Genomic DNA, 60,134 nt, shown 5'->3' on the forward strand with positions numbered 1-60,134 from the left:
CCAACTACTAGTTTTGGTGCATATTGTGAATTTATGATGCATCTGGTCCCTAAGATATGTCAGTGGCATAGGGATACATATGAGATATCCACATTTGAGCATTACATTCTCTTTGGTGCTCTTGCACTTGATCATCTAACACTTGAGCTAGTGCTGACTTACTATAATGTTGGTAATAAAACATTTTCTATCCTTGATATCAAAACTGGAAAAAAGAATTGCTAACTTTAATTTGGATTGGGTTCATGATCATACTGGTTTCCCAATTGACGGGAAAATTATTTACATTAATCGGGACCCAAAAACACAATATGGATGGAATATTTTGCTAAATTGTACAAAGATGAAGAGGGGGAGAAAGGGAAAAAAAGAAGAGCATCAATTAGTGTTCGAAGATATGTTGAAGATCTACTAGAAAATCTTTTGGAATTAAAGAAAAAGAAGGATATCTAGGACTTCGTTCTACTGCAAATACTTTATCAATGCTCGATGATATGGTGTCCCAGAAGCATGCAAGATATCCTTAGACTATTATTTAAGTATGTGGATAGTATTAAAAGGATGAACAAAGTTGCATGGAGGAAATTTATTTATATAGAAACTATTAGAAGCATTAAAATGGCTTTGGAGTGTTTGAAGAAGCCAGGAGTTACATATATCCCTGTATGCATGCCACTAATTCCTGTAAGTTCCATGTTAAGTCTATTTCATTCCTATTAAACGTATGTTATTTACTGTGAAGTTTCAGTCTTTTCATGTTAAGTCTAATTCGATTCATGTTAAGTATAATTAAGTTCCTGATGATTCTAAATCATTTAATGTTATTATTAATTGTAAGATGTAACTGTTATTTTGAAAATGGTCAATTTTTAATTGTTGAAATGATGATTCTATTTTTTTTATAGCTTTGGTATTACGAGATGACTAGCATAAAAAATATGCCATTAGCGACAGATTCAAGCCTCCAATGACTAATTGGGTAGTAGAGGGTAAAAAAGTAGGATCTTTGAGGAAGGGGATAATTGCTTCAAAGGCAGAAAAAACTTCAATAACTTTAGTTGAGAAACTTATTGTCGAAGTTGGTCCCTAGCTCCTAAAATGTCCAATGAGGAAGCCTAATGTGAGGACTGATGATGTCTCAAGTCCCAAGAAGAACTGATTCCCACCCTTAGCATTGAGGATTATGCCTCATAAGTCTAAACGTTTGTCTAGTGGGAAGATTCCAAAGAAAAAGGTGAAGAGTGAGGAAGCCAAGAAGAATGGCTCAATAGGCTATGTAAGTATTATTGATACTTTATTTAAGCTTTATTTCCTATTAATTTTAAATAATTTGTTGCGAAGTTTAAGCTATATCATGTTAAGTCTAATTCAGTTTCTAGTTTAATCAGTTCATATTAAGTCTAAGTTAATTCTTGTTAATTATAAAAACTTTGATGTTAAATCTAGTTTAATTCCTATTAAGCCTAATTATGTTTCTAATAAGTCTAGTTTCATGTTAAGCCTAATTTAATTATATTAAGTCTAATTTAATTCTTGTTAAGTCTAATTTTGTTTCTATTAAGTCTAATTCCTGTTAAGTCTAATTTTATTTCTATTAAGTTTAATTTCATGTTAACTCTAATTTAATTCCTGTTAATTATAAAAACTTTGATGTTAAGTTTAATTTAATTCTTGTTAAATCTAATTTCATGTTAAGTCTAATTTAATTTCATATTAAGTCTAATTTAATTTTTGTTAATTGTAATTTTGTTTCTATTAAGTGTAATTCATGTTAAGTCTAATTATGTTTCTACTAAGTCTAATTTCATGTTAAGCCTAATTCTGTGGCTATTTAGTCTAATTTCATGTTAAGTCTAATTTAATTCCTATGAATTATAAAAACTTTGATATTAAGTCTAATTTAGTTCCTGTTAAGTCTATTATGTATAATTTCATGTTAACTCTAATTTAATTCATGTTAAGTCTAATTCTGTTTCTACTAAGTCTAAATTATTTCATGTCAACTGTAAGGCATCTCTTTTTAAGTCTAATTCTATTTCTATTAATGTTTAAAAAATCTCAGATCATTTTAAAGCTATTGACGATGCTTTTGAAAAGAAAGATGAGGTGATGACTCTACCCATTGAGAAGCAACTTATCTTCTTGAGATATTATCTTTTACCTTCGTAATTGATCATATGCCTCATAAGCATCAACATATAATTGTTCTTGTGCTCTTTCTTTACCCACACCATATCTTACTATACTCGACCCTTGGCTCATACTGACTTAGATACTCTTTTTGCACATCAATCAGACATATATGTCAAGTCGAACCTTCACCGTAGGTTGTAATTGGATCGCAATGATTTTCGAGAGGCCCTTGAATGACTAACATTGTTACCATGCTAGCCACAAGTGTGATTGTTCACGAACTTTTTTATAGCAAGTCTAGTTTTATTTCTACATGGAGAGGTAAATAACATCCAGAGGCAACTTTTGGTTCCCTCAAAAGTTAATAAACTCGAATACGCTTTGGTTTATTCTTTTCAAACTCGTATTCAAACTTTTTGGCCATAGAATAGTAGAGCAAAGCTAATCTTAATTCTTTTATACTGTCAAACAACTGTGTCTCTTCAATTAAAGCAGTGTGCCACAAAGCAGGAATCCTCTCTAAATTACTAATCATGTTATTAATCATCATAACATTGTCCCCAAAAGGGTTATCAATGGGAATCTTATCTAAAACACATGTTGACGTCGCTGGACCACAATCTTTACTTTTTAAGTTTAAAGTGAGGGCAACACTACAAATGTTTAGAAAATAATTAGAACACAAAATCAACAACAAATAATAAGAACTAAACAAGACTTAACATTGAACCAATTTAAGTTAACAAACGAGATTTATTACTAAATAGATTAGACTTGACAATCTTTCTATTAGACTTAACATTTAACTTATTAGACTTAACATTATTTTAAATAGACTAAAACATTTTCAAATTAGGCTTAACATTTAACCAATTAGATTTAACATAACACAAATTAGACATAATATACAAGATTGTAGACTTAACATGTAATGACTTGCAGTTAACATACTATAAATTAGATTTGATATACAACGCTTTGGACTTAACATGTAATGACTTGCAGTTAACATATAAGAAATTAGACTTAACGTATAATCCATTATACTTAATGTTCTACCTTTAGACTTATTATTAAACTCAAATGACTTAATATACAAGCCCTTAGACTTAACTTCCAACTCATTAGACTTTACATCGTAAATATTGGACTTAACATAAAAAATTGTCAAAAAGAAATCACACTTATTATTACAATTTTTTTTTAAAAAAAATCCAATAACTTATAGGCCTTGTGGAACTTGTTGGTTGTTATGGAAAGTTGAATCCTCTATTATTAGAAAAGCTTTCATATGAATCTCTTTACACCTAATAATGTGGCTATGCTCCACCATAGACGATAGATCATCTTTATTCCCAATCACAAAATTGACTTTGCTATTTATTTCACATTTGTATGCCAACGATAAAGAATTGTATGGAAGTTTAACCTCTCTGACACATCAAATTTTAGTTCCATCATGGTGGTTGAAGAGTTAATTTTTAAGAAAACCGCTTTATTACCTGAGGAGAATATGCAGATGATAGCCTTCTTAGCCATTAATGAAGGGAAGATAGAAGGAGTAATGGAAAGAATTTTAGGATAAGAGGAGTATTGATAGTTGAAGAGCAAAAACCATAAACAATTACATAAATAGTTATTGCTCATGATAGAGAAAAATGAGGAGAAATTTTCCTCCAATTCCTCCATCAGATTGCCATCAATGGGATCTGAAGTTCGCGCATGTTTTGAATTGATAGGGGCACTGCATTAAGGAGAAGGGCTTTTAGGGTTTATTTGGAAATACAGTATGTTTCAGTTATATGGTTGATGTGGAGGGGCCCAATAATATTAACTAGCTTTTTTTGGGTTTGATCCACAGTGGGAAAAAGGTGGAAGGGGTTGGTTACAGGGGGTTCTTCATATTGGGGCCTTGACACAATTTTCCCTTGTAGGAAACACATTTTCCAAAAAAAAAAAAAAGGAATTTCTTAGGTTCTTTTGAAAATGAGTTTTTTTAATATTTAGCTTGCAATGAAATTGGGAGGAGGAAATAGGTTTTCATGTTTTCCATTGTTCAATTCACAAAACTAAAGTAAGAAGCGATAATACTTTAATCTTTTAAGAAAACTCAAGCCATTCAATCGATATTTTAAACCCTTATTAATAGTTTTTCACCCTTTTTCAAGCTTTGAGTTCGGAAATGAGTTTTCCTACAATTTGTTAGCTTGACTTGGTCATTGATGACCAAATCAACCACTGTTTCTCTGTTGAGAGAATGGTGGAGAACGTGAATCATGGGTGGTTGAGAGAAAATCTCTCATGGGGGCGGATCTGAGGGGTAGAGATGATGGGTTAAGCCCCTATATAAGGAGGATCATTCTCCTTGAGAAAATGCACTGAAAACAAAAGCAAAACCACCTACCCATTACCGGAGCCCCTCAGAAATATCAGTTCTTCTTCCTCTTTGCTTATTAGAGTTCAATCACTGGTATCAGAGCCATTCTCTCCCTCTCTCCATTTTTCTAGTTCTTGAAGAAGAAGAGCTCTCGGTTGAAGAAGAAGAAAAGAAAGGATTCATAAATCCAGGGAGCAAAGCCATGTCTCAAAGTTTATAGCCGGTCAAGTCATAGCCTACACCCTATTACTTTATAGCCGGTCAAGTCACAGCCTCTTGTTTCCTAGCTAACCTACTGTTTTTTTTATAAGCCTAGTCTAGCCTATTGATAGCTCTTTTGTCAAGACGTTTCTCATTTTTTCCTACATCTTCCCTACTGTTCATCAAGCTGAGTTTTTTTTTTCATAGCCTATTAGGCCTTCAGTACTTTGCATCCTCCCTATTATTTCATAGCCTAGTTGTTTCATAACATAGTTTCAACTTACCAATCACTGCCTATTGGGCCTTTGCATTTGGGCTTGCTTGACCAGTGGTGTATGCTGTTTTCACACTCCGAGTGAAGGCCTGTTTCACCTATCCAAGTGGAGGACACCGCGCAAAGCTGATTTCACAGAGCAGATCATCTCCATATCCAGTTAGAAACGACGTCGAAACTTCGACAACAGATTCTTCGGTCAACACCGCTAAGTGACGACATTGCTTCTATTGGAGTTTCGTTTCTCAACTCACAAAAATCAGGTTCATTTTAATTTAATTATTTATTTATCTAACTTTATTTTTAGTATTATTGTCAAAATATCAACCTTATACAAATATTTAAAATTGAATTTAGTTTTAGTTCTCTACCGAATGGCTAGTAAACTCGTTCTATCAGAACTAGGAAAAATTGACAAATTTAATGGCAGTAATTATGATATGTGGCATAGAAAAATAGGATATGCTCTTATTCATGACAACATTGATGATATAATCGAAACCACTGCTCCAACCCTTACTGATAAATCTACACCTGAAGAAAAGAAAGGGTTTGAACAGTGGAAGTCGAAAGATAAAAAGGCGAAAAGTCTTATGCTCATGTTCATGGAAGATAACTTAATCAAAGTTTTTGAAACTTATAAGACTTCCATGGACATGTGGAATGCAATAAAAGAAAAATACGACACTGCTTCTGAAGTTAACATCCAACTACTCTTGCATAAGTATAATTCTTGTCGTATGCAAGAGGGAGACAATGTCGTAGAGCATATAAATAAAATGATTGTCATGGCTAAGGACTTATCCACTGTTGGGACCGAAATCCCGGAAAGAATGCAAGTGGCAACCATTTTGAATAGTCTTCCCCCTTCACTTGCTGTGGCTGCCACCACATTAAGAATGAATCCTGCCATTAAGTCTGTCACTGATCTTCCTATGCACCTAGCGATAGAACAGGACTTAATAGCCAGTAGGAAGGAACCAGAACTAAATATGGTGCAGCAGGAGCTGAATTATGTCCGTCAGAGGCATAATACTGGAAGCTATAAAAACCCTGGTCCTAGTAAACCACAACCGCGAGGACCGAAGTCACAGCAGTTCAAGAGAAAGAAAGTACCCCGCGGAGCCTGTTACAATTGTGGAAAGTTCGGGCATTTCAAACCCAATTGCCCACAAGGTGAAAAGCAGGAGAATAAAGGAGGCTATAAGCATCCAGAACAAGGGGGTACTAGCAAAAGAGAATTCGTCGGTGTGACGGAATGTAATGCTGTGATGACGGATATCAGTGGTTGGTGGATCGACTCCGGTGCGACTAGGCATATCGCAAAGGACAAGAATGGAGTCGTAGAATTCACCGAGCTGAAGAAAGGAGAACAGAGAATCTATATGGGAAATAATACCTATCTCGATGTAGAAGGTATTGGTTCGTATAGATTGGATCTTGGGGACAGCATTCTTGTCCTCAAAGATGTGTTCTATGCGCCAGGAATTCGACGCAATCTGATCTCTGTTCCCAGCTTGATGAAGAAAGGACTGGAAGTAAGGTTCTATAATAACATAGTTTCTATAGGCAAGAATAATGAAGTGTATGCTATGGGTAAATATGTGCCCGAGCATGAATTATGCATTCTTCCAGTAGTTTGTAATAATTCTGATAATAAAATTTCGAATTTGAACTACTTGTCCTGTTATATTTCTGAATCTGAATTGTGGCATTCTAGACTAGGACATGCTAGTATTTCAAAAATGAAAGAAATTATCAGAATGAACTTGCTTCCTGCACTATCTAATGTTCAATTGCCACCATGTGAACATTGTTTAACTGGTAAAATGACTAGAAAACCTTTTGTTGGCGGACATAGAGCCAATGAACTTTTAGGGTTGATACACTCGGATATTTGTGGTCCCCTAAGTGTCAAAACTCATAGTAATAAAGAATATTTTATTACTTTTATAGATGATTATTCCAAGTTTGCACACGTCTATCTTATATCCAGAAAATTAGAAGCTTTTGACTGCTTTAAGAGATATAAGACAGAAGTTGAAAACCAACTTGGATTGAAAATCAAAATTCTGAGAACTGATAGAGGTGGAGAATATAATTCTAAAGAATTTGAAAGTTATTGTATTCAGCATGGAATTAAAAGGCATACAACAATGCCGTATACGCCACAACAGAATGGTGTTGCTGAAAGAAAAAACAGAACATTATTAAATGTAGTTAGATGCATGTTGTCTCATTCTGGTCTCTCTAAAAACTTTTGGGGAGAAGCATTGTTAACTGCAAACTACATTTTAAATAGAATTCCCACCAAATCAGTTATATCTACACCTTATGAATTATGGAATGGGAGGAAACCTAATTTGAGTCATCTCAGGAAGTGGGGATCTATAGCCCATGTTCTCATTCCATGTCAACTTAGAGATAAGTTGGATTTTAAAACAATAAAGTGTAGATTCATAGGGTATTCAGAAAAGTCAAAAGGTTATAAGTTCTACAATAAAGAAAAAGGAGTCATTGAAAGCAGAGATGCTACATTTCTAGAGAATCTAGAGGAAGAGGAACAAGTTCAAGAGGAAACAGAACCTCTAACTGTAATAGATGATGATTATTACAGTGTTGTTCCCACTAATGACCCTGATATTGTGAATGAACCTAACCTTGAAAATGATGAAATACCTATGGAAAATAATGTACCTAATCAACCAGTTGTAGGTAACAAAAGGCCAAGAACACAACCTTCATGGATGGATGATTACTATTTGTATTCATGTGAGTCATCCTGTTTTTCGGTAGATACAAATATAGAAGAACAAGATCCCTTAACTTTTTCTGATGCGATGAAATCGCATGAATCAGCTTCATGGCTAGAATCTATGAGAGAAGAACTTGATTCCATAGAAAAGAATAAAGTATGTGAGTTATGTGATCTACCAGAAAATAGGAAAGCCATAGGATGCAAATGGGTGCTCAAAAAGAAATATCGTGTTGATGGATCTATTGATAAATTCAAAGCACGGTTAGTTGCCAAAGGTTATAACCAGAAGGCAGGAATAGATTTTCAGGAGACGTATTCTCCTGTAGCTAAATTTGCATCCATTAGAATTATTTTGGCTATTGTTGCATATCTTGATTTGGAGTTATTCCAAATGGATGTTAAAACTGCATTCCTTAACGGAGAGTTGAAGGAAGCAATATATATGCAACAACCTGAAGGCTTTCAGGTAAAAGAACAGGAACATAAAGTTTACAAATTGATAAAATCTCTATATGGTTTAAAACAGTCTTCTAGACAATGGTATCTCAAATTTCATGATGCAGTTACTAAACTTGGTTTTATTCAAAATAAATTAGATAATTGTGTATATGTCTTGAAAAGTGGGAGCAAGTTTACTATATTATCCTTATATGTGGATGATATATTGCTCGCTGGAAATGACATAGAAATGTTGAATAAAACCAAGGCAGATCTCAGCGAAAAGTTTGAGATGAAAGACATGGGAGATGCATCATATATTCTTGGAATTCAAATAATTCGAGATAGAAAGTCTAGAATGCTAAGTTTAAACCAAGAAAAATATTTAAGATCAGTTCTTAAAAGGTTTGGAATGGAGAATTCCAATCCGGCACCAACTCCGTTGGTTATGGGAAATAGATTATGTAAAGAGCAAAGCCCTAGAGAGGGGCATAAGCCATTAGATGTTCCTTATGCTCAAGCAATTGGAAGCTTGATGTATGCAATGTTGTGCACCAGACCTGATATAGCTTATGCTGTGAGTCTAGTCAGTAGATATCAAAGTAATCCAGGACCAGCACATTGAAAAACTGTTAAAAGGGTTATGAAGTATATCAGAGGTACATTGACTCATAGATTAGTTTATCAAGCTGATTCGCTTGAACTCCTCGGTTATTCCGATGCTGATTTCGGAGGTGATAAAGATGATGGAAAGTCTACTTCGGGACACTTATTCATCTTTGGAGGAGGAGCTGTTTCTTGGAGTAGCAAGAAACAAGGGTGTGTTGCTAGATATACGCAAGAAGCTGAATATATAGCTTGCAGTATGGCAACTACACATGCTGTCTGGATAAGACGGTTTTTGATTGATCTTGATCTCAATTTGTTAGAAGGACCTATTGATATTTATTGTGATAATCAAGCAGCAATTAGCTTAATCAATAGTGGCGCGAATAGCTCCAAAGGAAAACATATTGAGATCCAGTATCACTATATTCGAGATATTGTAGAAAAGGGAGAAGTCAAAGTGACTTATATCCCTACTACAGATATGATTGCTGATCCTTTGACAAAAGGAATACCAGCAGAATCTTTTATCAAACATGTAAGTTTGATGGGACTTAGGAATAAATAAGTCCAAGTAAAATTTCATGAATAATGAAATAAGAGTTACTCTCTACAGATAGTGGGAGTAATGGTAAGCAGAAACATCCGATCTCATGGATAGTGGGAGGCATGTCACTTGGTTAATTTGGTCAAGTGGGAGATGTTAGCTTGACTTGGTCATTGATGACCAAATCAACCACTGTTTCTCTGTTGAGAGAATGGTGGAGAACGTGAATCATGGGTGGTTGAGAGAAAATCTCTCATGGGGGCGGATCTGAGGGGTAGAGATGATGGGTTAAGCCCCTATATAAGGAGGATCATTCTCCTTGAGAAAATGCACTGAAAACAAAAGCAAAACCACCTACCCATTACCGGAGCCCCTCAGAAATATCTGTTCTTCTTCCTCTTTGCTTATTAGAGTTCAATCACTGTGATGTGGCGCAAGGTTTACCCTCCTTTTCCTTGAACCAGCTTGCCAACCAAACTCAAAAAAAGGAAACCTTTCAACACCTAAAAGCTTACGTTGAGAATGTGTCATTTATTAAAAACCTCATTTCTCACTTTTATTTGCGAAACAACCAGACCCTAAAGGAAAAACAATACAAATGGCATCGTCCATTACTGAAGTGGTGTTCCAAAAGTAAGAGGGTTATCAGACCCCGATAAAGTATCAAGAGAATCAATGTTGTGTTTCCAATCATCCAATACCATAAGGCTGTGTTTGGGAATGCTGATTTGGGCTTGGATTTGAAATTCTGGGTATTTCAAATCCAAATTTTATGTTTGGGTTCAACTTTGGGCCATGATTTTAAATCAAGTCATTTTATCCGATGGATTTGAAAAGCCCAAAAAGTAAGGATTTCAAATTTCGGCACAGTACTTGGTATTTGCAAAATCTCACCCCCACGAAATCTAACCCCTCAAAACCTCGACTCTTCTTTTTCTCCTCTCTCACGCTCGTGTCGAAGTCCCGACGATCTCGATCTTGATCTCGATCTCGATCCATCGCAGGTATCTCTCCTCTCTCCCCTTCTCCTCTCTCGGTTTCGGTCTCCCCCTTTACTCCTCTCTCTCCCCCTTCCATCGAAACCCTAGACTGCTCCATGCCTGCAGCCCGATTGCTCTCTGAGGTGGAGTTCGAAGGAGCCGCGAGCAATAATAAATCGAAGACGAAGGCGAAGACGACAAAGAGAAAAAAATTCAAAAGAACCAAGCGACATCGACGAATTCGACGAAGAAGAAAGACCTCTCAAGAAGCGATCTCTCAAGAAGGAAAGCCTTGAGTTTCAGCTTCAGCGAAGAAATATTTCAAGTAAGCCTAATCATCCTTTTTTTTTTTTGGCTGCTTAAATTAGTCTAAGAAAAGTCTTATTAGGGTTTGATGTGGACTTTATTCACTGTGTATAAAAATTGCAACTTTTTTCGTTTCCTCATTCTTTTATTCACTGTGATTTCTTTGAATTTTTTCCCCTTTAATTAAGGTTGTTAAGTGCATCAAAATCTAGGTAAAAGACTCATCTTTTAGCAATTATTTCTTCTATCAAGATCTTAGATGATTAGGTCTTGAGGTTTGCATTCAGTAATTGTCATTTTCATTCCATGTCACTGGATAGTCAATTGTGGTAACAGAGTGCCATCATAAGTTGTGTTAGAAAATGAGGAGATCTCATGATAACTTGATTTTATTTGTCAAAAACCTAATTATGCATACATATATTAGTTTCCTGTCATTGGATATTGAGGTGGGATAACATAGTGCTATAATCAAATTAGAAATGTGATGATATTTCATAACATGAATTTACTACTGATTTGTCTATAAACTATAATAGCAGCAGCTTCAACAGGGAAAACAGTCGCGCTTGATTTTCAGGCACTTTTTGGCCTGGAGGTTAAACACACCAGCATATGCTGGTTGTTATATCTCATCTAAACGTTTTCTGTTGATTTTAACTCACAAATTGTTATGATTTTCTCCATTTGACAACGTACAACATATAAGGTTGAAAACTAACTTGCTTTGGCTGTTGCTATAACTGGTGCATTTATCAGTTAAAATTTTATTATATTCTGCATAGAAGAGTTTTAAACTTTGTAGCATTAAGTTGGCATTTATCATTAAGGATGTCCTGGTTAGCCTGCAGAGACATGAACCTGAGATACGTGGACTACTTAAGTATTACTTAGTGAGTAGATTTCGTAAAACATTCATGACCTGGCTTTCTTGTGGTGTAGGTAGCTGGGCAGCGGACGCATACACTAGCCGGTACATTTATTTGTCTTCAAATGAAGTGTTCCTGCACTCCCCTATGTGCTATGCATTTGGTAAATCTTGAAAATGTCCCTATCCATGTTAGAGCAAGTTATTGTTTCTTCTATCAGAATAATTGCCTAACATATTTTCTGTGTTAGTTTTGTCATTAATAGTAGAACATGATTCTCTTAGTACGTTTTCTAAAGGAAAAATCTCCAACATTTACTCATAATTTATTAAATGATGGTGATATCCCTATGTTGCCTACTTGCTTGGATCGTTTTCTTCCCAATTTCCTTTTGCTTTTCAGGCTCAAATTAAACTACTTATATTTTTGGTTTACTTATTTGTGCATGTCACTTTGTTTTGATGATTCCACATGTTTTTACTTGAGACTTTCTGGTGTCACAATTTATGCCATTCATGCAAAGGCTAGCAAACCTGTATACATATACGGGTGTAAATTTTTGTCTTTCATCATGCGGATTCTTAAATGACCTGAGAACTCGAGCTAGGGGCAGATTTATTATTTTTAACCTCAAATTGTCCTTAACGTCATGACTCTCAAATGCCCAAAGAACTCCATCATCAAATTATTTGGACAGTGTTTCGATCCGATCATTAGCGTCAAATTATCCATTGCTTAATAATGGTTATACCTCTATAATTATCTAGCACGTGTTGGGATTCCTATTTTCTCATTTCGGTATTTGATAGCATCATTAAGCAGTTATTGAAACCATGGCATTATTGTCAGTTTTGCTTCTCTCATATGTTGACAATAAGACTAACACGTTCATCTAAATCTTTCAGGTGTGGTGTTTAATTGGGCTATTACTGGATTGGAACATCTGATTTGTACATATCTCCTCTTCAATCCTTATCAAAGAACTAGTTAAGGAAAATATGGTGACCCATCTTTAATATGTTAAAACCTTGTTGAGCTGTTTAATTGGGCTATTTTTGCTTTTCCTATTCACTCTTTTTTTTTAAAATTAAATGTTTGACCTCTACAAGTGACTCGAATGTGGGAACGAGAATGTTTGGCCTGATGACTTGTTTTTACTTGGCAACTTCTAAGTTGTACCTTTAAAAAAAGATATATTGGGATGTCTTAGGGCCTGTTCGTTTGCCTTAAAAAATGGGAAATCAAAGAAATAGAAAACTATTTCTAAGAAAAATGGGTTTTTGAATTGTTTGGTTGGCTAAAAAAAAGGAAATCAAAGAAATGGAGATGAGATGAGATGAGTTGTCACATTATTATTGGATGATGTGAGTGATTTTTTAAGAAAACTAGTTTTGATGTTGTTCGGTTGGCGAAAAAAATAAGGAAATGAATTATAAGAAACCTATTTACTATAGTTTTGTTGTTTTCTTTTGTTTGGTTCATTCTTAAAAATAAGAAATGAAATAAGATGAGATGAGTTGTCATTGTATTATTGGGTGATGTGAAGAAAGATTAAGAAAAGTGTTTTCACAACTTTTTGTGATGAAAACTAAGAAATGAAATGTTAATGAGATGAGGTGAATTGTTATAATATTTTATTCGATGATGTGAGTGATTTGAAATGATGAAAAGAGATGAGTTGAGTGATGTTTGGATGAAAATAATATTTTATTAGATGTGATGGATAAGTTGTTAGATGAAAATAATATTTTATTAGATGTGGTGAATGGAGTTGTTAGATAAAAATAATATTTTATTAGATGATGTGGATAAGTTGTTGGATGAAAATAATATTTTATTGGATGTTGTGGGTGAGTTTTAGGGATGGAAATGGAAGAAATGGATTATTTTGAGATTTCCACCTTTTCCATTTCCATTTCTTGGTTTTTAGGAAATAAAAGAACAGGCCCTTAATAGAAAAACAGGAAGACTGTCATATTGTCCTTTCGCTTTTGTTGTTAGATGCTTGTGAGTGTTGATTGTCAAAAATAAGTTCTAAAATTACACATTGCAGCTATTTGTATGGATAACACAGTTTTTGAAACCTTATTGTCAATGGTATTAGTTACAGAAGCTATATGTTTCTTAAAGGCACACTTGTCCTGCCGTCAAATTTCTTTCATATAAAATTGTTTTCCCCACTTTGCACATGTTTTTTTAGGAATCCATATTTTCATAGTTGTAGCTTTTTTTTACACAATTAGTATCATTGTAGAAATATACAGACTCAAAACATCTCACCCTACCACTCGTAACATGTATTAGAATGTATCATTTTACCTTTTCCTTTTTAGTCTGCTAGTTATTGATAGGATGTATTATCCTCAATTTCAACGGAACACACCAATCATGTGAATGAATGTTGTATAAAAGTTACTGTTATGCATAAATTTGTTTCTGCTTCTTTATCTAATATATATTAATCGATGTTTTCTACTTCCTCAGGATCTGTAATTACTGGACCAATTGGAAAGGAGTGTGCTGATTTGTGGCCTAGGATTGCTAGTGCAGCCAATGTCATTGTGTAATATCCAGATTTTTCTTCAGGTGTCAGTGAGAAGTAGTAGTTTCATGTTATTTGTTATTGAGAAGAAAAAGGGAGTTTTTTAAAATATGGATCCATATTTGTATTGGATGTTTTTGTTTTCCCGTGACGTACATGTATTGGAATTGATATTCTAGGATCTAGCTGATGGTAGCATTGTTTTTCTTTTGTTATAAAATTAAATGGTGATGATTCGAAGATAATAACAGTGATGGTTTGAAGATAATAATGGTTCATATATTGGATATCATTGCTGAAAATTTATTAATACATAAGCTACTAGAAAATTTGAAGATATATTGTCAAACTTCTCAGAGGGCTTTGTGAAATTTATCCTAACTTTTACCTCAACATAAACTTTAATGTTCGCATAAAGATTGAGGAGTTAAAAGAAAGCATAAATTTTCTTCAAACACCAATTTTGAAATCCAAGTTCATGTATAATAAACAATGTAGCCAAACAATATATTTCAAATCTTTGATTTCAAATCCTTGTATTTTGTAATGACATCCAAACAAAAGATTCTACCAAATCATGGATTTCAAATCCTAGATTTAAAATCCTTTGATTTTAAATCAACATTCAAAATCCAAATCTTAGTTCCCAAATGCAGCCTAAGGAAATTTAATATCCAGATTTGAGCCTAACAAAATTGGAGTATCGTAGTTGGTGGAACTATTGTTATTATGGGGAAAAAATGTCAAGTGCACTCGGATCTAAGACATTAAATGTGTATTAAATGAGTGTTGGTCATTGGATCATTGAATTTAGGGATTCGTGCATAGATTCAAGGATTGACATTATTTGGATACACATTTAATATCATGGATCGTCTCCACCGGATACTTTCTTTTAGTAGAAACTGTTCATGGTATTAAATATGCATATAAAAGACATCAATTCTTAGATATTGAATTTTGCGATTCGTGCACTGATCCAAAGAATAGTTTTTTCTTGGGTGCAGATTTAATGTCATGGAAACCATATGATACTTTCTCCATTGGACCAAGGCATTAGCCTCTTAGTCCCTTGAGTTTTGAATTAGCTGAGGATTCTCCGCTCACACCGCATGCCTGGTGGACCGCACTCACAGAATACCTTTTCGTAGAAGAGCTCCCTTTAACTCTTAATACAGAATGCGGCAAGAATTGCATCTCTGATGCAAGATACGACAAGTGTTATATTCTCTTCTGCCTACATGATACTCCACAATCCATATTTTCTTTCTCCCAAGAATTCATGTTGATTGTGAAAATTATTATTTTAAGAATGAGAATTCTTTATAAAAACTACACAAAAAGGAGATCACGATACTATGTTCAATACACCAATAATATTGTTAAGCATGACCGCAGTCGGAATAATGAATCGTTGCAATTATCACCTTTGATATCTATGTTATAAGTATTTCGTTTTCGTTTCTTAGTGATTTTCTATAGAGGGATGGATACCTATAGGAATTTATTTCTTCCAAATATTGACCTAGGAAGCCACTTAACATACTAAACAGTACAAAAGCTAAAAATAAGTAATTAGATAAAGACAACATGATGGCTATCGTGAAAAGCTTTTGACGTTCGGTACGTTTCAAGAGTATACATAATTTAGTTCCGCCAGCAAGCTGAAGTCATGAAATCTTTTTCTTCCCTCCTTTCTTTTCCCTTTTTATCTTTTTCCCTTTCTCCTTTCTGATATTGTTTCCTTAAATCTTATCAACAATAGCTCCATGAGCCATACGATAAACTTGGTTTCTGGTACTATAGCACTGTAAGACCCGTACAACAAAACTTTGGCAAACCATCACTAATACCTTAGATTCATAAATTATACGGAAATTATATATGCAACCTAACGGCAATATTGATGCAGTGTCAACAAAGGTCAGAGCCCAGTAATAAAGGAGCAAACATATTCAAACACACAAAAAAAAAAAAAAAATACAGAAGCAAGGAGTTTTTGCATATATGCCCCTCAAGTCTTCCATCTCTGCAACTCCTCAAATATTGGTATTTGCAAAATTACCCTCTAACTACCCTCAACTCTCGCACATTGGCTTTTCTACCACTCCCTCATAACAATGCTGGTTTTTAAATGCTACAGTATTAAAAACTTTCAAAATTTTCCAGAAAGGTGCAACATTTTCTTGTTTGAATATTAAAACTCTTAAATGAGGGGTAGAAAAGCTCAATGTGAGAGAATCGGTGGGTAATTCTCTAAATACCAAGATTTGAGGGGCAAATATGCAAATATGAAAGAATTGAGGGGTACATATGTGCAAAAAAAGAAACCCCAAGAAACAATTGTTGACGCATGATCTATATAATATATAGATTGTAAACATATATATGACTATAACACGGAATCTGTTGGATATAAACATGAACACACAGAGAGTTAAAAAAGCGCAGCCAGAGAGTACATGCAGACACAAAGACTTGATCTCTCTTTGCATGTAATGGTCATTGCATTGTTTGCGTTTTATCTTTCTGTTTAAATAGAAGACTATAATGTCATGACAACTGCCCCTTTGTATACCTATGTATTTAGTTTTCCCCATTCATGCAGCTTTTCTACTTCTGATTCTTCTGTTGGAAGCACCAGAAGTTTGCAATGAAGGAGATGACGATGGAGAAGGCGAGCGGCTTACTTTTGGGATGTAGGGCTGAGATGCCACGTGATCAAGTGCAACAACCACATCAGCGATGATTGGGCGTACATGAGGGTGTTCCTGGAGGCACATAGAGGCGACCACAGCTAGTTGGCAAAAGGCACGTACAGGGAAACGGCCTTGAAGCAATGGGTCGGCCAAAAGGTGGAATCTCCTGCTTTCGTTGAGAAATTGACGAGCCTGGAAAAGGCAGGGTTTCTATGAGAAAGGGTTAAAGAGCGAGGAAAAGTAGCATTACATGAACACGAATGATGAAGGATTTTTAATGAGACATTAAGCTGGCCTCATTTTGTCCAAAGGCTAAACAACAAAATTTGTCAATCGACATGTATTGCGTGGAATTTTCTATGGATAACACTCACAAAGATCCTATTCAAAAGAAAAAGAAAAAGGTTTCAGCCTTTTCTGAAGTAAAAAAAACATTAACACTGAAAAAGATCTTAATTTTGAAGCATTCAACTTTTGGTGCCTACCCTCCGATGAAAGCCAAATATCCTTACACCCTCTTCTTCTTCCTCCAAATTCATCTTCTTTTGCTACAACTTCTTTGTTCCGAACCTCACAATTAAACTCACTTCCTCTCCCTCCACTGTTGCTAGGGGATTACAATAGCTAGCTAGTTTCTCTGTATGTTTTACCTCATTATCTAGCACACCGTATTACTGCTAAGTTCACTGAACTTCTTGTATGTAGGTTTCTGCATTACATTATGCATTATTCTGGTGACTTTATAACCTAAGGCTCCTTGTTATGGTGTCTTGAAATATCCAACAGATGTAAAATAATTTAACTAATAGGTTCAGACTCATAGGGGGATAAGAACTGCAGATCCACATAGGTAAATAACCTCTTCCTTTTGGAATTTGCATAGCGCATACTCAAGAAAACTTTGTAATAGAAATGTATATGCTATCTAAAGATTATTGATCCAACTATCTTGCTATTGTCATCGTCACCAGCATTCATCAGCAAACAAGCCTCAAGCCACTGTTATTCCAATTCACCTAAATTCAACTTGAGCATCCACGTAGGTTCCCCTTCCACGATTTTTATCGAAGCAATTCCCTAGTCTCAAATCAGCTCGTGACATTTCAGCCAATCCATATCCAGTATAGAAGATAATAAAATGGATTTCTTAATAGTATGGCTTTCTTAATTGGATCACAAGATTATGTCTTGATGAAGTCAGAATCAGCCAAATTGAGTTCACACAAGAAAATTGAATAAATTATGTTGCAGATCCTGGAATGAAGACTAAGCATCTCCTTCTTAACCTAAACAATATCCTTTCTTAAAGCTTTGCAACCAAATCTTTCTCGGTTTCCTAACCCAGTAACCTTTCTCAACTACAATCTTATTGCTCCTGCCAACTCGAGCACCCATTTGGTATCTATTACGCATGTTCAAACCCGTTCAATAATGTCCATCTTATCTTCAAATGAAGCTACTGTTCATGAATTAAAAACCACCTCATCTCAGCTTATCAATTGAAAAACTCCAGGCTATCTATGCTTGCAATGAAGAGAGCCCACCTCTCATTCTCAGCTCAGTTACACGTTGTCTGGTACTTGTTACTTAAACCCCAATACTCCATAAGGCATGGCTGGTTTTATATTTGATTTCATTTCCTCTTTATCTAAACCGATAAGCCATCTCTATGAAAGAAAATCTTCACATAATATGAAAAATACACAAAGGGAACACATAAAAAACCCTACACAGAAATTGTCTCCTTACAAATTGATTTAATAACAAAGAAAATGATTAAAACAGTAAAATAGCCTAGCCTCCGTGTTAATGAAATTAAATAGCATTTATCCAAACATGAACTATGTGTAAACCAGACTGAAAAACAAACGACATGCTTTAACCTGTTAAGCCAAAAAAAAACTATTGATTATTTCTACTAATCATGGGAAAAGGTTTTATCCAAGTATTACTTGTCATACGTAAACCAAATGAATCAAACAAAGAGAACGTCAGGTACCATTTGAACTATAAACTAAAACTAATTCTATGTATATAATATTCATGAATTTTACATCTTGATCACAATAAGCCCGGAATCCAAGCTAAGAGCCATAGATATCCCAACAGCTCTGTAGCCACTACAATAAACATCAATGATAATAACGTGCCGCCTAACCATAAGAAATCAGCCCAAAATCATAGAATCATTCTACAACTAATTAACGTTGTATACAAAAAATTAAATTTATGTTAATTAGCTGTCAGACTTATAGATAGACACAACAGTTAGATAGGGTAATAGCATACAAGATTACATGTTAACAGATCACAACCAATAATCAACCAGTATGGCAACAAGAAGAAAATTTGGAATAATGAACAAAGTTAAGAAATATTATTGTAAATTTAAATGTAATAAAAAGATCTATACCCTTCTTTACACAAATTTTTAGATTGTAATGATTTTATTAAATTAAGTGCATATTCAAACAAACATTTTCATGGTGCAAACAGGCTTTCTGCGGGTATTATTTTAATTTAAAATTAAATTCAAAAAGCAAGTGACATCTTACTATGGGAATAGTAGTCTACAATTTCACTTTTAAATGTAAACTTCTGAAATTTACATTTCACCGGATGACTAGAAATTTATTGGAAAGTCAAGTGCCTGTTTGCAATATGCACATGTTGCAAACAGGCGTTGATGTGTGCTTGTAAACTTATGCATGTATGCACATGGATTTGCATGAATGTAAGCCTTTATCTGATGCGCCTACATCTGTGCTAATGTGAATAAATTGAAATGGTGGCAACATAGTGACTTACCCATGTTACTAGATTCCGTTCTGCTGCTATCTTGGAAGAGTCGAAAGCTCTTCTCCCAGTGAGCAGCTCCAAAAGCAGCACACCAAAGCTGTAAACATCTGACTTTAGGGTAAGCTTACCACTCATAGCATAATCTGGAGCACAATAGCCATAAGTTCCCATCACTCTTGTTGAAACATGAGTTCTGTCACCAACAGGTCCAAGTTTAGCAAGTCCAAAATCAGAGAGCTTTGGGTTGAAGTTATCATCCAGCAATATATTCGCTGCTTTCATGTCACGGTATATAACAGGAGGATTTGCTACATCATGCAAATATGTTAGTCCTTTCGCAGCCCCAACAGCAATCTTAACTCTGGTATTCCACTTAAGTGGCTGTTTCTCAGGAGTTAAATCTGCATGGAAAATGTCCAATTAATGAAGAAACCAAGCAAAAGAATACTTCAAGCTAAAGGGCATGCAGAACTTCGTGTATGCACCACAGTAAAGGAAGGGCGAGTTGGGCATTTATTATAATATTGAAGGAAAGGAAAGAAGGAATAAGAGCGATAGAAAGTCTTACGCAACCAGGAGAAAATAAAGAGGGTGAACCAGAGCCTTAGTTTAATCTGGGAGTAGCTGAATACTTAATTTCATACCATTGAAGACAAAAATAGAAATGAACATGCTTAAAACTATCTAAAAATGGCTACAACCAATATAAAGGAGCAGCATATCTTTAACTTATGGATAGTTTTTCATCACAGGAAATAATTGAAAGTTGGCATTCATTTGAAAAGCAGAAAACAGATTAGGCAATGTAAAACTTAGAATAAATTGTGAAACACCAAGCTTAACCAATAGCCTCTACTTTCCAAGTTTGGAACTAACCACAGCTTTCTAGGTGCTGGTTGGCTTTGCAATCAAGTTATAACATTAATTCAATGTTGGACTTCGGAAAGCAAGATGCTGGTCAAGATAGTCATCACAACTTACGATCTAAAAATTATAGAATTAACTAGATCATTTATGAACCCCAGGAAAAATATTATAAAGAGCATAAGGATCAATTAAATCAAACACAACAAGTACAGGAAAAACAAGACAAAAATGTATAATGTTGAAACAAAGAAACTGTAAGAAGAATCAATAACACCACTATACAATAGTATATTGTGCCTTACTTGCCAATTAACTTCATATGGGTGATCAACTTTGTCAATAAGTAATAGCTTGTTTATAGAAAAGTAAATGAAACACTGTTTTTAAAAACGACACAGATGGGGTGCACAAAATGGCGCCTCACACTAAAGAAACACCTAAGCACTCATCTAACCGCCTTTTACAACAGGAAGAAAACAAAAAAGAAACAAAAATAAAGAGCCCAAATTCTGTTGAGGCTGAGCAAGCATGAATCAAGCTGTATGAGGCCAACCACATGTATAAATTATATAAGCTATTCAAATATTTAATATTCACCAATACAAGCTAGTCAATATTCAAATCGAATGATCACAAATATTTAAGTAAAATGTGAAACTTGAACCTATGGCCTCAGACCGAAATACTAAATGAGGGCAAGTTTTCAATTGCAGGATTCATTGTATTTCAGCTTGAAAATTTCAATCTCATATTTAAATGAATGCATAATATAAATATCTCTATAAAGATGTTGTATAATTAACATTTATGAACATCAATAGAGACCATATTTGACTTGGATATGCGAATAGAGCTCGGACGTATAATCCAAATTTCAACTAAGAGGTCATAAAGGACTTAAGCCAACTATGCTAAATTTGAATGGTTTGAATAATATAATTTTTTTAATTGATGACATGTGTTATTCAGTTAATTTTGCAATATTTTTTGAGCCAGATTTCCATCAGTCTGGTAAAAAGATTTCTCAAAGAAAGTAATTCTCTAATAAAATACACTTTTGCTTCATGATCATTCTAGCTTAAACCTCAGCTCTTGAGCGGAATAATTAAGCTAAGCTCAAAATGGTAAGATCAGTGTTTTTAAAAAATATGCCAACATGTTGCCTAGAATGTCATTTTATAGGGCTTGTCATGACGAGAAGTACTTCCCATGTTGTTTATGGTTTTGAAAAATAACCAGGATATATCGGAATTGCCAATATATATCGGGTGCCATTTTGGGATTTTCCTGATACATTTGGCTATATTGACATAAAACATTTGGTGGAAATGGTGTCGTCACGAGTTCAAGGTTAACATTTGTTTTAAAAGGTTGACTTTGGTCCTAAGCCCCAACTTCAGCCTGTTTTATATAAATCTCTAAATAGAATAACTCGATTCCAATTAAGCCCCTGTGGTTTGAGTCACCTTTGTCGCGCAGGGAGTGTCTTCACCAGTGATTACATGTCCTCACCAATAAGCTTTTCCTCTTTCAGAGTCTCTCTGCCTCTCTCTTAACTGTCTCTCACGAACTCTCTATTCTATTACTTATGTGCTTTGGTATTTTTGAATTGTTAGATGTCATTTAGGGCATCGCTGATATGTATATACACTATAAAATATGACACTGATACTTATTAATATCTCCAATGGCCCCTATTGGATGTGGAGTTTTCTTTGTCCAACATGATCCTGGCATCCAACATTTACAGTATTAAGTATGGTTAACTTCAACTTTTCAAAATTTTGTTATATCTACCATTGACAATAGACTCAACTCCGCATTTGTGTCATTTTAAGGAACAAATTTAACATAGGTTTATTGAAACAGACGTCTCTTGCCTGTAATTTCTCTGTGCAAAATTAGCAAAAATGACGAGAATAAACATTTTATTGTTATAACCAATGTTTTGCCGACCACTGTAGAGCCTTCTCAATTTAGAGATCTTCTTTGTTGCTTAACTCAGATTAACATAGAGATCTACTTCGACTCGTTTAAGCTTTTTCCCAATCAAAATTGGACTTAGCAATAAAGTGGAAGCTCCGTGAAATGGTTTGATAAAATTTTACCACCAGTTATCAATCTATTACCAACATTATTTTAATTATTCCCGATGTGGCCATCCTTCTCTAGGACTTGCCACAAAGTGATATGCCCTCAATATCTTTTATCGCTTTGTCAATTTATTTTTCTGATATATCATATAACATTTCAACCTCAAAAATAAGCGACTGAAATGTTGCACTATTGATTTGGACTTTTATTTGTTTACATATTGATTTGAGTTTATGGTTCAATTGAGGTCTACACAAACAAATATCTGCTCATGTAAATAATCAGATAGAAGAATTATGGCTCAATCGAGACCAAATTCTTCGCAAAAGTTTTGCGAAAGATACCGCCTTCTCCCTTGCTTAATTCTTTGGTGCATCAAATATGAACATATATTATATATGCATATTATCCAATGTCACATCGATACTTACTAAATCTTTGATATATCCCTGATATTCGTCATCCGATATGGATTGTTCGACATGTCTCCAATATTCAACAAATATGACATATGGTAGGGGTTAATTGCGGATAGACCCCATGAGTGAACTTTTTTGACTTTTTAAGAGTAAATAGATTCACTCTGGGTCTATCCGCACAATAGAACTACAGGGGTCTATCCATAGTTAACCTTATATAGCATTACCTGATTTGAACGCCGATATTTATCACATATCTTTCATATATCCTTTCGTCCAATATGGTGTTTTTTTTCATTTGATTTGTCTGTGACATCCAATATTTAGAAACATTGGTTATCAACCTTCTAAATTGGTGCCAAAATTCCTTGGCTAAGTATATTGACAAAAGAAGAAAATTTTCCTAGAAAGTCAGTGGTAGACTATGTTACCCGGGTACTTCATTATTGAAGTTGTACCCGTACCGGACACGTACCCGATATTTCCCGTACCCAAACTTCATGGACACTTCTTGAATATATGCATGCATTTATTACAACATGTACTCAATTATACGATATATATGTTAATTTAAAACACTTGTCAAAGACTTCCTGGACATAAAGCTTACACTTCACATCCGTCTTTTGAAACTAATGGGATACGGGTCGGGTTAAAGACTTCCTGGACATAAAGCTTACACTTCACATCCGTCTTTTGAAACTAATGGGATACGGGTCGGGTTGGTTTCAGTCCATACCCAATGTCAAAACTATATAGTTAATGGGTCGTTTAGATATCTAGTAAAAAATGAGTAGTTTACAATTCACGATAATCAATATGATAAAATAAACTCAAAAATGTGATCGAAATTTTAATTATAATGAGTAGTCGAGTGACTCGTGTCCCCGTACCCAATATTTTACAATTTTGTCGTGTCCCCTACCTGTACTCGCACCCGTACCAATACCTGTGCCCGTTTCCATGCAACTTAGGTGGTAGAAAAGCATACCTTATGAACTATGTAGTCTAAGCTCATGCAAACCACGGGGGAAACCCCCAAAATTCTCATGGACTAGTGATTAGTCTAAAATGGAAAAGATAATATTTTTGGTGTAGTAATTATATTCAACTAAAATGCCACACTAAAACCAATAAATGGAACCTTAAGAGGTGTTAAAAACTATTTTTGCAAAATTTTGAACGCAATTGGTAAGTGTAGGACAAGTGACATATCATTCTTGGTAAGTGTAGGACAAGTGACATATCATTCCATGCAACAAGTACCCAAGATTATACCAATACTGCCATACTGGAGACCTTGCTACTACTATTCTCATTCAATTAAAACTCATAAAGGCCCTTTACTTGCACACCATCTTTCAAACTCATAATTCCCTGTCCACAAAACAAGAAAAAGCACTAATAGGATTTCCTGGTTTAGAAATAATTTTCAACCAATACTGAAACTTAAACAAAAGGAAGAAAGGCATGCAGAAGAGATTACCCATCAATTTGAACTTAACTTCCAAAAGACTTGATCTAAACGATCTAAACCCAGAATCAAGTGAGAGAACCCAACATAGAGTTCAGTCGGAGTAACATGCTGCCAAAACATGGCATTGAAGCCTATGTATGCTATGCCAATTGCAGTTACCTTTGCGGCTATATACTTTTTTTCCTCCCACAGGTACAATAAAATGTTCATTCGTTTCATCAGTGATATGCTTGTTACCATCACTATAATATTAGCACATTTGCCATCAAAATCTTATCTCCACTCCTATATAGAGGCTTGCAATTTGAGCGGTGTCTCATGTCTGTTGTCTGTTGCCTGTTGCCTAAAAGGCATCCGCAAATAAGAGGGAACACTTTTATCCAGCTCTTCTATACTCCCTAAATGATTAGTATTCTTCTCACCTAAAAAATAACTCTTCAAGAAAACTGTTAAAAAGACTCTCATTGGTTGTTAGAATTATATCCACCCATGCATATAACACCCGACTGTATGATTTTCTAGAGTATCTTCCACTCCTCCAATAGTCCCCCTCTTACATTAGAAAAGGCTTGTTCCACAGTGCACAGTTCCATCTACAATGTGATCCATACCATTTTCTCCAAAAAATTAAGCACAGCCATCTTAGACAATATTAGCCTTGCATGTCCATTCTAGATATTTAATCCCATATATATGCTCATCTAAAGCTAATGATATTGAAAAGATGTTTCACATATACGGATATACTCCAAACCAATGCGAAATATATAATTGCTACAATGGTTGTGGTTCTTTATTTAACAGACTTGTCCAAATTTGTTTTATTTGCACATGTGTAGCATGTTTCCGAATATCCAGTTAGCTCATAAAGAGAAAGTTGTCAGTGCAAGTGCCGGAAGCATGTAATATTTGGTGCATTGAACACATTCCTTATCTATGTGCTCAAGTGAAACTTGTTTCCTCGTGTCTCATGAGCATCATCATTTTTTCCATTAATAGGACACTCTTCCTAAGACTGGTTTGGATTGACATGACTAATGATTTTGATTTGATTTTTGATTACTTGAACAGGTATCCATATCAACCTCAACTGCCATAAAAACAAATTACAATATAATAGATAAACCAAGTGCACGATAAAAGTAACCATATTCCTCAATATGTTGCTTGATTTAAGGGGGAAAAAACTTGTATGGAAGTGTTCAATGAAGTTTCACCATGACCTTGCCGTCTTTCAGTTTAAGTAATTCATTACCTGAAAAGCTAGCACATAATTCAGGTTCGTACGAAAATTTAATAAATTTACCAACCAATGTTATTTGAAAAAAAAAACATATAAATACTGCGCACAACATTAATTTTGTGAAGAGCTTCAATGGTGAAATTACCACAATATGCATGCTCATGGTGAATAACCACAACACGCAAACTCATGAATATGAGGATCCTTAATAGGTGGATAAAGTTTCCAATAGTACCTGACTTTGAAGGTGAAGGCCTGATGACGTCCAGAGGTTCAAAAGTTCACGGATTTTTAATACTACTCAGAGGGCAGCAGAATTATATAGTCATACAGAAAATAGTACAACTGAATTACGTAAAGCTCTACCTTTTCTACTTTACTTTGAGCTCCAGTACATTTGAGATTACCTACAGAACTTCTTAAATTAAGAACTCTCTCTATTAAAAAAAAACTTAAATCCTTTCAAAGAAGGCCCTCAGGACTTTAGTAGTAACTGCTTTCCCAAGCCTTTAAATGAATGAGGTATTACAAAGAAAAGCACCGAAAGTAAATTGTAGTTAAGTAAAAACAATCTCCTGTCAGTAGGTTAATGGGTTGTTAACTTGTTATATTGTATCATTTTCAGGAACAAGACAACTAATGAACTAATTCCATAACTAAGCCACCTATTTTGACATGCAGTAGATCCTCATCTAAACACTTTGTTGCACATAGACAAGTCACATTTCAAACCATCCAACCCGTTAATCTTGCTGCGAACAACAAGTACTCATGGCACTTACAAAAATAGCTCCCTTTTCAGACCTAAAGTCCGACTAATACCTCTAAAAGCACAGACAGTAGATCTAATAGCTAATACACAGCTATTAAAAAAATGACGAAGACAGATGATAAATGCCAAAGTCTAAGACCAATTAAAATAAAGAATGATTCATGTATTCTTTAATCATGGTTACCATGCCTGTAGAAGCTGTCATTTTGTTTGCTAGTTGTATTTCAATTAGACCCTCCTCGATCTAGATTTCAACCGTCATGTGAAAACTTCCTGCAAAATTCTAAATACATGGGGGCACACCATGACCATTGTTTCCTCGGTCCTTGTTTTAAACATTGAAAAACCAGATATTTCCAAAAATGATTGAAGACTATTAAGTCATGCAGACAAAACGATGGCAAATAATGTAAGTCTAACTTCGGCGTCTAGATACAATCACAGCTCACATGAAAACTGTAGCGCTTAGAAGTTAACAAAACCAATTTAAATAAGTAACAAAGCGTCAAGCTATCAAGAGATCTTTCTATTACCAAATAAATGATCTTCCAAGCTACCCTGCGGCATGTACTCATAAACCAAGAGCCTCTCATCTCCTTCAGCACAGTATCCATGCAAATTAACAAGATTGGGATGCCGCAACATACTCAGCATGAGAACCTCTACCAAGAACTCTTTGCTCCCTTGAACCCCTTCTATGTTTAGCTTCTTAATTGCCACTTCCTGAAGAAAACAGAGGTTTCAATTTTAAGTGAAAAATCAAACTTCACTCAACAATTAGGTAAAAATAATTAAAATTAAAAAATTTAAAAGCTGCTCACCGTTCCCCATTCCAACTTCCCCTTATAAACCCTACCAAAACCCCCTTCTCCAATTAGATTGGCCTCCCTAAAGTTTTTCGTTGCGGCCGCCAGCTCTCGGAAATAGAAGCTCCGAGCACAGTCATTGGTTTCCCCATGAAAATGTGGCTTCTTCAGTTTCTCTGCTCCCAAAAAGATCACAAAAATAAAAAAATATCCAAAAAAAATAAAAAAAAATCGAATTCGAATAAGCAGAGTACAAATTGAGCAGTACCTAAAGGCGAATTGTCGTCAATTCTAGGATCCGATCCACTGGCATCACCATCCTCGATCCTGCTGCTCGCAATCTCCCTCCGACGAGGATAGAAGCAAGAGAAGCAGCTCATCTGCTCCGGATCCAAACAAAAACCCTAACGGAGTAGAGAGAACAAAGGTAGGTGGGGCTAATTTAATTTAATTCACTCCCAAAACCTAAATTACTTTCCTAAAATCAGCAAAGCGATTAGATTAATGCCGTTTATAGAAGCCGCGAATATGTCGAAAGCTTTCTAAATCTGTAGCATTCTCGCGATCGACAGCTGCTCGCTGCTTGTTTTGTTTCTCTCTTGCTCCTTCGCTTCTTCCTCTTCTTCGAGTAATGGTACTTCTTGATTCCGTACATTCCCTCTCTCACTTTCTCTCTCCTCGGGATTTAGCAGTGGCTCTCTCTCTCTATCTTATATCTATCTATCTATCCACTTTCTCTCTCTAAAAATCTCTCTCCGAGTTTCTTGCGAGCTTTAATGAGGCGACGTGATGGGTTGTTTTGTGGGGGGTTTCGTTTGGCTTTTGATTTTTCTTCTGTTTCCGTTTCCGTTTTCTGTTTGGGCATTTTCTATATTGGTCCCCTACATCTTTAATATTTGAATTACACCCTTAAAAATTGCAATTATTATTTAGTACCTTACATATTTGAAATTGTTAAGTTTAGCCCCTCAAATCTTGTTAGTTATTACAAGTTAGTCCCTACTGTTGGTTATTTTGTTCGCTTTTTTTTCCTTTTTTTTATTTTATTTGAACCTCGACTTAGTAGCGGCTAAGTAAACCTTTGGATCTTTCTTTTACGGTCAATATTCAGGCAACTAGTGCAAACATTGCAATGTCTAATAATTAGAAATTAGACGTTAATTATAGATATGATATAGACAGGGATCCACACTTGATCTTTTGAACCAAGACGCCGGGTCCTAACTGCTAGGCCATTCACAAGGTGTTATTTTGTTAAAATTTAAGTAACTAACTAAGATTGAGCTGGTTTTTTTTATAACAACTAAGATTGAGTTAATTGATGCCAACAAAAAAAGATTGAGCTAATTGATAATCACATAAAGTAAATAACATTTCTACCCAAAAGTTATATCACAGAAATAACTAAGTATAAACTGCTCTTAAGAGGACGACACACGTCTCCATTATCTAATTTAAGCATTATAACACGAACAAATTTTCAAAACAGACTCAAACCAAGTTTTAATTTTCAAAATCGACCCATTTTTTTATTACCAAAATCGACTCACTTTATGCCACGTAAGGTTAATCTCATTTCCTAATTAGTCGGGGTTGCCAACCCCGACTGTTTAGGAGATTGTTAAACCCCAATTAGAATTCTCCTAAAACTGCTCTTAAGAGGACGACACACGTCTCCATTATCTAATTTAAGCATTATAACACGAACAAATTTTCAAAACAGACTCAAACCAAGTTTTAATTTTCAAAATCGACCCATTTTTTTATTACCAAAATCGACTCACTTTATGCCACGTAAGGTTAATCTCATTTCCTAATTAGTCGGGGTTGCCAACCCCGACTGTTTAGGAGATTGTTAAACCCCAATTAGAATTCTCCTAAACAGTCGGGGTTGGCAACCCCGACTAATTAGAAAATGGGATTAAGCTGACGTGGCATAAAGTGGGTCGATTTTGATAATTAAAAAAATTGGGTCGATTTTAAAAATTAAAACTTTGTTTGAGTCTGTTTTGAAAATTTGTTCATTATAACACTAACCCAATCCGGGTCTCACGAATGTCGGATCCGCTCCTTAAAGCACTTTGAAATCCAAGATGACAAGCGTTCTCGCCCAAGTTTTCTCTCAAAAAGCCAAAGATGAAAGGCGTCCTCACCTGGTCTCTCTCGTAAGACCGAGACGAATGACTTCATCAATGGGCTCTTTCTCAAAAGCCAAAGGTGTTTTCGTCGAAAGTTACCTTAGTCATTGATTTCATTAAACTTTAAGCGTTACAAATGAATTCAAACAACAAAAAAATAAAAGATTACAACTTTCTTGAAAATAAACACAAGATCCGTTTGTCGTATCTTGCTTGCGTGGGTCTTTAGCCTGTGACGGGGATGTCGGTATCCGTGGACTACCTGGCAATCAGATCAGGTCCAGAGCTTCGTCGATCCGCGAGGAGATCTAGAAACAGAAGCGCTTATCTCGACAAAAGCGAGATAATTGCTCTTCTTAGAATTACCACAACGGGATAATACTAAGGATTGGATGGGGATGATGTAGATCTGACGGCTTTCGATCTCTTGTGTTGAAGAACTCGATCACTCTTCAGTTCGGCAGGGCTTCGCCAATTCTCCAAAATTCCAGATCTCCAAAAAGTGAGGGTCTGAGGCTTGTATTTATAGGCTTGAGGGGTTCCGGGCGGTTAAAACCACACAAAGGCCCAATTCTGCGTTGGAGACACTCCAGGGTGTCTCCACCTTGGCCGAGACACCCTAGGGTGTCTCGGCTTTGGCCGAGACATGGGTGTCTCGGCCTTAGCCGAGACACCTTAGGGCGTCTCGTTGGTCCGAGACACTCTGTTATGGTGTATTTGCCCGTTTCTGTTGTAAATTCTTCGTCCGAACTCGGATTTGAGTGATTCAAAGTACGTTGGAAAGCCGACAAGGAGTTCTATCAATTTCGATGGTCGGATCATCTATAGAATGAAGGAGACACGAAGGGCATTGTTCCTTTTGTAAACATCGCGGGGCTCCCGATTAGCCCGTACTTCCGTTATTTCAAAATTTTGTTAGTTCACGTAGTTCGTTGATTCACTTCAATCGTTCACCGACATCAATCGAACTCCTGTGAACCGGATAGTGACGTTTATCGTCGTTCCTTAACACTGAGCTGTTTGTGGAGACCTATAGGTAATTTTCGATGCCTACAGATACCCCCTCCAAAGCGTTCCAGACTCGTTTCTTTTATAGAAGAGGCTGGAATACTTTGGATGTGATTGGTCCAACCTTCAGTTGGCGTAAAGGACCTATAGTTAGCTTCGATTCTTGACTCTTTCGACTTTCAGTCTACTCGATGTTTTGGTGAATAGCTGAAGTTCTTCCGGCGCTGCGTTTATCGTCTGGCCGTCGTCGAAGTCTCAAATCTACAACTGATGAGTTGAGTTTGGCTCGTATTATTGAGTTGACTTTTTTATCATAACGCGTTGACTGGCGTTGACCTAGGGTCACGCGTTGACCGACGTTGACCCTAGGGTTTCGAACGTTGAAGGTTACACGTTGACCTTAGGGTTTCGAACGTTGAATGTTGACTTTTTGGTCGCAACGCGTTGACTGGCGTTGACCTAGGGATACGCGTTGACCGGCGTTGACCCTAGGGTTTCGAATGTTGTTGGATGCTCAAGTCACGAGACCAACTAATGAAGCTGATGCGTCAGTGACTCTCTAAATCCGTTCCGCATGTGACGTTGTGCTAAGAGAGTTAACGCTCTTAGTGCTACGATATTGAATACATAGACTTCGTCTTTCTCACGGGAATAGACTACCCGGCGACGCGTGTTAGGCGTTGATTTTAGGATTTTTGGCTAACCCCCAGCCTTCAACGGATTTGATTAGCCTTTACCGACTACCGTTTGAGTCGGGCTAGCATGCGGATTGTCTAAATCCGTTCCGCATGTGACGTTGTGCTAAGAGAGTGAATTCTCTTAGACTTGGCGCTACGATTTCGAATACGTAGACTTCGCCATTGTCACGGGAATAGGCTACCCGACAACGTGTGTTAGATACTGGCTTATCCCTACTTAGGCTTCAGGATAAAATACCCCCAGAATCGAACTCTGGTGTCTTCTTCTACGGAAAAGACTAAATCGGCGACGCGTGTTAGGCGTCGGCATATCCTTTCTTAGGATTCAGGATGAAATTCCCCACACGTGTAAGGCATGGATTTTGGTGTTATTAATAACAACCTGCCACAATGTTGAATATGTGGGTGGATATTCTTTTTAACGGTTAAGAACTAACCGGCAGCGCGGGTTAAGCGCAGGCTTATCCCTGCTTAGGTTTCAGGATAGAATACCCCAGAATCGAACTCTGGTGTCTTTTTCTATGGAGAAAAACTAAACCGGCAGCGCGTGTTAGGCGCAGACTTATCCCTACTTAGACTTCGAGATAAAATACCCCAGAATCGAACTCTGGTGTCTTTTTCTACGAAGAAAGACTAAACCGGCAGCGCGTGTTAGGCGCAGACTTATCCCTGCTTAGGATTCGGGATAAACTTCCTAGGATGAATCCTAGATTGATAAATTCTTAGAAAAGGTTGGTGCGAGAAAGAAAGAATTTTATATTCTATTTCACGGTCTTCTTTTAGGGTGAAGGCGAACCCGAATACAAGGAAGGAAGAATTTTATATTATATTCCTTGATTCTGGAAAGGAAGAATTTTATATTCTATTTCCAGTTGGAAAGGAGACTCGAGGTGGGATCTCCACCCCTAGAATCCGGAAAGATGAAACTAGGAGTGAGACTTCCACTCCGAGAATCGAAAAATTCGGATAATCCTAACTGTCAGAAGGTTTGATTACCGAACTAAAGGTGAATTTCTCGTTTATCGAGAGTGAATTGTGGTTTTGGTCTTTACTGTAGGAAGGTTTGACCAAGCAGGAGTTTGAGGTGATCCTAACTGTAGGAAGGTCTGATCACCCGATTTGAAAGTGGACCTCTCGTTCATGGAGGGAATCGAGAGGAGATTTTGTCTGTGGTCCTAACTGTAGGAAGGTTTGACCTGGAAGCAAAGGGAGTGGAATACAAGTAGCAGTAGAAATACTGATTTTGCTCTCGAGGTTTTTAATCTTCAAGCTTTCACCTGAGTCTTCGTTGGCATTCTCGTTACCACCCCCTGCATTGATGGAAGGATTATTGACATTGTGAGTTTCATTCGCACCTGTGTCCTCATCTTCCAGATCAACCTGGTTATGACGACTTGGCTCGCCTTGCTGGTTTGTCAGCGCTCGGATTTACTGGTCATGCATTTCTCTCATATTCTGTATGGCCATCTGCGAAACTTTCCTTCTGCTTAGTCAGGGCCTCTTCAAGCATCTTGGTTACTTGTTCGGCGCTGATCATAAGTGACTCGTAGGGTTATCCTTCACTAGATGCCGTGTCGTCGGACGCTATAGCCGAGCAGGAATCTGAACCATCATCTGACACCTCCTCTTCCAAAGGAAGTCCCTTTTGCATCCTTTGGTAATTACTTCGCCTATTGGTCCCTGATCGCAATCGAGTCATACGCTGGGATATTTTGGCAAACTGATCTGGGCTAAAACGTCGTGTCGATTTGCCTGACACTTCTAAGAATTCGTCCTCTTGGCAGACATGCTTCTTCCTACGGAAACGCCTTGGCTTGGTCTCGGACGTTCTGGTGGAAATTCTCTCGAACACCGAAACTCTCCTTGGGGCTTTAGAACAGCAGCATTCTGACAATACCGTCTTGATTATGTTGGCACACGGACAGTGAGACTCCGTGTCTTGAGCGTCACTCTTTCGAGACTTACCCACACTCCCGGCTTTATAGTACAACTCGTCAGTTTGATAACTGGAGCAACCCATAGAGTGCTGGCATGACTTCCTAGGTATAACACTATCATTGTCAGACGAATGTGCTTCCCTCTGGGGATACGATGCTTTATTAGCGTTCTCAAGAGTCGCACGTTCAAGTTTACGCTTCTGCGAGCGTGAAAACCTAACGGGCTCCTGAACTTCGACCCGCAATCTAATGCGGTCGGTAGCAATGACTTTCCCTCTGTTATCTTTCTTGGGGGGATTGGTACGACCCCCAGTCTAGACTATTGTTTGGGGACCCTTCAATGGCCCCAATCGCTCTTTCACGGGCGTTTTAACTCGATTTTCCGGTAAAGGACCGAGGCGAGCTTTCAAAGGAACTCTGGATCTTGTGGGACCCACGTTCTTACCTGGCTCCGTCGGAGGTACAGGAACAGGGGAAACGGGATCTGGATTTGAAGAAGGCTGGACGGTAACTCCGTTCATTTTCATCTTAGGTGCTGGTCTTGCCTTTGGCACCCACACCTGCTTGTGTCTAGGCGGCTTCTTGACCGTCTCTTCTTTCTGCATCTCTTCCGCTTTCTGCAGAAGGACTCGGGCATGCGCGAGCAATGCACGGCGTTTCTTGATTCGCTCTTCGAGAGTGGAGCGAGTCTTCTTGACGCGAACCCATTCGTTTGTCTCTGTCTTAGAGGAGAAGTTGACGATTCACCGTTATTGTTCTTGGCGCTGTCTGGACTTTAGATCCTCATTGTACCGGATCCCGTCCATCGACTCTACGGCCTTGGCCAATTGTCGTGCGAGGCGTTGACGACGTCTTTGGCGCGCCCTCTTCGACAAAGTTGGAGCACCTTCAGCGGTCACCTTCACGGCGGAGGGGAGATCTGGATCTACAGCTTCGACCACGTTAGACGTCGTAGGAGCGTCGCGGGGAGTAAGTGCAGTTACGGCGAGGGGATCTTGGATCTTCGAGCCGGAGGTCCCGCGAACATTTTTGGAAGAGGATGCCTTCTCGCGCCTGCTTGGAGAGGCGGATCTGGAGGAGGAGGAAGAGAGGTACTCTTCGAACTTCTGTTAATCGAATTCATATTCGATCTCTTCATTCACCCAGATCTTGAATGCCGGTTGCGTCACGACAGCCTCGGCAGCGAGGCTGTTGACTCCCACTGTGGTCGCCAGTTTGTTTTCGTCGAAAAATACCTTAGTCATTGATTTCATTAAACTTTAAGCGTTACAAATGAATTCAAACAACAAAAGAATAAAAGATTACAACTTTCTTGAAAATAAACACAAGATCCGTTCGTCGTCTCTTGCTTGCGTGGGTCTTTAGCCTGTGACGGGGATGTCGGTATCCGTGAAAATTGGGCAGAGCTTCGTCTATCCATGAAGAGATCGAGAAGCAGAAGCGCCTATCTCGATAACAGCGAGATAATTGCTCTTCTTAGAATTACCACAACGGGATAATACTAAGGATTGGATGCGGGTGATGTAGATCTGATGACTTTCGATCTCTTGTGTTGAAGAACTCGATCACTCTTCAGTTCGGCAGGGCTTCGCCAATTCTCCAAAATTCCAGATCTCCAAAAAGTGAGGGTCTGAGGCTTGTATTTATAGGCTTGAGGGGTTCCGGGCGGTTAAAACCACACAAAGGCCCAATTCTTCGTTGGGGACACCCCAGGGTGTCTCCACCTTGGCCGAGACACCCAAGGGTGTCTCGGCCTTAGCCGAGACACCTTAGGGCGTCTCGTTGGTCCGAGACACTCCGTTATGGTGTATTTGCCCGTTTCCGTTGTAAATTCTTCGTCCGAACTCGGATTTGAGTGATTCAAAGTACGTTGGAAAGCCGACAAGGAGTTCTATCAATTCCGATTGTCGGATCATCTGTAGAATGAATGAGACACGAAGGGCATTGTTCCTTTTGTAAACATCGCGGGGCTCCCGATTAGCCCGTACTTCCGTTATTCCGAAATTTTGTTAGTTCACGTAGTTCGTCGATTCACTTCAATCGTTCACCGACATCAATCGAACTCCTGTGAACCGGATAGTGATGTTTATCGTCGTTCCTTAACACTGAGCTGTTCGTGGAGACCTATAGGTAATTTTCGATGCCTACAAAAGGCATCCTTACTCGGACTTTCTCAAAGGACCGAGACAAAAGGCGTCTCTAGTCGGACCTAGCAATACATCTTGAACAATGGGAGAACTTATCTACTTTGCCTTTCCCAGCAACGTTAGCTAGTTATCGTCACATTAAATGTATAGTCAGAACTATCATTACTCCCCTGCTGAAGTCATAATGACTTCTTGAACCACGCCCGCACCTTAGTCATTCTATCGTTGTCACATTAAACACAAGGAAGACTTGGACCACCAGCTGTCAACGAGTGTAAAATATCAGCTGATTAAGCCGACTGTATGAACCCGGCCAAAGTACCCAAATACCCTTTTTCGGCTCATTAAAAATATGTAGATTATATTCTGCATGGAGGCACGTTGTTCTCTACGATAAAAACTCTAAAAACTACTTCCTTCATATACTTTCTCCCTTAAAATTATCACTAAGTTGATCGTCGAGAGAATTATCGGAGAACCCAACTTCGACCCTCTAACATTCCTCATTTGTAAAGGAATTTTATTTTGCTCAGAGTGATCAGTCATCAAAGAGGATTGAGGAACCCTAAGCTCTCTTAAATTCACCCTAACCCACATAATTAAGTTTCTGACCTAGCCAAAAAAAATCAAAGAAACGAGATTTTAAAAAAAATGTAGACGGAACTTGGAACGTTAAGCGAAGGTTTAAACACATTAAAGAAACGGATGAATGAATTTTGGTTACTTAAACAGGGGTATAAATGGAACTCTGTAAAGATTATATAGAATATTTCTTTCAAATCAAAGAATAACTAATCATAAGGACTAATTTGAAATAACCAGTAAACTAAGACGAGACAAATTAAACAACCATTTCAAGGATTTAAGGGGACATCTTCTAAATATGAAGGGTGATTAGCACTTAATTACCCTATAGTTTCTGATAGTTTGCACTTGTATCTCCTCACTGGTTTTTTTATAGCACTTGTACGCTTTTAAGATTCTAAAAATTTGCATTTTAATGTCTTATGTTATGCAAATGCCGTAGGTTTCTCCTGAATTTTCTGATGTGACACTCACAAGATCATTATAGAATAAATAAAAACTGTAGGGTATTTAAATGCAAATTGGCCAAATGTTGAAGAAGATGTAAGGGACTGATGTGACAAAACCCTTTTCTAGTCACCGATTGATTGCGTAGCGGGTGAGCGGGTGGGTGGGGTCGGAGAGAAATGATGGGGGAGTCAGATTTTTGGCAAGGAAGTCACGGTTGAGGATGATGATAGGAGGTTCGTGACGCTTGTCCGCTCCGCTGTCACTCATTCATTACCCGCTTAATTGGGGAAGAGGAGGGGGTTTGGTGCGGCTTGCTTCGGTTGGGTTCGTCTTTTTCATTCATGCGATATATATTTTATCAGTCATCTGTCGGATTGAAAAATGAAGCATGTCGTTGATCGTAACATTCTCTTTTATATAAAAAGGTTAAAAGTGCGTAAAGGTCGTATGGGCTTGACTTTTTTTTTTGTGATGTCAATATTTAATGTAATTTAAATATATGTGCTCGCACATATTCCGTTTATTGCTAGTGTTATCCTTGTTGTGCGCGGCGCGGAAGCCAAAATCAAACCGATGTGCTTTGAGAGACCAAATCAAACAAACGCCGAGAGAAAAGGCCACAAACAATTCAAAATAACGGCACAAACTCAAACAACCAATTAATCTCACCAATAAATCTCTAATTCTCTCCAAACAAAACACTAACTAATAGCTCAGAAAATACCTCTTTTCTGTGCTACAAATATCCCTAATTTTCTTCTCAATTCTCTCTTCCAATTGTTCCATATATATAGAAATCCTAAAATCATAAACATACTAGGAATTCTAAAAAAAAAACAGACTAGGAATCGTAATAACCTGTTAACAAAACAGATTTGGAATCATGTTACCAAAACAGATTAGGAATTCCAATAACCTGTTACCAAAACAAATTAGGAACCTGCTATCCAATAATTCTCCACCTCGGTGAAGTTTTCCCAAAATTGAGCCGACACCAATACCAACCAAACGTCTCACTTGTTGCGTCCAGTACGAAGTGGAACAAATCCACGACAACGGACTCAATCCACAATAAGTCGAGAACCCAAACGAGAATGCGAACAAACTTTAAATGTCAGTGTCAACTCACCAAACCGGCTGCATCATAAATGACTGCCTACGTATCCTCTTGCCCAAGGAATCAAGCATTCACGTAGTTCACCCAAACGACCTCCAAAGGACCTCAATCAAATAGAAAAGTTTGCAACTCTTCACCAATATCACCAACGGATCTGCAACTGATAGCGCTCCCAATGACCCCAAACTGAAACAAATCAAACACCTCCACCTGAGGTGAACCAATGGTCGTATCCAAAATATGTCCACCAGCTGCACTCGAATCCAAAACCAACTCATCATCTGCATCTAAATCCAAATGATCTTCAAACTGTGTCACCTCAGCTAGAATCCCAAACGATGCAGTATGATCTGGAGTATGTGAAGTAATCTCTACCCAATGTGAAGTAGCATCACCCTCCACCTGCTACGATATCCCAATGATCTGATCAACACTCTCCACCCGTCGAGAGTCAAATGTGACATACCTTCTCAGAACAAAATCAGAAGCTCCTAACCGATAATCAAACGAACCTCTGAATCCTAAACGTGCAATCGAATCAAATCTCACATCCTCGATGTGACCAAATACTGGGCAATCAAATATCCGACGCAACCCAAAATCTAAAGCAGCTCCACCAGATCCAAAATCTCCACACGCAGCAGTCGGCAACCTATGACTAAGATGACCTAAATATGTCGAAGCTCCAAAACCAAAACCAATACTCGACAACCAACACTGATCCCCCTCCAGTAAGGAACGACCCATCAAAACTGTCATCTCATCTCGTCGCCCAAATGTCTCCACATCAATGAAGTGTCTCAAACTGCCATGAGCTCGGCACAAATGCAAGAAAGAACCCCTATCAAAGCTAGAACGACGGGTTACCTTTCTGCTAATACACTTCTTCCAATTGTTGTTGACTTATAGGACTTCACACCAACGGGACCTGGTTGCAACCCACCAATGCCTAGAACAATCCCCAACTATGGAAACCAAATACTGATTACCTTCCAATGATGCCTCCTTGAAAGGCTCCCAAATGCCTGACTAAACACCACCTAAAAGACCCCTCGATCAATAGATAGAAGTGCCAAACTCCACCTCGATCTTCTTACCCATACATATGTGCTCAAAGGACTTTAATCTGCAGGTCAAAACACTCCTCAACAAACCATGCGTGGTATAACCAATCAAATAACCCAGCCTTAACAAATGCCACAGTCTAGCCAAATCCAAAGAAGTCGTCAGCTCGCTATCAAACACCATGCTCCCAATTAAATAATACAAATTATTCCTCCTGACACCCTTCATCACAATCATGGACCCTAATGTGACCTTCAAACATGAATCGACTAAGGTCACCCTATAGCCTGCTACCTCTAAAACTTCAAGTGGAATGATGTTCTTCTTCAACTGAGGAATGAATCTCACTCCAACCAACTCTCGAATCACTCCGTCACTCATCCTAATCCGAACGGTACCGATACCATCAATAGGACATTCATGATCATTACCCATGAGCACGACCTCCCCTTTTTCTAATTCCTGAAAGCTAGAGAACCAATCCCTACTAGGACAAATATGGTAAGAAGCACCCGAATCCAACATCCAGAGTCGGTAACACAAACTGACGGTAGTACAGATAACGAGTAGCCCAATGAATACGAATTTGAATTATTGCCACTATCCTTAACAACATTCACCTCTGAAGCTTGAATAACTTTCCCCTTATTCTTCCTGGCTCGATCAACCAACTTTGGGCATTCGACTTTCCAATGTTCATCCTCTTTACAAAAGACACACTGATTCCTACGAACTCGAAGATGTGCCCCTCTAGACTGCGACCTCCTACCATGGTTTGGACTCTTTGTTCTTGCGACCAATGCCCCCGCTACCAGCTCAACTAAAGTCTTCTTATCATTCTTTCGAAGCTGATAATTCACAAGTGCAGCGGTGACCTCTTTATAATAAAGAGATGCATTCCCATTAATAAGAGTAAGAACGAAGGTCTCATATTCCTCGTCAGGTAAGGAACTCAACAACAACAACAACGCCTTGTCATCATTGTCAATCATCACATCTATATTCGCCAAATCCGCAAGAAGCTTCGTGTACTGATTCATGTGATCACCAATGGAGGTCTCCTTCTTCAATTAGAAGCAATAAAGCCTCATCTTCAAATGCAAGTGGTTCTCTACACTCTTAGTCAAATACTTACCCTCTAGGATCTCCTAAATCTTCTTAGTCAAAGACTCATTGATCACATCATATTTTAAATCTTGAGTCAAATAAGATCTAATCACACCACACGTTGTTCTATTCATCTTTTTCTAAACCTTCTCCCCAATGTCGTCCGGTTTCCCGTCCAACTCTAAAGTATCTTCCAAATTTTACATATTGAGCACATCCAAGACTTCACATCTCCAAAGACTAAAATTATTTGTATCATTAAACTTCTCCATATCTATCTTCATAGAGTGGATATTCAAACTTTGGACGGTCTTCACGCCGGAAGTACCCTCCACAACTCATTCTTTCCCGACCATCTTTCTCAAAGCACCAAAACAAATGCGAAACAATTGAAGAATAGATCCAAAACTAAAAAAGATAGAGTCTTTACCAAAAAAATCCCACATTTATCATCAAACGAAGCCCTAGGCGAGCCTCCAAAACGATCTACTGCTCCAAATAGCCCAAGCATAGCCTAAGCTCTGATACCACTTGTTGAGCGCTGCGGAAGCTAAACAACCAAACCGATGTGCTTCGAGAGACCAAATCAAACAAACGCCGAGAGAGAAGACCACAAACAATTCAAAATAACGATACAAACTCAAACAACCAATTTTAACGTGGTTCGGCAAGTTGCCTACGTCCACAGGATAAGAAGGAGATAGAGTTTTTCACCAATAGAGAAGAAGAGTACAAACTAAGATTACAAATCACTCAAACTCACCAATTAATCTCACCGACAAATCTCTAATTCTCTCCAAACAAGACCCTAACCAATAGCTCAGAAAATACCTTTTTCTGTGCACCAAGTATCCCCAATTTTCTTCTCAATTCTCTCTTCCAATTGTTCCATATATATAGAAATCCTAAAATCATAAATATACTTGGAATTCTAAAATAAAAAACAAAACAGATTAGGAATCATAATAACCTGTTACCAAAACAGATTTGGAATCATGTTACCAAAACAGATTAGGAATTTCAATAAACTGTTACAAAAACAAATTTGAAATTAACCTGCTATCCAACAATCCACACCGTTATAGATATCTACAGTTGAACAAAAATGAATATACAATTTATTTCCGAAGAGGATCGTCTACAATATTTCTTCCCATCTTCTACCTGTATACAACAGGCGTAAGGTAGCTATGTTCAGCTTTGGGCCTGTCTATTGGCTGGGACGTAGCTGTCGGATCAAATCCGAACATCTATAAAAAGTTTATTATTTAGGATTATTTTAATCATCCTTAAAATAAACCAAATCGATAGAAGTCATATTTAAAAGTTTTTATACATAAATTGTTTGCGTCAAAAGTTACTCTCGTTGTGGAATTCATTATATCTTCGGTCGATTACAACAAATTCAAAAGAAATAGCCTTTTTATAAGACTTCTTTTACACAACAAAATAAAAATTACAACTTTTTAGAAACAAACGCAGGATCGTGTTTGTAGGAAAAATTGCAAAGAAGAGAATAAAGAAAATTGACTTGGATTTCTTTGATCTCGATTACAACTTGATTACAAAAGAGGAGAGAACGAATTTGATTCTCTCCTTTGTTTAAAACTGGGTTCTTCTCGGTAGCGATGGAATGCCTCATTCGATTGCTCGCGTCGAACTTGCTCTCCGTTGACGATCCGACCGTCTTCTATCTCGTGGGAACGATGAACTTCTGTGGAAAGTTTTATAAGTAACTCTTCAACGAGTTTAAGAACTCTGAACGAGTTAGAACTCTGTGAATAGAGTTGTTAGAACCGAAAATTCGGTTAATGATCAAGCTGTTATTCTGTTGTTGAAGAATCCTCTCAGATTTGATCTTCTGAGTTTTATTCAAAAATCCTATCTCCAAGGATTTTGCTGCTGCAGCTAACCCTTCGTGAGGTTGAGATCCTTCCGAATTTCCAAACCCGTGCGGTTCAGATATGAAAAATCCAACCAGCTAGCCCTTATCTGTTTGAGAACTGAGAAATTTCCAACCTGAGCGGTTTAGATCTTCAGAATCCAACCTGTGCGGTTCAGATGCCAAAAATCCAACCCCTTGCTCCGTTGGGTTTGTTGAGCTTTTATAGGGGGTAGGAGGTTGTAACTGACCCCTATATCCGCTCCTACGTGGGCGAACATCCCTCGGAATGTGGGATAAACGGTTTTGGAACCGTTCGACTCATGTTTGAATGAGTCAAACGCCCATTCTGGCATTCAGAACCCAACTTCGTGTTTTAGGATTGAGACGCGAGGTTGGGTGTTAGCTGAACACCATTGAACGCGAGGGTCACTCGCGTTTAGCTTGTTGCCTGCTTGGAAACGCGGGGGTCAGTGTTGGTTGAACCCCTATGAACGCGAGGGTCGCTCACGTTTGGCTTGTGCCTTGGAGACGCGGGGGTCGCCTGCCTTTCCATATTTGTAACGCGGGGATGACATCCGCGTTTCAAAAGGAGCTTTTTGACTTGTAGCTTCTTCTGTGAAGCGTTGCGAGGACCGTTGTTCAGTAATCCTGGCTTTAGCTGTTATAGGGTATGAAAGTTGTCAGATTGTAGCTTTCACTGTAGAATGTGAAGACTGCTGAATAGAGTTTTCATCAGTTGTCGGAAGTGTCGTTGAATTGTAACTCTTCTCGATCTATGTGAAAAGTCCTCTATTTGCCGCTTTCGATTGTCGACCCGAAAGCTATTTGATTGTAGCTTTCATTGTGAGAGCTTGACGGGAATCAACATCCATAGTGTCTTGAAGACGAATATTTGCCCACAGCTCTCTACCAAGCAACTATTTGATTGTATGTTTCGATTGTCGACGCGAAAGCTATTTGATTGTAGCTTTCGTTGTAGGAACTTGACGGGAATCAACATCCATAGTGTCTTTAGATGGATATTTGCCCACAGCTCTCTACCAAGCAACTCACCAACTAAGTCCAACCTTTCATTTCTAAAATCATTACACTGCTCATCAGCATCTCCAATAATTGCTAATATAATATTAGTCATGCTGGTGTCGCAGCCATCAAGATCAATCATCTCAGAAGTGAGGTCGTGTTTGTGGCGATTGTGGAGTTGCGGATGCAGTGATTGGGAAGTCGTCTGATTGTGACCTCCATTGTCGGAGCTTATTTGGACCAGCTATCTATTATGATTTTTAGACAGCCTATAGAACCCCCTCCAAAGTTTTCGAAAGTTCGCGGTTGACTGACGAATTTTCGGAATACTTTGGATCCAAAATTTAGTAGATTGATTGCTCCCTCCGTCTGATCGAGCCAGATGATTTCAAAGTTGTTGACTGTAATCTCTCTGTACTCCTCCAATAGACTCCCCAGTGGAGTCGTTTATTTCTTCCCGGCTTTGGTCGCCTTGGTAGCCAAGAAATTACTGTCATGGTGGTCTCAACACAGAGATGACTTCTGCATTTGAGAATTGGAACGCGTGGGTGAGCCCAGCGTTGGGAAAATTTGAACGCGCAGGTGAGCATCGCGTTTGGAAGCTGAATCAACTCGAACGCGAGGGTCGAGCTTGGGCGGGCTGATGGCCTCGAATCCCGTCCGTTAGGATTTGACAGCTCATAGCTGTCTATAAATAGACCGCTAGGGGTCAAATCAAGAGTCATTCGACTCTTCTTGAAATTCCAACGAAAAAACTTCGTTCTCATCTCCGGCGACAACTGCTCATCTCCTCCGACGAGATCTCATGGCCCCCAAGAAGCCCGTCGCTCCTAAATCCGATGCCGCTGCGGCTCGAGGATCTGCATCGTCAGCACCGGCCGGCGGCGCCGCTGCTCATGCGAATGTGCCGCCTCAGCTCCCTTTGATTGGTGGTGAGTACGACCTCCGTGGTCATTAAACTTGCTTCGGCAAGTTCTGATCTTGAGATCAACGAGGAAACTCATTTCAATAACGCGGGGCTGGACTCCGTCGTTTCATCTTTCTTGACGCGGGGGTCGACCTGCGCGTCTGAGATTTTTGATGCGAGGGTCAACCTACGCGTCTGAACTTTCTGACGCGGGGTTGGATCTTCGCGTCTGAGCTTGTCTGACGCGGGGTTCGACCTTCGCGTCTGAGCTTGTTTGACGCGAGGTTCGACCTTCGCGTCTGAGCTTGTTTGACGCGAGGTTCGACCTTCGTGTCTGAGCTTGTTTGACGCGAGGTTCGACCTTCGCGTCTAAGCTTGTTTGACGCGAGGTTCAACCTTCGCGTCTGAGCTTTGATTTCGAGTTGTCTAACTCTTTTCCTCTTTTTGCAGTGCGTCATACCAACGAACCCCTTCTTTTTTCGCCACCATTTCGGGCATGAAGGTGGTGCGGACATGAACATGGCCTTCAGCTCGTGCCAAGAACTCCCAGTTTTCCGAGTTAGGGAGAAGAGTCGCGTAGAATTAATTACCCAAGTTTCTTCCGACACTCTTAGAACATTGGTTACGGACGCCCGACTTGAAAGCCCCAGCCGTAAGTCAATAATCAAACCTGGATATCTCTTCGGGGACTTTGTTGAGTTCGACGCGAGCACTGCTTATGATGGGGACTATAAGTGGTTGCGGAAAGTTGGGGACCGTAACCTTTTCTTGCCCAATATGGAGAGGATGTTCCCCATATCTTATTTCCAGTGTGCTTCTGTCCCAAGGTATATGGATTGGCCCCTGGTTAAGGATCAAGATGGGGTTGCTCTCGGGACTTTGACTTTTCACGGGGTCCGCACAATTGGTTATAACCGGCAGGTGATGGCTTTGCGGCCGAGTTTATTTGCTAAGGAGTATCCCCTTGGCGAGGTGCCCAGCCCGGCGAAAACCTTTGTTAAGAGGTTTTTGGAAAAGAAAGGAGAATTCCCCACACAAGGATTTAGAGCTCCTGGTTGGGTTCATTCTCCAGTGACAGGGTGGTGGGCCCAGATGACCAAGTTTGTTCTGAAGGAATTGGAAACCCCTCTTGCCCAAGCTGGATTGCTGGTTCCTGTGCGGGCTACTGAATTCGGGATTATTCAGAGCCACTTTCACTTCTTCTTTATATTGGAGAAGTATAGTCCCGAGACTTGCACTTTCTTCACCCCTGTGGGGGAGTTAGGTTTCGCTCTTCACGAGATGCACGAAGTCTCAGGCCTTATTCTCGGGGATTTACCCTATGAAGAATTTGTTCCGGGATCTGTAGAACTTAAGCTTTTGAAGAAGACCAGCCCAGAAATTTACGCCACTCTCTGGGAAGTGATGTGTCACTTCCATATCTGCCTGCAGCTGACGGGGGCTCGCGGAACCGGCATCAAACAAGTGTCTTTGGCGGAATATTTATTCCGAAACTTGACCACTAAAGGAGGCTCTGTGACCCGATTGCCCGTCAGTACTTTGGAAGAGGTTCAGGCTCGTATTGACGACGCTACCTCCCATTACACTAACGAGGCCAAGGAGGACGTTTTCCCGGCTCACACAGAGTTTGAGAGCTTTCATTATCAAGCTCTGATTCCAATTTTCGACGCGGCGTTGCTGGCTGGATTCTTGATGTTATGGCTCAAGCGTTGCGTTGTTCCTACCAGGCCGGTCGATGCCCTTGCTATTGAGGTGGTCTACCCAGCTGTTCTCTTAGCACATGGGAGACCTGTGAGCCTCCTCAGCGCCATGGTGGGTTGCTTACAGTATGGACTGCGGGAGTTGGCCTCTGACTTTGTTGGTGTTACAGAGGTGGAGTCTGAGGGTCACAAGACTTTCAAAACTCCCAATCCCAGGGTACCAATGCCATATGCCTATTTGATGGCTTGGTACGTGCTTCACTGTCCTCTTTTGATGAGTGCAGCCTCTCCCCGGGGAGATTCATTCATCCCATTTGTGCAGCGACTAGAGTCCGCGAAATGGGAAGGGGGGTACATGGTTAGGATCCGCCAAATCTTAGCACGGGACACTAACTTCCATATCTACCGCTGTTTCCCTGATTTCGAGGGCGGTGTCTATGGAGCAGAATATCAGGATACGGCGGGTCCTAATGGATTCACTCAGCTGAGCGGGGGGGTTTTCCATTGGCTTTTATCCATCAGGCCAGGCTACCTGATCTTTCGACAAGGCGCCAACTGTTTCGTCGAGCCTTACCAACCCTACAGGTTCGCTCGCCAATTTGGGTATGATCAGTTGTACGTCGGGAACCCTCGTCCTCAACTTTCAGTCATAGGCAATTTATATGAAGGAGCCAGGGCTTGGTATTATTCTGTGGCAGGTTGTACCAAAGCCATCTTCAAGCTTCCCCACAAAACTGCTAATTCCTATACCTCCATCAGCTTCTGCAATTGGTATTACGCTGCTTCTCAGACTCCCAACTATAACTTGAATACATCTTGCCTGAAAGACATTAGGCATATGTATAATTTAAGGAAGGGGTCCAAGACATCCCGTTTGAAAGGGATCGATGAGTTTCTGTCCATCGAGAATCAATCTGCTGGACAAGAACAGGAACAGACAGCTGAGCCTACTCCAGGGGAAGAGCAACTCCCATTTGAAAGGGATCGAAGAGTTTCTGTCCATTGAGAATCAATCTATTGGACAGGAAGAAGAACAGACAGCTGAGCCTGTTCTAGAGGAAGAGCAACGAGTGGTTGATCCTCCCGTGACAAGAGCGGCGGGGAAAAGAAAACTCTCTGCAGATGAGGCCGGCAAATATGATAAGCAAATTCGTCGGAAACTTCTGGTTGATTCTCCCCCCAAAGGTCAACAGAAGTCCAAGTTGATGGCTGAGGCCATCAAAGCTGCTAAAGATGACGAACCACAGGAATCATCTGTGGCTGGCCTGCCGCATAGAGCGGGACTTCGCTCTCATGGTCCAGCTCTGTCGGGCGAAGGTTCTTCTTATCATCCTCCTGAGGACGAAGAAGAATGGCTGCAGATGCAGAGTCTGCTCCGGTGATGGAGCTTCCTAGGTCTCCTGTATTGGAACCAGGGGGTCTTGAAGATAATCCACCTCCTTCTCCTTCAGCATTAATGTCACAAGCTGATGATTTAATGCCTAGTCCTACAACGGGACTTATGAAAAGACCAGCCGCTGGTGCAAGTCTTCCGGAGTCTTCAGCTGTTCCGGGTGATGAGGAGCGAGTTGACTATGACGACTCCCCAGCTGGTGATGCAGTTGACAGAGATAGAGGTGATGAGGACGCTGATGTTGGCAACATGTCAGGTGAAGGTGAAGATGACGATGAGAATGATTCCATTGATGACGTCACCACTTTTGATGATGATGCTCCCAAGGTCCCGTCTGATAAAGCATCAGGTTATACTCCTTTTTATCTTACCGGTAAGCTTGGTTTGTTTCGACTTCTTCCACATGCTTTTTCTGCGTTCCGACCGTTTTTTCGTGCAGGTTCACCTACTCCCGGGACTACTTCAGCTGCTCCTTTAGAGCAAGAACCTGCGCAAGTGTCGGCTCCTTTAGAAGAGCAACATTTACCTGGTTCTCCTACGGCGACTGTTCCGCCTGTAGCGTTGCCTGAAACCACTGCCGCTACTCCTCCTCCGGAACAACAGCTCATGCAGGTATCAGCCCCTATGCAAGAGCAATCCATGCCTGACCCTTCTGTAGTGGCTACTTCACCAAAAGCGGTGATGAAGATCTCGCTCACCCCAACGGAGGCTGGGCCAAGCTCTTCTCAAGCGAAAGCATTGATGGCTTTGACCTCAAGCCCTTCGCAATTGAACATTTCAATCGCCTCTGCAGCTTCAGCACCTGGATCGCCTGCTAGTCATCATCTTAACGCCTCCATCTCAGCTGCTGAAGGGGTATCTTCAGGTGCAATTGTCAGTCTCGCTAATGCACCTAAATTCCTCCAAATCTCCTTGGTGTACCTAAACAGTCTTGCGAAGACGGTAGTCGAGTCCTTGATGAATGGTCAAGGAACTTTGAACTCCTTTCGACCTCTGCTGGAAGCAGGCTTAAACGGGGTCAGGAGTGTGGGCGAAACTCGATGGTTCGAACGCTGCTCAGAGATTATCCTTCGTTTGGAGGCGAAATTACAACGCTTCGAGACCATGGGCCATAGTGACCTTCAGCCGCAAATTATGTCCACTTTGGCTAGTCTTCAGGTCGCTGAGGTGATACACCGAGAGACGCTAGAACGGGACTTAGCTGAAAAAGAGCGTCAGATTGCAGAGCTTCGTGAGCGTAACACTCGGAAGCGAGAAGAACTAGAACGCTCAACTGCTTCTATGAATTCGCTTCGGGACAGACTGGTTGAAGCTGAAGCCGAAGTCCTGCGATTGAAAGCTGAACTCTCCCGCGAAGAAGGCATTGTCAACATCCTTAGTACCCAGAATGCAGCTAGTACTTTGGAGTATCATGCACAAGCTCAGGCTCTGGAAGACGTCAGAAAGGAAATGGCGGCCATCATCATACCCAGCGAGGATGAACTTCGAGCAAAGGCTGAAGCTATGGTGCGAGCTAACCACGAGGCGGAGTTAGCTGAACTCAAGGCTCAACTCATCTCTTTTGATTTAATGCATGAGTGAGTTTGGTTTCTGTAATGTTCTTTTGACAAGAACAAAGTTTGTTTTGTATCACTTTCTTTTGGTTCTTGAATAAAAAGTGATATTGACTTCTCATTGTTTCTTGCATTTATCATTTTTTGATTTTAAATACAAGTCACGAGAAATGCCTGAGATGTATTCCTGACTTAGAATATACCTCCACAATGGTTCTGTTGCAGAGAACTCTCTTTATTATCATTTAAGACAACTCTAGAAAGTTTCAAACTGCTGAGGACGAATACTCCCATAATAGGGTTGACTAATAGAATTCTTCCTGTGTTATGTTTTGCTTTAAACACTGAAAGAAGTCTATAAATGCTAGAGGTGTAGTTTTAACTTAGCAAGAGAGATATTGCGATCGGAGCAATTTTGAAGACTTATCGTTCTATTGACGAGAAGCGATAAGTTGATTTTTGTCAGAGGTGTGATTTTAACGTGACAGAAGAAATATTGCGATCAGGGCAATTTTGAGGACTTATCGTTCTATTGACGAGAATCGATAAGTTGATTTTGTCAGAGGTGTGATTTTAACGTGACAGAAGAAATATTGCGATCAGGGCAATTTTGAGGACTTATCGTTCTATTGACGAGAATCGATAAGTTGATTTTGTCAGAGGTGTAATTTTAACGTGACATTTGTGGGGAAAGAATATTATAGCGTCTCACAGGGGAGAACTGCTATATGTTTTATCATCGGAGTGATGAGTTATAAGACTTGTGATTTGATCAAGATTTTGGGGGAGTTTATTACCCCACTGAAAACGAGTTATTTATTGCTCTGCTGAGGAGAGCCAATAAATCGACAATGAGTTGGAGACTTATCATTCTATTTTTTGAGAATTGATAAGTGGATTTTGGGGTGTAGTATTAACCCAATGAGAATTTGAATTCTGCTGAAGAGATACAGAGGTTTTGATTACCACTCTGTTAAGTAGGCTTACCAGTGCATATTCTTCATTTAAAAGAATTGCAACGCTGAGGTGACCCTCGCGTTTAATATTTGAAACGCGAGGCTCAGGCCTTGTGACGTTGGCTTGGGCTTTGCATTTGGGAAACTTGAACGCGGATGTGAGCTTCGCGTTTTGAAAGATGGTTGGGATTCATTCCTAGAATCCTGTGCCATCTTAACAGCTTGGTGGCTGTTATAAATAGACCTGAGTGGTCATATCAAAAGTCACTTGACTTTCAAGACTTTCGACTATTTTCAAGAACGAGAATTCTCGTTTGATTCCGGTGAGATCTCCGACGGTCTTCGTCTCCCTCATTCAAAGGAATTTCCTCCGATCGACTGCATCAATGGCGCCTCGGAGAAGAGGTTCGAACTCCAAGAAAGTCGCCGGAGCGACTTCCGAAGTGCCGTCGGCTGAGGACGCTGGCGGCGCTCTTGTTCATGCGGGGACATCGTCGTCGTCACCGCTGCTGCGGGGGCTTCCCTGTCGTGGTGAGTGCCACCCGAAATAACTTGCCTTGGCAAGTTCTCTGAAAACCCTAGATGGGTTCTTGATAACGAGGAAGATGACTCGTTTCAACTCAATGAAAACGCGGGGTTGGGATCCCATGTGGGTCTCGACCCTCGCGTTCAAGTTTTTCAACGCGAGGTTGACCTTCGCGTTTGAGGCTTCTGACGCGAGGTTCGACCTTCGCGTTGGAGATTTCGATATGAGCCTTTAACCCTTTATGTTTCAGGCTATGCCTTTATGTTGATAGCTCGCCGCTAACTTCTGCTTTTGATTGTGCAGTACTTCTCCCAAACGTGCCACTTTCACAAGAGCATCATTTTGATCGGGGGACAACTCAAGGGGTTAAGACCTGGTTTGTTTGAGAAGAAGGAGCTGGTTCCGAAAATGCCACGCCCAGCGAACATTTTTATCCGCCAATTCCTTGCAACTCAGGGTGGATTCTCTACCCAGACGTTCAGGTCCCCTGGATAGGTCTGTTCTGGCGAAGGAGGTTGGTGGACCCGCATGGTCGACTTTGTTCTTGAGGAGCTTAAGGACTCTCTCGCTCAATCGGGTCTTACAGTTCCTGTGTTAGCTATACGACGGGGAGTCATGCAGAGTCTTCACAATTTCTTCCCTATGTTGGAGAAATATAACCCTGACAGCTGCACATTCTTCACACCTGCAGGAGAGTTAGGTTTTGCTCTCCATGAGATGCAAGCAGTGTTGGGGCTGCCGCTTGGAAAAACGCCCTACGAGGAATTTATTCCCACCACCGAGGAGCTTTCCTTACTGAAGGTGGCGCACCCGAAAATCTACGCTACTTTCTGGGAATTGATGTGCCACTTCCACATATGCGCCCAAGTCTTTGGGATGCGTGGAGGGGGCATTATGCATACCACGTGGGCAGACTACCTCTTTCAGAATTTAAACCGGAAAGATGTAGCCGTATCTCGGGTTGCTGTGATCTCTCGTAAGGATGCCAAAGCTCGAATTACAGCTTCCAGTGCTACCTATAAGACAGAGCATGCAGAGGATGATTTTGAAGCTGGTGCCGAGTTTGAAAGTTTTCACTACCAAGCCACAGTTCCTATCTCTGACACGGCTCTACTTGCAGGCTTCTTCATGATTTGGTTGAAGCGGTGCGTAGTACCGTCAAGACCGATAGAGGCAATATTAGCTGAGGTAGTGTACCCAGCTGTTTTGCTAGCGCATGGGAGACCTGTGAGTCTCCTTACTGCTATGGTTGGCTGTATCCAGAACGGCCTGAGGGTATTGACTTCAGAACTTCTCAGTGCTTCGGGAGTCAAAGCTACTAATAAGAAAGCTGGGAAGGCTCCTCAACCACGTGTACCAATGCCATATACATATTTAGTGGCCTGGTTCGTGTTGCATTGCCCTTCTTTGATGACAGGAGTGCCTGAGGGGGATGATGCTTATACTCCCTTCGTACAGAGACTGGAGTCGGCCACGTGGACTAGATCTTATATAGTCAGGGCTCGACAGCTTCTATCCCGGGAAGACAATTACCGGGTTTTTTGCTGTGCTCCTAACTTTGACGGAGCTGATGTGGAGGATGCCCGCTTCATGGACTTGCTTTTTGAAGACTCTTCTTCTTTGGAAGAGGGTACATTCAGCTGGCTTCTTATGATCAGGTTGGGCTACCTGGTCTATCGCTCACGGGAGAAGTGCGTAATCGAGCCTTACATGCCTTCTCGGTTCGCGAGACAGTTTGGATATGACCAACTCTATGTTGGCAATCCTAACCCGGCGTTAGCTCAGATTGGGAATTTATACGAAGGAGCTCGCGCATGGTACTTTTTCTCCGCCGGGGGAACCCATGCGCAATTCACTTTACCCAACTCACCGCCCGGCTGTTCTACTGTTATGGATTGCCGCCAGTGGTTTGCCGAAGCTTCTCAGATTCCGGAGTATGACGTTTATACTTCATGTATAAACGAGATTCGGGAATTGTACCGTTCACGGAGTGGTTCTGCGAGTACTCGTCTGCCAGGGATGGAAGAGTACCTATCTTGTGAACAGGAAGCGATCGGAGCCGTTGAAGCTCCTCAGGACTTGCCCACCATAGAACCTTCTGAGGAAGAGGTTCCTATGGGAATCGAAGAGGGAAAACCAATTGCCGATTCTCCCGAAGAAAAGATAACTGAGGAGATTCCTGCAGAAGAGCCTGCTCCTAAACCTCGTTCTTTAAGATTGGGTAAGAAGGCTCTTTCTGCTGCTGAGCAAGGTGAGTATGACAGGAGAATTCGTAAGCGGATACCTGTCATGGCCAAGAATTCCAAGAGGGCCAAATTAATGGGGGATGCGATGAAGTCTGCGCTCGTTGAGTGTTTTACTGACGGAGAGGACAAAATGCCCCAATCGACCCCCTCGGTTCCTGAGGACGATAGGGCTGGAGAGGGCCTTTCTTCTAAAGTTGCTCCAACACCTGTTCAGGATGATCATACGGATCCAATCTATCCAACTCTTCCTCCTCCACGCTCAGGAGCTCTGAAGAAATCAATTGATGAACTGGAACGTTGGATGCAAACAATTATTGGTATGATCAGTGTTGAGGGGGCTTCTCTTGAAGACTGTAAATCCATCTTGAGCCAATGTTTGGACGACATCAAGGCCAAAGGGGATGCATCCTGGACTGAGCACTGCCAGGGTGGGATCACTCTTTTGATGGCAGAATTGACAGCTTTCAGGGAGTTACAGCGCGCCAATTTAGATTCTGAAGTGGAGTCGGCTCTTTCCTTGGCGATAATCTCGAGAGCGCATCACCCAGGGAATCTTCGCAAGGAACTATCTGATAAAATAGCCCGTATATCAACTTTAAGGAAGCGACACTCTAAAGCATATGCTAAAATCAAACGTGTTGCTTCTGATATCCGTGATATTGAAGAGACTATCGCTCGATTAGAGGCCGAGTTGGACCAGAAGAAAGCTCAATTGGCCCACTATGAGGATGTCAGAAAAGAGCTTGAGCATAAAAGTGGCCAAATTTATACGAAATTTTGCCGTACACTCCACGCAGCTGAGCAGACTCGTAAGGACATTGTTGCTACTCTTCCTATTGAAGCAGAACTCAGAAAGGAGATCGAGGAACAAGTTCGAGCGGCTCACCGGGAGAAACTCTCTGCCTTCAAGTCTAGGCTAAAAACCCTCAAGTTAATGAAGCCTGATGTTTAGCTCTTGACCTGTTTTTGATTAAGGAATTTTGTATCTTTTTCATTTTGTGTTTGGATTAACCACATCGAATGAAAATGATATCACTTTTGCTCTTTATCGTCTCTTTTTATTGAAATCTGGTTCAAGACAATAGAAAATAATGCAAATGCTATCGAAATTCCCTTTATTATTTATTTAGAATAATTTCATCAAATTACAATCGTCAGAGGTGTAGTGTTAACATGACGAAATACAAGATAGAATTACACTATGAATGGACAACCCCCAGCTTGATTTGGTTGGGGTTTAGGGGGCTACATAATTTACGGGAAGTATCTCTTAAGAAACTTCCCATTAATTGGCATCATGAGCCTGTCTCCTTCTTGATTGATGAGGCGATACGCTCCATTCGAATAGACTGATTCTATTACGAAGGGCCCTTCCCATTTAGGATTGAATTTCTCTTTGGTTTTGTGTGTCATCACCATGGGTCGCCTGTTGGCTAACACTAAATCGCCTTTCTTGAAAATCCGTTCCTTAACCTTTTTGTTGTAGGCTTTGGAAATACGGGCTTGATACAACTCAATCTGTTGTTGAGCTTGAAGTCGCTTGCCGTCTAGGGCTTCAAGTTCTTGCAGACGCCATTGATGTTTTTCTTCTTCTGTTAGCCCGGTTGTAATAGCAACTCTCAGAGAAGGGATCTGGATTTCCAATGGCAATACAGCCTCGCAACCGTATACCAAAGAAAAAGGTGTGGCTCTTGTAGAGGTCTTTACTGTGGTGCGATAAGCCCACAGACATTCACCAAGTCTTTCATCCCAATCGCGCCGGCTCTTGGAAACAAACTTTTTGAGAAGCTTCACTATGGTTTTGTTGAAAGCTTCTGCAAGACCATTTGCTGGCGGATAATATGCCGTAGATGCTACACTTTGGATTCTGAATCTGTCACAGAATCTCTGAAACCCAAGGCTAACAAATTGTGTCCCGTTGTCGTGAACTATTTGCCTCGGGACTCCAAAACGGTAGACGACGTGATGTTTGATGAACTTGATCACGTTCGAAGTCTTGACTTCTTTCAGCGGGATAGCCTCCGCCCATTTGGAGAAATAGTCGGTTACGGCTAGAATGAACCGGTGTCCCTTAGACGTCGGAGGGGAAATCGGTCCGACGATATCCATACCCCACATTTCGAATGACCAGGTTGCTGATGTGGGGTGTAAGTTTCCTGGTGCTTGGTGGATGAAATCTCCATGAATTTGGCACGCGTGACAACGTTTAGCGTAGTCAACCGCGTCTGAAAACATCTTCGACCAATAATAGCCGATTCGTCGGAGGCGATCTCCTAATTTGGCTCCGGGCTGATGAGCTCCGCACATTCCGCCGTGAGCTTCCTTGAGGGTCTCTTTTGCTTCCTTCCGGGAGAGGCATTGAAGCAAAACTCCATCATGCGATTTACGATACAGGACTTGAGAGACTGCGTCGTAATAGAATCGGAGGGCCTTTCGTTTGATAGAGGCCGCTTCCTTAGGATCTTCTGGCAGAATTCCATATACGGCATAGTCGATGTATGGAAATCGCCAATCCCTGGATTCAAATTCCATAGAGGTTGTACAGACTTCTCCTGTCAGTGTCTCGTTTGAGTTTTCTTCTGTGGGAATTTTAGAAAAGTATAGTTTCCTTCCCGCGACTGGAATCGTTGTTTCAGTCTTCGGTGGCAATGCTAATGAGGTTGCCAGGGAGGCTAAAGCATCTGCGTACGCATTTTGAGCTCGCGGTACATATTCGATAAAGAAACCCTCGAATTTTTGAGCTTGCTCTAGCACTGCGAAGTAGTACGGGATTAGATCCTCGTGACGTACTTCGTATTCTCCTCGGACTTGGTTAACGATGAGCTGAGAGTCCCCATAAGCCTCGAGGTGCTGAATATTAAGTTCTTCAGCCAACTGCATTCCTAATAGCAAAGCATTATACTCGGCTACATTGTTGGTGCAGGGTTCGATTAGGGAAAATCCTCTTGGGATTACGTGACTATTCGGAGAGATTAGCACCACTCCTACTCCCGCGGTGATTGCTCCATGAGGATTTGTCCTGGATGCGCCGTCGAAGAATAGCTTCCACACTTGCGTAGCTTCTTGAGTGGCGCAAGCTTCGGCGACCTCGTCGGGTAATTCTTCATACAACTTAGACGTTCCTGATACTGGATGATCGGCTAAGAAGTCTGCCAACGCTTGACCTTTGACCGCCTTTTGAGGCATGAACTGCATGTCGTACTACGACAAGAGAATGGCCCACTTTGCGAGCCTGCAATTCAGAGATGATGGTTTCGTCATCAGAACTCTCAAGGGATTCACTTTGGAGATGACGTGAATTGTCTGTCCAACTAGGTAATGTCGCATCTTTTGAATTGCGAATACCAAGGCAAGACATTCCTTTTCGATCGGATTGTACCGGTGTTCGGCTCCCATCATAGTCCTGCTCAGGTAGTAGATGGCTTGTTCTTGACCTTGATCATTGTTCTAGGCCAACAAAGCTCCAAGGGAATGGTCCATAGCTCTCACATATAACAGGAATGGCTTTCCTGATATAGGGGCCACGAGAACTGGCGGTTGAGTAAGATATCTCTTAATCTCCTCAAATGCTTTTTGACATTCTCCATCCCAAACAAAGGATACTCCTTTCTTCATGAGCTTAGAGAAAGGTTGGCAGCGTCCTGAAAGATTAGATATGAATCTTCGAATGTAGGCCAGTCTGCCTTGCAAACCTCTGAGCTCTTTGAGATTCTTAGGAGGTGGCATGTCTTGGATGGCACGCACTTTTTCTGGATCAAGGGAGATTCCCTTGGAAGTAACGATAAATCCTAGGAATTTTCCGCTTGAAACTCCGAGAAATGATTTTGTCGGATTCATCTTCAGCTGATGTGCTCGCATGATTTCGAACATTGTCTTCAGATCTGCAAGATGATCGTCTTTACATTGGCTCTTTACTGCTATGTCATCAACGTAGCACTCGATCTTCTTTCGTAGGTGTTCGTGAAAGATTGTGTTCATTGCGTGTTGATAAGTTGCACCTGTATTTTTCAGGCCGAAGGGCATCACTGTGTAGCAATACACCCCCAGTGGTGTTCTAAAAGCAGTATGTTTTTCATCGTCCGGGTGCATCTTTATCTGATTGTACCCAGAGAATCCGTCCATGAAAGACATCCTTTCATATCCGCAGGTGTTGTCAATCATAACATCCGTGATGGGGAGTGGGAATTCATCTTTCGGACAGGCGGCATTGAGATCGCGGAAATCGATACATATCCGGACTTTACCGTTCTTCTTAGGAACTGGGACGATGTTGGCCACCCAGTCAGGGTGTTGTTCTTCCCTAACAAAACCTGAGTCTATAAGCTTTTTAACTTCTGACTCAATTGATTCCATGATCTCTGGACGAAACCTGCGTTGTTGTTGTTTAACGGGTTTTACATCCGGATCGATGTTGAGACGGTGCATGGCCACCTTCGGGTCAAGACCAGGCATATCTTCATAATTCCAAGCGAAGACATCTATATATTCTCGGATGAGAGATATAAGGTCTTCCTTCTCGGATGATGATAGGTCTTCAGCTATAAAGATAGGCTTGGCGGCTTCTGTCCTCTCCTTTTGGATGGGACTTTGAAGAAAGCCTTCTGTGCGTCCTCCACTTCTTCATCAGAAGCAAAGGATGACTGGATTGGCAAGGTGAGCGACGCCTCTGTGCATAGTACGTGCCATGGGTTGGTACCTGCACTAGAATCATTCTCCATTTGTTTATTTTTAAGAGAGACATCAGACAAGTACGCTAAAATGGAATCTTCATTAATGAACCACTCGCCCTCGCTCGGTACATCATTATTACTCTCACCCTGACCCATTACATCAAAGTTTAACTCCCAAGGACAATCTTCATCGGGATCTGGTTCGATGTCAGCTTCATTACCGCTTGGGATTCCAAATAGAAGACGGAGTCGGTATGGAAGTTTTCCACCCCTCGGAAGGGGTATTTTTCTGCAATCAAGGTTCTGACTTCGCCCTCGTCATTGGCGTACTTCATAACCTGATGCAAAGTAGATGGGACAATGCGGTTTGCATGTATCCATGGTCGTCCCAGCAAAAGATTGTAGGACGTGTCTGCATCTATGATGTTGCATGCTACTTCAGACTTAAGATCTCCGATCTGACATCTGAGTTTGATCTTTCCCAGGGTCGGGTGCTGTTTGCATTGAACCCGAAGATAGTAGTCTGGGTGGTGTGCAGTCGGTGCATAGGAATCCCTAAGACCTGCATGACCCTGTAAGGCATGATGCTGAGCGCTGAGCCTGGGTCAACTTGAACACGACTGATTTCAGAGGACCCAATATACCCTGTGTAGTATAGTGGTCGGTCATGTTCGTGTTTGACTTGCATATCTTCCTGAGTGAATGATATGCATGGTAGACTTCGCGCTGCTTGTAGGCATTGCAGACAAAGTTGATCTTCAGAAGCTTCGGGAGTCGGAGTTACTTGAGTAATGAAGCTCTCCATATTCTTCAAAGCTTCAATTAGAGCTTCCTTGGTGGATTTGGACAACCTTAGGAGCTCGTATAAAGTAATTCTGGCCGGTATGTTGGCCAACTGCGCCATGACGTTGAATTGGAAGGGAGCGCTCGACTCTCCAGATGTTGAATCGGAGCTCCTTCTGCTTTCCTTTGTCAACTGGCTTTTTCAGGGCAGAACCCCCAGCGTCTTGGGGCTGTTCTTCAGCTTCTGGAGCGTTCTGGCCGTAATCCCTCAAGTAAGCTTTTCCTGACCGAGTGCCAGGATTGCCTTCTGGGTATGCTGCTAGGACAATCCTCTCCTCTTCTGAATCTGTAAGAGTTTTGAGGTGGTCATCATTTTTAGTAATGGAGGGGCTAATCATGTTAGAAGACTTAGTCTTGCCTCCCCTCTTTCCAGACGAGGTGCTCGTCCACTGTTGATCTCCTAGCAGGTCAGGGTGGACCCACATGATTTCTCTTTTTGGGGTAGTGAGGGGCACCAACCCCCTATCCTTCTGACTATGCGGGTCAGCATTCTTCAGACGCATTTCTCCCTTGCGAATGGGGACGACGCCGTTCGTCGTTACCACCGGGGGAAAGTCACCGAATTGGACCGCTATCATATTAGTTGATACGGTCTTCTGCTCCGGCTTCAAGGTGAGTACATTAGCATGTCGGCCGCCAAGGTCTCCTTCCCCTTAGACCGTTGGGCGTTGTTCTGGTTGCGTTGCTGATTTTGCTGCTGCGGCTTGGGTTGTGGCATTTCTTCGGCTTTGACCCGTGCCACTATTTCTTCAGCTTGTTCTCCTTGTGAGACTAGTTGTCTCCAGGAGCGACATTCTGCCACCCCCATTTGAGCAAGGAGCTGGGTCTGCAGGTTGTGCCTGCAAGTTTCAACCAGAGTTGATTGGGTCATACCTGAGGGGCATCGTAATGCCATGCTGCGGAATCTCTCCACATAGGCCTTGATGGACTCTCCTTTCCTTTGCTTAGTGGCGAGAAGAGTTGGGACTGAGACCTCCGTATCGTCCTCAAAGAACCTGGCCAAGAATAGTCTTTCCAGGTCTACCCATTTCTGGATAGATCCAGCAGGCAGCTTCATGAACCATTCGAAAGCGACACCTTTAAGAGTGCCGATAAACAAGCGCGTCAGGATGGTGTCGTTTGCTACCACATCCCCAGTTTGGGATTTGAAGTAGTAGATGTGCTGATTCGGCGATCCTGTGCTATCAAACGGTTGTAAGGTAGGGGCCTTAAATTTTGGTGGGTAGGGAGCTGTATCCCACTCAGCAGGGTAAGGCCGCACTACTCCCTCTTCGCGGAGCTCGCTTCGGTTGGCGATTGCGTTGAGGCGAGCCTCCAGTTCGTCCACCTTGGTGGATTGAGGGTGCAGTTCTTTTTCCATCTCCCTCTCACCTTCTGAGGAGGATCCTAGTTGATGAGTCTCACGATCCGAATGTTCGGTCGCTTTTTGCTTTCCCTTTGAAGTTGTTCTCCGGGAAGATTCAGGTTTGTGGCCTTTTTCAGCAATAAGTTGGGCCATCATATCCTTTAATTGGAGAAGTGTCTCCTGCTGCGCCTGGAGCATGACATGATGTTCGTCTACTCTTTTGGCTATATCTTCATGGTTCCCTGTTGTGTAAACGGAGACCCCGCGTGCGACAACGGAACTTGAAGATTGGGATTCGGCGACTGCCGAATGTTCATCGTCGGAAACAACACCCTTGGCCAATCTTTGATAGTTAACCGGAGGGATAGCTCCTGTCCGAGTCCGAGTATTCTGATATACTCCTTCGAATTGGTCACAAATTTCCCTAACAGTTAGGGAGTGACTTTTCTGTGACTCATCGGAATCAGTATGCGAGGCCTTCCCTCGACCGATCATGTTGATAGTGACCTGAGGGTATTCCGCTTCCGCTGTCTTCTTTTTGTAGCGGCGTTGTCGTTTGGCAGGCCTAACGACGTTCGTCAACCTGTCGAATACGGACTGTCGTGATGTGGATGCACAACAAGGGCATTCTGACAGGACTGCTGAAATCAGCCTCTCACATTGACATGAGTGAGCTGCTTGTATTGTTGGTTTTCCTCTCGACAACAATTCCCGCAGGTCGGAAACTTGGGAGGAAACTTTCCCCGGGCTTGGAGGCGGAGATGGAACCCCATGCCCTTGGGTAGGTGAAATTGGTTCTCGTTGAACGTGGATTTTGAAGCCACGCTGACTCTTCTGAACCTGACGGACCTCTTGAAGATCGCGTCCTTGAAGGATAATGCGAGGGTCGCGTTTAGCTTTGGAGACGTTAGGCCGAGGCCTACGTTTAAATGATGAAACTGACCCCTGAGGGTCATGTTTTGGTTGAACGCACCCTTGAGGGTCGCGTTTAGGTTGAACGCGCCCCTGAGGGTCGCGTTTAGGTTGAACGCTCCCCTGAAGGTCGCGTTTAGGTTGAACGCTCCCCTGAAGGTCGCGTTTAGGTTGAACGCTCCCCTGAAGGTCGCGTTTAGGTTGAACGCTCCCCTGAAGGTCGCGTTTAGGTTGAACGCTCCCCTGAAGGTCGCGTTTAGGTTGAACGCTCCCCTGAAGGTCGCGTTTAGGTTGAACGCTCCCCTGAAGGTCGCGTTTAATTGGTGAAACAGACTCCTGAGAGTCATGTTCTATTGGAACGCGCCCCTGGGGGTCGCGTTTGGTTTTGGCAGCTCCGCTCTGAGGGCTGCGTTTTGAAGTAACAACGCGCCATTCAGGGTCGCGTTTCAGCTGTATAAGCCGAGGCTCATAGTTGGGCTCGTTGCCGCGGAGTGAGCGTTTTTCTTTGGAAACGCTAAGCTCGGTTGGATTTTCAGAAACGCGATCCTTGCGTTGGGTCAGCATTCGGCTCTCACGTAAGTGTGCTCGTCGTATGGATCTTCTCCGTCGGCGAGCGGCGTTCTTCTTGGCTTGTTTCAAAGCCTTAGCAGCAGCGTCGTTGACGCTTATGGAACTCGTTTCCTCCAGAGGCCGTTTGTGGCCCGAAGAACGTCTTG

At 40.6% G+C, this 60,134-nt stretch overlaps 1 protein-coding gene and 1 long non-coding RNA gene across 3 annotated transcripts; one reads left to right on the top strand and one right to left on the bottom strand.

The window, feature by feature from the left end:
• On the top strand, positions 11,463-14,214 carry LOC109835914. Of its 2 annotated transcripts, XR_002245732.1 has the most exons (3): positions 11,463-11,593; positions 12,395-12,475; positions 13,974-14,214. It is a non-coding gene; the product is annotated as an uncharacterized LOC109835914 (long non-coding RNA). The 2 variants fall into 2 exon arrangements; XR_002245731.1 differs by having other exon boundaries at positions 11,463-12,475.
• On the bottom strand, positions 16,367-27,997 carry LOC109837252 (probable serine/threonine-protein kinase PBL21). Its single transcript, XM_020405410.1, has 5 exons — positions 27,476-27,997; positions 27,223-27,383; positions 26,935-27,124; positions 19,539-19,930; positions 16,367-16,922 (listed from the first exon to the last, which is right to left on the bottom strand). Exons 1-5 carry the CDS (start codon positions 27,585-27,587, stop codon positions 16,632-16,634), a joined length of 1,146 nt encoding a protein of 381 aa, XP_020260999.1. The 5' UTR covers positions 27,588-27,997; the 3' UTR covers positions 16,367-16,631.

This window comes from Asparagus officinalis, chromosome 4, assembly GCF_001876935.1.
Source record: "Asparagus officinalis chromosome 4, Aspof.V1, whole genome shotgun sequence".
Taxonomy (NCBI): domain Eukaryota; kingdom Viridiplantae; phylum Streptophyta; class Magnoliopsida; order Asparagales; family Asparagaceae; genus Asparagus; species Asparagus officinalis.

Bases quoted from the DNA above. Each gene is read 5' to 3' on its own strand.
- LOC109837252 (XM_020405410.1), bottom strand. From the start codon at position 27,587: ATGAGCTGCTTCTCTTGCTTCTATCCTCGTCGGAGGGAGATTGCGAGC. The intron at 27,125-27,222 runs GTGAGCAGCTTT...TGTTTTCTTCAG, and splicing joins GGAAGTTGGAATGGGGAACG to GAAGTGGCAATTAAGAAGCT. The intron at 16,923-19,538 runs GTAAGTCACTAT...TGCCTTTTCCAG, and splicing joins AACGGAATCTAGTAACATGG to GCTCGTCAATTTCTCAACGA.